The 59062-nt window shown below is 35.9% G+C and overlaps 6 protein-coding genes, 1 long non-coding RNA gene and 1 pseudogene across 7 annotated transcripts; 4 read left to right on the top strand and 4 right to left on the bottom strand.

Moving 5' to 3' along the window:
• Positions 1-1464: 1464 nt before the first annotated feature.
• On the top strand, positions 1465-3603 carry LOC120133954 (xanthotoxin 5-hydroxylase CYP82C4-like). Its single transcript, XM_039150438.1, has 2 exons — positions 1465-2489; positions 2943-3603. The coding sequence occupies exons 1-2, from the start codon at positions 1536-1538 to the stop codon at positions 3564-3566; spliced, it is 1578 nt and encodes a 525-aa protein (XP_039006369.1). The 5' UTR covers positions 1465-1535; the 3' UTR covers positions 3567-3603.
• A 2368-nt stretch (positions 3604-5971) lies between these two features.
• On the bottom strand, positions 5972-6539 carry LOC120134736 (diphthamide biosynthesis protein 3-like). Its single transcript, XM_039151171.1, has one exon. The coding sequence runs from the start codon at positions 6438-6440 to the stop codon at positions 6192-6194; it is 249 nt and encodes an 82-aa protein (XP_039007102.1). The 5' UTR covers positions 6441-6539; the 3' UTR covers positions 5972-6191.
• A 2517-nt stretch (positions 6540-9056) lies between these two features.
• Positions 9057-30821, top strand: LOC120134258 (serine/threonine-protein kinase SMG1-like). The gene is given in 18 exon segments (XM_039150721.1): positions 9057-9136; positions 9497-9550; positions 9552-10667; positions 10669-11788; positions 11791-14508; positions 14589-14777; positions 17975-18089; positions 18443-19282; positions 19285-19495; positions 20416-20863; positions 21161-21214; positions 21302-23177; positions 23326-24303; positions 24394-24507; positions 24651-24781; positions 25674-25766; positions 25955-26084; positions 30525-30821. Coding segments are annotated over 17 exon segments (10245 nt in total). The 3' UTR covers positions 26063-26084; positions 30525-30821.
• A 203-nt stretch (positions 30822-31024) lies between these two features.
• On the top strand, positions 31025-31882 carry LOC120134565. Its single transcript, XR_005517177.1, has 2 exons — positions 31025-31154; positions 31234-31882. It is a non-coding gene; the product is annotated as an uncharacterized LOC120134565 (long non-coding RNA).
• Positions 31883-35925: 4043 nt separating this feature from the next.
• On the bottom strand, positions 35926-39351 carry LOC120134563 (extra-large guanine nucleotide-binding protein 1-like). The gene is made up of 10 exons (XM_039151002.1): positions 39251-39351; positions 38863-39172; positions 38174-38820; positions 37939-38076; positions 37743-37847; positions 37475-37639; positions 37204-37378; positions 36875-37116; positions 36629-36789; positions 35926-36535 (listed from the first exon to the last, which is right to left on the bottom strand). The coding sequence occupies exons 2-10, from the start codon at positions 39146-39148 to the stop codon at positions 35941-35943; spliced, it is 2514 nt and encodes an 837-aa protein (XP_039006933.1). The 5' UTR covers positions 39149-39172; positions 39251-39351; the 3' UTR covers positions 35926-35940.
• Positions 39352-40836: 1485 nt separating this feature from the next.
• LOC120133891 lies at positions 40837-45666 on the bottom strand (annotated as a pseudogene).
• A 5089-nt stretch (positions 45667-50755) lies between these two features.
• LOC120134086 (RING-H2 finger protein ATL65-like) lies at positions 50756-52028 on the top strand. The gene has a single exon (XM_039150560.1). The coding sequence runs from the start codon at positions 50842-50844 to the stop codon at positions 52021-52023; it is 1182 nt and encodes a 393-aa protein (XP_039006491.1). The 5' UTR covers positions 50756-50841; the 3' UTR covers positions 52024-52028.
• A 2826-nt stretch (positions 52029-54854) lies between these two features.
• LOC120134071 (plastid division protein PDV2-like) lies at positions 54855-56417 on the bottom strand. Its single transcript, XM_039150547.1, has 2 exons — positions 55913-56417; positions 54855-55533 (listed from the first exon to the last, which is right to left on the bottom strand). The coding sequence occupies exons 1-2, from the start codon at positions 56186-56188 to the stop codon at positions 54928-54930; spliced, it is 882 nt and encodes a 293-aa protein (XP_039006478.1). The 5' UTR covers positions 56189-56417; the 3' UTR covers positions 54855-54927.
• Between the last annotated feature and the right edge of the window lie 2645 nt (positions 56418-59062).

The raw sequence follows: 59062 nt of genomic DNA, 5'->3' as shown, positions 1-59062 counted from the left end.
ATGCCATTACTTTTCAAAGCAACGTCGTGGGTTTCAGTCAATAAAATGCCATTTATTTAATGATTTTCTCGGCCGTCGATTTGGACAGAACTAAATTCCAACCAATAAAACATCTGAATTTTGCTCATGTCGTTTTCCATTGGTCAATGGATGTATTCCAGCTTTTACAAACTCTATTTTTTTTAATTATATTTTACTTTCTGTTCACTTTTCTTATCCTTTTTCATTTACACTGCCATTTAGCTATATTTTATCAAGCTCTTTTGCTACTCATTTTTATTTAATATCTAAATTTATTCTTTTTTCTTAACTAGGAATTTAATTTATTAGTTCAATTTAATACTAATGAGTTTTTAAAGATATAATATCAAAATTCGTATTTAATGTTTGACCGAATTATTATTTTGATTTTTTTATATATATATATATTAAGTTTTTGAACCCTTAATATTTCATTTTAGGGTAAAATAACTTCTTATTAGATGAAAACTATTAATTGACTAACGATAAATGCTTGTTGTTGACATGACACGTAACATTTACTACAACATCATTTATGTATACGTGTTAACGATAAACGTGACCGTTAGTCAACTAACCGTTTTCATCCAATCAATTATCATTTTTAACCCAAAATAAAATATTAAGGGTTTAAATACTTCCAAAGAAAGAATATAACCAAAGTGACTTTTTAGTAAACGTTAGAGGCTGATTTTTATATTATGCAAAAAAAAATATTGGTATATTATTTAGTCAAACTATGATTGTCATTTTAAATTAATCTTTAAATTTTAAAATATTATATATCAATCCATAAACCATGATATCCATTTGGTCCCTAAATTTTAAAACATCTTATATCAATCCTCTCTAACAAATCTTCCTATTTTGATCATTCCCTTAATGTATCATTACCTCTATTGATTTTAAAAGAGTAATATATTTTCAAGCTCTTAGGAATTGAACCCGTGACGTTAAAAAGTTTTTAAAACCTTTAAAAAATAGATTAATTGATTTGGAAGATCACATGGTCTCTTCTAAACATTTCAAAATAAATTATTATTTTTATACAGAAGAACTAATGACATATTAATAGAAGAATCAAAATAAAATGTTATTAAAAGTTTAAGAATTAATAAAAAATATTATAAAATTAATTTAAAATAAAAATATAATTTAAAGATTAATATATAAGATTTTTAAAGTTAAAAATTAGCTTAAAGTGAATATCTTAATTTAACGAAACCTTGTACAATTAAAAGAACATCAAACCTAGGCCGGTGTTAAGAGTTGTCTATCTCTATCCTTCAAGGCCGAATTTTTTTAATAGTATATATTAAATTTTGCAATTGGATCCTTTATTTTCAGACTAGACTTTGTAACTTACACATAAAGGAGACGTGTCCTATGAAATAATTTGTCAGATATTTTATTCAGATCACTTGACCACTATTTTGCTAATATTTCTGCTATAAATTCAGAAGCAATGCACTTCGAAATCTTGCAACTGAGTTAATCACTATCAATCAATCACCATGGATTTCTCTACTCTGTTGCAACAAAACATGGTTTTTACAGTTCTTGTTCCTTTAATCATCGCGGTCTTCATCTTCGGTACTATCAGCAGATCCAAAAGCAACCAGAAAGGCGATAAAAAACCGCCGCCGGAGCCGAAGGGAGGCCGGCCTTTACTCGGCCACCTTCACCTTTTCGGTGGAGACCAGCTCATACACCGAAAACTTGGGTCTTTGGCCGATGAGTATGGACCCGCCTTCTTGATCCGCATGGGGATCCACCCGACACTGGTGGTGAGCAGCTGGGACGTCATAAAAGAATGTTTCACCACCAATGACAAGGTCTTCCCCACACGGCCGAGGACGTTAACGGCGAAGATCATGGGCTACGACCACGCCTTGATGGGTTCGGCTCCTTATGGCCCCTACTGGCGCCACACGAGGAAAATCGCCACCGTCGAGCTCCTCTCCAACCGCCGTCTCGAGCTGCTCAAGCATGTTCGGGAAGCGGAAATCAACCTTTTCCTCAAACATTTGTACGAGGAATCAGTGGCGAACAAAGGCGTTGCTGTCGTTCAAATGAAGGACAAGTTTTCGGATTTAGCGATGAACGTTATAGTGAAGATGGTGACCGGAAAAGGATACAGCGGCCCCGATGGGAGAAACGACGAGGAATCCAAACGGTGCCAGAAGGCTTTGAATGAATTCTTTTACCTTGCCGGGTTGCTCACGGTGTCGGACGCTGTTCCTTTATTCGGCTGGATCGACGTTTTGACCGGAACCGTAGGCAAGTTCAAGAAAACTGCGAAGGAGTTGGATTATGTGCTTGGAAGCTGGGTTAATGAGCACCGTGAACGGAGGGCTGCCGGAAATATCAAAGGCGAAAAGGATTTCATCGATGTTATGCTGGATGTGTTGGACGACGGCAAGACTTCGAAAGAAGAGGCAGATATTACTATCAAGGCCACTTGTCAGGTACGTATACGTATAGATTTACATCAACCATTAAACAATTCTCATAATATCAAGTTTTCTTGGAATATACATAATATCAAAATTAACTCTAATGTTTATCAAAATAATCATTTTATTTTTACTTTTCTAAAACACTTTGACATCTATTGTTTCAAAAGATAAAAACGGTTAATTAATTATAATTAATGCATGCTATTAAAGAGATATTTTTATATTTATTAAATTATTTACGTATCATATATTATATTATTTAAAGTGATGATGTAATGTTACGTATGTCATATATCTTGTCATTCAAAATAATGATATGACATATGATTCGTTAACAATTAAGTATAGAAAATATTAGATTAGTAACATTCATCAATCATTAGTTAATTAATATTTTCTATTCAATATAGATGATTTTGATTTGAAACAAATGAATTAACCATTGAACAATTTTGATTGCAGAGTCTTCTGTTGGGCGGCAACGACACCACCGTGCTAACACTTACATGGGCACTATCTTTGCTATTGAACAACCGCCACGTGATAAAGAAGGCGCAAGAAGAACTCGAAGCTCAGGTAGGAAAGGACCGGCAAGTCGAGGAGTCCGATATGAAGAACCTACCATACTTGCACGCCATCGTCAAGGAAGCGTTGCGGTTATACCCAGCAGCTCCTCTCTCGGCGCCACGAGAAGCCATGGAAGACTGCACGGTTGCCGGTTTCCATATCCCGAAAGGCACTCGACTTCTCGTTAACCTTTGGAAGTTGATGAGAGACCCCAAAATCTGGCAAAACCCTTCGGAATTCAGGCCCGAGCGATTCCTTAACGAACATGCCGATTTCGATATCAGGGGTCAAAATTTCGAGTTCTTACCATTTGGTTCGGGCAGAAGGATGTGTCCCGGTGTGACGTTTGCGATTCAAATCTTGCACTTGACAATGGCTCGTTTGCTTCATGAATTCAACTTGGGGACGGTGTCGGATGAGCCGGTGGACATGACTGAAGCACCTGCATTGACTCTCCCTAAAGCTGAACCGTTGGTGGTTACCGTAACTCCAAGGCTATCTCCCAAGCTTTATGCATGAAATTATAGATGAATAAGCGTGGCAACTGGCAATTCGTATATTTATGTTTCTCCTTCTCAATCTTCTTCTTACTTCCCCCCCCTTTTGTACCGAAAATAATGTACTTTAAATTTCTTTTGTGCGAGAACACTTGATCATAATAATATAGTCATGTTTCCCCTTGCAACTAATTGTGTTGCGATCTGCATAAAAAATGGTTGCTTGGAATATAATAATTTCAGATTCCTTAAGGTATGAAACTGGTGTATGTTTCAAATGTTTGACTTAGTGAAATAACAATCACAAGAAATCAATAACCTAAAGATCACGGCATTATGCTAAAAAAGGAGATATTAATAATTTAGTCATTTCTAATGATAAAAGAAAATATAAAGGTTGACCTTATATAACCATGGCAGGTCGAAACAAGTGAGGGGAACAGAGATGGTCCGAACCGAGCCCAGAGGAGGCGGAACATGAAAGTATCAAGAACCTTGACCGTACTGGTTTAAGCCAATCAGGATAAGATCCATGAATTTTGCACAGGTAACGCCTCCCAATTCACAATTCACACTACTATATAATATAAAGTATACTTTTTTGTATGAATTTTACATAATATAAATGTCATACTCCAAATCTATTCAAGCTGCTGGTAAGGCTTAATATAAAAAAATGTCTAAACTATTACTTTTTTCCCGTTCAGGTGTTTAAATTTGTTTCCGGTCAATCTAGGTGTTTAACGTTACAAACGTTATCATTTTAAGTTCTTCGGTCGTAAAAAATGTTAAAAAAGTATGTTAAGTGACATGCGTCGTATTCAGATAATTTTAAAAATTTTATTTAAAAAACTTAAAAATATTTTTATATTAGAATAATCCTTAAATTTCTAAACCCAAAAGATCAATTCTGTTGTTAGCCGCTTCCACATTCGCCGGCCACTCCCACAGCTGTCACTGTCATCGGCCGCCACCCTTGTTGTTGTCCTAATACCTTAAAATCTCCAGTCCTTTTGTAATTCCCATTGTCATTGCAAAATTGAATCATTGAAGTCGGCCGCTATGGTTAGAACACTTAAATTGACCGAAAATTATAGGCACATAAATGGAAAAAACGTTATAATCTGAACATTTATTTTTATATTAAGCCTAAAATTAGCAATAAAGTTTTCCATATTCAAGCCGTTCAAAGGTGAAGAGAAAATTCATTCTTAATAAGATTTGCAGCTATCTGAATTTTCGCTTCAAAGGCAGTACCAAATGCAGTAAAAAAAAGTTGTTCAAAAGATGCATCTCTCCATTGGATACTGAATGTTAATTAATGGAATGGAAAGAGTGGAGGCCTTTCAGATACCATATGAAGCCATATACCTAATACAAGTTAATCGATAAATGCACATTTGTTTCGACTTGTTTCTGTACATACGTAAGATAAGATAAACGAGGGACTGAAATCTTGGGACCTTGATAATAGGTTTGAACAAACATTGTCTTGAATACACCGAAATTTCACGTCCGGACACACTTTTCCTCCCAACTCTAATCAACAGCAATTCCAACTTTCTACGGCTATCGATTTTCCCAATCCCCTGAATCATTGACAAAACCACGGATTCTTCCCTACTCAAGAGCCAACCCACTTTTACCATCAACAAAATCTTAGTTTCCAAAACATTTTAACCCAAAGTTAAATTTAGCATTTATTTAAGATAATTAAAAGTTGTACAAATTCTAACTAAAAAAATTTATATTATACTCATCTTCAACATCAAAAATACTATTTTAAATTTGAAATTCTGTGATATAGTTGAAAAAAGAGAAAAAAGCAAAAAAGCTTCCGTTCAACAAAACTAAAACTACTGATGTAAGTATAAATACACAATAAAATTATCAGATCTTATTATCTGTTTATATTATTTTATCTCTCTCTTAAACTGAGTTTTGGTTCTTCTAAAACTTGAGTTTTCAAGTAGTAACCGGTTGCTTCTCACGGGTGACACGCTCTACACTAATCGTTGCATCCACAACGTGAACAAAAGAATGGTGAAGACATTTATCTCTAAGACGACAGAAGCGGTGTGTCTTGCACCTTTTCGAAAAGCTACAAAAGCTTACATTTAAATGGGTTTTCGATTTCTCACTTCACCTGTATCGCTGGAGGCGTTTTTCTATGCGCGTGTGCCTTCGTATTAGGCGCGTTTTTTTTAAAACTAAGGCTGAGTTGAGTTGTTGTTGCAATATATGAACAGCTGTTATAGATCTCCTTGTGGATTTTTTGGGAGTCCAATTATGGATTTGATGTGATTAAGCATGGTTTATGGAGATTACACTTAAATTCCCATAGCCATCCCCTGCAACTGCAGTCAATCACAACACCACCAATACCAAGTTGCTTGAAAGATGCAAAACTGTATCATTGATTAATAATACGAGAAAGGAAAGCTTTCCGACATAAAGTTTCAAACAACAAATGAATAAACTATGCATCCATCTCATATTGTATTTAAGCTATCAAATTGGTTTACAATGTTCAATCAAGTATAACCAGTGTTACATAGAACCCCACGACAGCCAAGTTAAATTATTTTCCTCATCAATGCTGATTCAAATCAGAGAAAACAGAGAAATAATAGTGACCTTTAAAGCCTCAAGCAACGGCGACGGCTTGCCCTTTTTGAGGGTCGAGACCGTTGTTAGATTTGTTGTCGGCGAAGTCCTCGGCGTTGTAGATGACCGTGATGTACAGAGAACAGCTTGGGCAACGGGCGATTTCCTCGCCCAGCTTTAGGTCTTCCTTCGTGATCTGGAATAGATCGCCGCAGGGGCATGGATAAGTGTATGCCTGCAACTCCTCGTTCCAATGCATGTCCTCTATTTCCACGTCGTCGTACGACATCGTTCTGGATGATCAAAGTTGCAGGTCTTTTTTTTGTTGTTGCGAAGTTGCGTTGAGTTCGGACGGCGAAGATACCTCCGGCTTGTTATCATTTAGGTTTTAGGGTTTGTTTATATAGCGGCCTTTTAGTTATTGTCGGTTTATGTCGCGGGTTAAAGTTTTGGGGAAACTACAATATCATCCTTTTGAGTTGCAAGTATTGATAATTGCTCCCCATATAAGTTGTGGCATTATTATTATTATTATTATTATTATTATTATTTTGTAAATTTGGTGATTTGAGAAGGTAATTTTTTTATGAAACTTCAATTAAGTTCAATTAAATATTAGAAATCTTAATTGTTCTATTTTTCCTTTTGATGCTGCTTCTATGGACTATTTTACCATTCATTCTAATAACTTCACTCATTTTCATTTTATTTTTAAGTACAATTTATTGTTATAACATAAAAACAATTTTTTATATTTTAAATAATAAAAATAACTTAAAAGTATATTATATAATACTAATTAATTATTTGTATCTATTTAATGTTAATTATAATGTCAATAATTTATAAAAGTTGAAATAAAATCAATTTACATATATAATTATAAAAAATTAAAATTTATGATATAATTTAAGATTTGACCCAATTATGTGAATATGTTAAGTCTGCATCTCAATATATATATATATATATATATATATATATATATATATATATATATATAATTATCATCCATTCACCGATTGAACATAAAAGAGGAAACAATTATATATAATTTTATAAATAATACTCAAGTTTATCTATATTATCAAACCGTATTAAATATTTATATCTTCTAGATTAAGGAGTATTATAACTCTCGAATCAATTACAATGTATAAAATATAACCTCTAATAAGTTTACGTGATTTATTATAATAAAATTCAAGATTCAATTATTAAATTTATTTAACAAAAATAATCATAATAACCCTATGCCTAACTAAAATTATCATGATTCTAAAAGAATTCTCACTGAGAAGATGATTTTAACTTGTATCCTTTACTTCTCTTTTATGCCTTTTTATACCTTTATCTCCATTTAAATTAGAAAAAAAAATTACTAGTGAGAGTCGGTTAAACTGTTACCAATAACAAGTACTATAATGACAAATCTCATAAACTTTAGGGCCATTTATGACATAAATCAAGTGTATATAAAATAAAAGCAAGAAAGGGAAAAAACCAAGACGGAGACGCTTTTAAACGCCATCCGTGAGGCAAACAAGCGCAGAAGAAGAGAACCGATCAAAGAAATGCGAAGCTATAGATATCTATACAACAATGATGCAAGGATTGCAGCACCAACAACAGCAACTTGCGGCTCTCCTTTCCGCTGCTCTACCTAAAGACACCACCACAGCCGCCGCTACCGCTTCCGTTGCTACTTCCTCCTCCGCCACTGCCTCAACTTCGGTTCCCACGACAACAACGATTCACACTGCTTCGACCAAATCCGACGAAAACGAGTCAGCTCGACTTGCCGCTATTAATTCTCTCCACCGCGCCATTATTTATCCTCCTAAGGGCATCTCCAATGCTTCTCGATATTTGGAAAATATCTGTGGAGAAAAAACTCCTCCAACCCATCGTCATATCTCTCGCTACAATAGTGAAACATTACAGTCTGTGTCACATCTGACGTGATATTATAGCATGCGCTATAATTTTTTTTTAAATTTAAATAAATTAAATTACAAGATAAAAAAATACATTAAAATTATATATATAAAAATACTAATTGTTTTATGATTTTTTTGATTTTTTGTATTTTTTTTTATTTTTTCTGATTTTTTCATATTTTTTCTGATTTTTTTTTAAATTCAAGTAGATTAATTTGCAAGATAGATAAAAATCTATTGAAATTAGATAAATAAACATATTAATTTTTTGAAACATAAAAATTACAACAAACATAAAAATATAAAAAATACTAATAAAACTCAAACAACATTTTAACCAACAACTCAAACACAACAATTTAACTAATAATCAGATAAACTCTCCCAAAATTCATTCGAAAAGATGTCGAACGTGCATTTGGAGTTCTTCAAAGTCGATTTGCAATTGTGGCAAATCCAACATGTTTTTGGAGTAAAAATGATTTGAAAGATATTATGACCGCTTGTATAATAATGCATAATATAATAATCGAGGATGAACGAGATCTTAATTCTCCAATTGTTGAAGAAAGAGATGTGCCGCCTCCGAATGTCGAATTTGTTAAAGATGAGGACATTTAATTTCAAGAATTCTTTGTTCGATTTAGACAAATCAAAGATACAACTGCTTATTTTACTCTACGAAATACACTAATTGAATATTTGTGGAATGAATATTTTAATTCCGAGAATTAAAATATATAATTATGTAATTCATGTTTTTTTTACAATATTATTATGAAATGTAATTTTTTTTATTTATTTATATTTTTGTATTATTATTTATGAATATTTTATTTATGTTTTTTATTTTGATATTTATTAGAAATATATATATTTTATTTTATATTTTTAAAATTAATATTATAATAATTAAATATTATAAATAAAATAAATTTTAGAGATAGAGATGCGCTCAAGTAGAGATGAGCAGGCCTAACTCTATCCTCGTCGCTCAGTCCGCTTCTTTCCTTGCTCAAGGCTTCTCTCAACTTCTTTCTGACAAGTATAATTCTCTCTCTTCCTCTTGCTCGCTCGATGGTTCGGATTTAATTTTATTTGAGTTTCAATATTATTCGTTCTTCTTTCCTTTTATTTATTTTCTTAGTTTTCTTGTTATCTAGTATCAATTTAATCAATCATTGAGCAATGTTTAACTTCACAGGAAAAGAAGATTTGTTCTTATGTATGCTTGACCAATAAATGTTAAAATTTACAATTTTAAAGGATACTTACAAACTATAAATTTTGAGTTCTGTAAACTTTGAGATCATGCTTCCAATTAAAAAAGAAAAAGGAAAAACCTGATTATTAGAATATTGATTAATGTGTAGTTTGTTGAAATTTGTGGCAAAAATGTGGTCAGGTCATACTCGGTGAGGCAGTCTGCTGCTATTGCATATGGTGCTCCTTGTGCAGTTGTGTTCGGTTCCCATAGGATCAAGTGGAAGGCAAAACCATGTTATGCTCAGTAGTTTGGTGGACCGGTTCATTGGATGGGCTTTGCCATTGCTTAGTAATATTAGTGCTGGGGATGGGACCACCGAACTGGCCTTGGAAGGTCTACGTGAGTTTCATAGTGTTGGTGATGTGGGTGCGATTGAAAGATATGTTTTACCAATCCTCAAAGCATGCCAAGAACTCCTAGAGGATGAAAGAACTTCGTTGAGTTTATTACATCGACTTCTAGGTGTTTTGACCTTGATATCGTTGAAGTTTTCGCTGTCTTTCCAACCACATTTTCTTGACATTATTGATCTGCTTCTTGGGTGGGCATTGGTACCTGACCTTGCAGAAACTGACAGGAGGGTTATTATGGATAGTTTCTTGCAATTTCAGAAGCATTGGGTGTGTAATTTGCAGTTCTCTCTGGGATTGATGTCCAAGTTCTTGGGAGACATGAACGTATTGCTTCAGGATGGGACTCATGGAACCCCACAACAGTTTCGTAGGTTGCTTGCATTGCTTTCTTGTTTTTCTACAGTTTTGCAATCTACTGCATCCGGATTGCTGGAAATGAATCTACTTGAACAAATAAGTGAACCTCTAAGCAAAATGCTTCCCCGGTTATTGGGATGTTTATCTGTTGTGGGAAAGAAGTTTGGATGGTCAAGATGGATTGAGGATTCTTGGAAATGCTTGACACTATTGGCAGAAATATTACGAGAAAGGTTTTCCGCTTTTTACCCACTTGCTATTGGCATATTATTTCAGAGCTTAGAATTGGGAAATACTAGTCGACCTGTTGGAGCTGGGAAGATCACCTCCTTTTAAGTTCATGGAGTGTTAAAAACTAATCTTCAATTATTATCTTTGCAAAAGCTTGCCCTTCTTCCCTCATCTGTGAGGAAAATTCTTCATTTTGACGGAGCAATATCTCAGCTGCGTTTGCATCCAAATCATTTAGTCACTGGAAGTTCTGCAGCTACTTATGTCTTCTTACTACAACAAGGGAATGATGAAATAGTTCAACAAGCAATGACCTTGCTAATTGAAGAGCTGGAGCTGTTGAAGGGTATACTTGGAAAAAATAGTTCATGGAGAGGAGGTTAATGGTACAGGGGATTCTAGATCTTACTCAAAACTTGAGTTGTTTGCTCTGATTAAATTTGATTTGAAAGTTCTGTTAACTTCTGTTTCCTCGTGTGGATGTAACAGTTTGATTACCCAACCAAAGATTGCCACATTGTACCTTCAGAGGTCAGAAAATTTGGTTTCTTTTATCTTTGAGAAGCTGAATCCTTTTGAATTACCTATTCAGTTTTGTGTGGACTTGCAAGTCAACATTATCAAGACATTGGATAGGTTAAGTATGGTTAAATTCTTGAGCAAGTGTTCCATAAGAAATCAAAGTGGTAACATACCTGTTGGGGATGTTGCTGCTGAAAAAGTCCTTAACAGTGATAGAGATGTCCATTCAGCTGTGATTATTGAGTATCTCAGGGAGTGTGGCTCACTTCTTGTTAAAGCTCTCCGTGTTTCTTCTCCTGTTGCAGTTAAAATAGTAGCTTTGGAATGGGTACAAAGATTCTGTGAAAATCTCATTTCCTTATCTGAGAGTGCAAATGTGAGATATAATTTCTATGAAGACTTTGGATATGTTTCTCTTTTCGGAGATCTGATTTTCTCTATTTTGGAGGCTACATTTGACCGGGAACCAAAGGTCAGGCTAGACGTCACATTATCCTTGGAGCTGCTCTTGCAAGCTAGGTTGATGCCTCCCTTTTACTTTAATTCTGTTAGTGATGCAGTCCTGGAAAAGCTTGGTGATCCAGATGCTGACATTAGAAATGCATATGTTAGGCTTCTGTCTCATGTCTTGTTGAGTACAATATATGTATATGGTATATATGATATTGGAGCCTTTAGCAATCCCAGCCCCCGAGCTCTTTTGTTAGGCAATAATTCAAACTTGACCTGGAAGCAAGTATTTGCCTTAAAGCAGCTGCCCCAACAGCTTCACTCTCAGCAACTTGTTTCCATTTTGAGTTACATATCACAACGATGGAAAGTGCCCCTTTCTTCTTGGATCCAACGGCTTATTCATATGTGTAGGAGCTCTACGGACAGCAGTTTGGGACAGCTTGAGGAAACTGGAAATGCAGGTGCAAATGATCTATGGTTGGATATAAAAATGGAAGAAGATGTTCTTGAAAAATTGAAAAAATTTGCTCTGTTAATAACCTGGCTGGGGCTTGGTGGGCCATACATGAGGCAGCAAAATATTGTATTTCTACTGGCTTACGAACTAACCTTGGTGGGCCTACTCAAACTTTTGCAGCATTGGAACGAATGCTTTTGGACATTTCACATGTTCTACAGCTTGACAGTGAACAAAATGATGGAAGCTTAAGTATAATAGGTTCTTCTGGTGCACACTTGTTGCCTATGAGGTTATTATTGGATTTCGTCGAGGCTCTGAAGAAGACTGTATATAACGCATACAAAGGATCTGCTGTTTTACCATCCGTTGGTCGACAGAGTTCATTGTTTTTTCGAGCAAACAAGAAAGTATGCGAGGAGTGGTTTTCTCGAATGTGTGAGCCAATGATGAATGCTGGATTGGCGTTACAATGCCATGATGCTACCATTCAATACTGTACTTTGCGGCTGCAGGAGCTTAAAAATCTGGTGGTGTCTGCTTTTAAAGAGAAGTCTCAGGCTCAAGTAACTGAAAACCTCCATAACACAAGGGAGAAATATGTTGGTGATGTCTTGAGGATTGTACGGCACATGTCATTGGCTCTATGCAGGAATCATGAATCAGAGGCTTTAATTGGTCTACAGAAATGGGTTTCACCGACATTTTCTCCACTACTTTTGGATGATCAATCAGTGAAGCACAGTAGCATACTCGAACCTTTCCAGTGGATAACTGGGCTTGCATATCAGGCAGAAGGTCAATATGAAAAGGCTGCTTCTCATTTTGCGCACTTATTACAGACTGAGGAGTCACTCAGTACTATGGGTTCTGATGGTGTACAGTTTTCCATTGCACGTATTATTGAGAGTTATACAGCTGTATCCGACTGGAAGTCTCTGGAGTCCTGGCTTTTAGAGTTGCAAACACTTCGGGCTAAATATGTCGGAAAGAGTTATTCTGGTGCTTTAACTACAGCTGGCAATGAAATGAATGCAGTTCATGCATTGGCACGGTTTGATGAGGGCGATCTTCAGGCTGCATGGGCATACCTGGATTTAACACCAAAATCTAGCAGCGAACTCACGCTTGATCCCAAACTAGCCTTGCAAAGGAGCGAGCAGATGCTTTTGCAGGCATTGCTTCTTCAGATTCAGGGAAAACTGGATAAGGTGCCGCATGAATTGCGAAAGGCCAAGTCCATGCTGGAGGACCTGTTGTCTGTTCTGCCACTTGATGGATTAGCTGAGGCTACTGAATGTGCCGCACAGTTGCATTGCATCTTTGTGTTTGGAGATGGCTATGACCAAATGGGTGGCCAAGGGAAATGCATGGAGTATATGGGCAGCCAAGGCAAATCCAAACTCAGTCAGTCTGGTCTAAGTTCATATTTGCTGCCACTGCAGCCTTTAATTAAAGGAATTCATCAAGATTGTAACCCTTGGTTGAAAGTTCTCCGAGTGTATCGAACCATTTCCCCTATGTCTCCTGTTACCTTAAAGCTTTCTATGAATATGATGAGTTTAGCTCGTAAACAAGGAAATCTGATGTTGGCTAACGGTTTGAACAACTATCTAAGAGATCATGTGTTGAGCTGTTCTAATGAGAGATACCGTAATTTGCTAAACTTGAATCTGCAATATGAAGGAATCTTGCTAATGTATGCTGAGAACAAGATTGAGGATGCTTTTGCAAATATTTGGTCATTCCTTCGTCCTTATTTGTGTTCTTCGACATTTATAGTTAATGATGTTGATGATGGTGTGTTGAAGGCAAAGGCTTGCTTGAAACTTTCAAACTGGTTGAGACAGGATTATTCCAGTTTGAGTTTAAAGAATATTTTTTTCAGGATACAATCAGATCTAAATGAGGCTATTGATTCTTCCAGTGACACAGGTGTTTATTCTCTCAGTGATGAGAACTTAAGCTCTAAATGGAGCTTGGATATTGTTATTGAGGAAATAGTGGGTACAGCTACAAAATTATCCACTCAACTTTGCCCAACAATGGCCAAGTCATGGATTTCTTATGCTTCTTGGTGTTTCAATCAGGCCAAGATCTCTGTTGCTAAACTGCAAGAAAAGTGTCTTCAGTTGTGCTCTTTTTCTTCTATTCTGGTTCCGGAACTTGCACCTAAAAGATTCAAATTGACTGAGGATGAGATCCAAAGAGTGGAATCTGTTATGCTGCCACTTTTACAGAAGAGGGATAATTTTGACCATATAGATAATGGAGCAGAACAAATGAATTTTTCCTCTGATGCTGCAGAAAATTTGAGAACCAACAATAATTCAATGACTTTGGTGCATCAAGTAGTGGATATGATGGAGACTGCTGCTGGAGCACCTGGTGCAGAAAACTCTGGTGGTGAAAGGCTTACTTCCACTCTAAGTTCTCAGTTGTTGAGTACTTTACAACCTGTGAATTCTGGTACAGAAGAAACAGATATAACATGTGTAATTGATAAGTTGATTGATATTTGGTGGTCTTTGAGAAAGAGGAGAGTCTCCCTATTTGGGCATGCAGCTCATGCTTTCATAAAGTATCTTTTATATTCATCTACCAAGCTTTGTGATGGCCGGCTGTCTGGTGATTTTTATCAGTCCCAGAAACAAAAACTTGGCAGCTATACACTGAGAGCTACTTTATATGTCATGCATATTCTTCTGAACTATGGATTAGAGTTAAAAGACACACTTGCACCTGCGCTTTCAACAGTTCCTCTGTTGTCATGGCAGGTAATCAGCTGTTTCGTGTTTCCTCCTCCCAATTTCCTTTTTCGTAAAAACTATTTGTTAACACTATATTATTTTTGTAGGATGTTACACCTCAGTTGTTTGCTAGGTTGAGTTCACATCCTGAGGAAGTCGTCCGGAAGCAGATAGAGAGTTTATTAATGATGTTAGCCAAGTTTTCTCCTTGGTCTATCGTGTATCCAACGCTGGTTGATATAAATGCTTATGAAGAGAAGCCCTCTGAGGAGCTTCAACACATACTTGGCTGTTTGGTAATATAAAATTTCTACATTAGTGCATTTAAGAATTAAAAAACTGTTGCGTTACTATGTTGCAATATTTGACTATTTTTGTTTACCTGTCATTTTGGTTAAACGATATACATGCAAGTTAGAGTATGTACATAAAGTATGGTGATGCCTATCACCTGATTTCTAATATGTATTATTCATCCATTCTATCTCCAATTTTCAAAAAGATGTTTATGCTATGGTTGCTGCTTGCCATTTGTCAGTGTTTCTAATTTTTGTTTGTCCTGTCTTTTATGCCTATTTATTGAATGAACTTGTAGCTCTTAAGAAAAAGTGTTTCAAATTAGGCGTTAGTGAGAGAAGCTCCACCTTCTCTCTAAAAATTAGGCGTTTTAGAAAACTTTTTGTCTTTTTTCCTTTTCTTTTCTCTTTGATGGCGAGTAAGGTGAGAAGATCTGTTGGGAAAAATTGTTCACAATGATCATTTTCAACATTCCAGAGTGTCTTCATCATCAAGGTCTTTGGTTATTTTTCGATAAATATGGCGAGGTGGTGGATTCTTTCATCCCTAATAAAAGAAGCAAGGGAGGAAGTAGGTTTGGCTTTTTTCGTTTCACCAGACTGGAGGATGCGAGGAAGGCTATCAACTGTGTTGATAGATCTTGGTTTCAAAGTAACAAAGTTAGAGTTTTCATGGCGAGATATCATCCTCGTGATGTTTTCTGGAGGAAGAAGTTCTCTGGCCCATATCCAGTCGAGGGCAAGAGTTTAGTGGAGGTTGCTAGTCATACTGAGGCTCCCATTGTTGGTTCTGTTGACGAGGATAAGCTCTCAACTCTCAAAGACAGCTTGGTAGGATGGTGCAAAATTTTTATTAAGATGAAAGAGTTGGCTGCCATTATGCACAAGGAAGTCATTGTTGGTCCGAAAATTATGAGATTAAGTGGGCTAGCAATTTTAATCTTATTTGAAGATGCAAAGAGTAGGGACTTTACTCTACATAATCAGATTGGGGCGTTGAATAAATGTTTCGACAGAGTGGGAGTTTGGTCGGAAGATTTTAAGTGCAGCAGCCGTCGAGCATGGCTTTCGTGCAAAGGGATCCCTCCGTTTGTGTGGAGTCTCTCCACCTTCAGAAATATTGTACTCAAATGGGGAGTTCTTATTTCCATTGAGGAAGGGACCTTAAATAACTACTCTTTTGATAGGGCTTTGCTACAGATCATCACGAACTGTCAAGCTCGTGTGAAAAAATCCATTGTTTTGAAAGTTGGGGATAGGCTCTTTACAGTTCATGTTTCTGAGTTTGAGCCGTGTTTCAGCCCAGAATCTGTCTGGATAAAGCCGTCTTCGATGGAAGAGGCAGTCGCCTATCCTTTATCCAAGGTGGGGGAGCTCGTTGGTGTCTATCCAGTTAAGTTTCTCGAGTTGGAGGTGTGTGCTGAAGAAGTAGGTAGAAACGTTAACCCATTGGAGGTGTAGTGTCCCGAGAGGTGTTCTGAGGATGAAGAAAATGTTTTCTGTTGTATGTGGAGTAGTACTAGAGGTTGCTTCTTGTCGGGTGAGGGCGAGGAGGACAGGAACATAGGCGAGGAAATGATGATGGGTCGGAGGAGTGCCGTTGTGGGTCAAGGGATGGTTCATTCGCAAATTGAGGAGGTGGGGGAACACGAGACAGTGCTGGTGCACGCGGAGAGAGAGGCAATGGATGTCTATAAGGATAGTTGTTTGCCTGCACGTGGCTATGAGGGTTCGAAGGATTATTTTTCTGATTTCCCCATGTTGGATGGTCGAGTTGAGTCAAAGGTGGTCGAAGATGTGTTTAAAGAGGGCCTTATAAATAATTATGCTTTCAATAGATTAAATGGTGAGGTCATGCTGAACCGGGGAACAAAGGAGGTGGAACACGAGACGGTGCTGGTTTTGAGGAAAGTAAGGCAGAAAATGTCAACAAGAATTGTTGTATGACAACACATGCTAAGGAGGGTTTGAAGGATTTTTTAATTGATTTGCCCATCAATAGTGGTACACGAACTTTGAAGGATGATTCATTCTCGCACATTTCCAGGCAGAAAGACAGAATTAAGGAGGGGAATTATAATAATTATACCTCTCTCTATTCTTTTCATGACAAAATTTCGGCTCCTCAAAGGAAGAATTATCACTGCCAAAGCAAATTTAAACAGAAGAAGGTGCAACGCGAGGATCCTGCAGGCAGATTCCTTTATGATTTGGAATTTCCAACATTGGGGCAAAGTCTAAAGAAGGTTGAGACAGACTCCTTACAGTTAGGGAAAGATCTGGATTTTGAGTCTAAAGGCTCAGTAGTGGTTCTGATCTCGGAAGATTACGGCAATGGAAGTTTTGGAAGATGACTTACATATGACCTTTGTTTTTGGAGTTGGAAGTTCGGATGGTCTCCGACGACAAGATGAGCAATATTTGGCAGTAAGGAAGAGATTCGAAGCTTGCTCCTCTGCATTCGTTTTATGTCGAAACTCTTGGCCTTTGTGGTTGATCTTGGTGTATATGGATTGAGTCGTTTTGTTTTATTTGGCTTCTATTACAATTGTTTTGTGTTGTGGTGTCTTTCGGGAAGCTCAGGTTTTAAGTTTGGTCAGTCTTTTTTGAGGCTGTTGTTCTAGCTAAGGTGGATTAGGCAGAGTTTATGCTGTTTTTTAGGGTTGTTTTCGATTGTTTTTGGTGTTTTGTTTATATTGGGGGTGGATTTCTGGTTGTATCTTGTAATTTCTTATGTTCAATGAAATCCTAAGGCACTCTTTTCCTCCTTCCGATGATTAAGGAGTTTGTCTTTAAACTCTTTTAATTAAGAAGGGGGTTTTTAACGAGGCCTTCAATTCCTATAAAAAAAATATTCATGCTAATTTTGCCATCTAAATGTGTTATAACATCTGCCAAAGGTTTTAACTGGGTGATTAATGGGATTAGCTATTGAAAATTGCATGGAAATGAATCAGAGTTGCAAAAGTGAATGAGATAAGTCCTTTATGAGTGTCTGATTGCTTCTGTGGTGATCAAATGCATACATATTGGCGTAAAATTAAATCTTTTTTCTTGTTAATCCCTTTTGATCATATACATATGGACTTTTTGTTCTCCTGGTGCTTTATCGCCTTGATTTAGTTTTGTCGAATAACAATTGCTTGGTTAAAGCATCATATACAACACATGTTGAGGCATAAATTTGCTGCATGCAGAGAGACCTGTATCCAAGATTAATTCAGGATGTGCAACTAGTGATTAATGAGCTTGGAAATGTGACTGTTCTTTGGGAGGAACTATGGCTGAGCACTCTTCAAGATCTTCACATGGGTAAGCTTATCATCTTAAGGGTTTCTTCTGCTCAGTAACTGTTTTGTTTGCATATGAATTCCTACGGTTTTATGATGTTTCATATTGAAGTAAGGCTTTTTCGTCATTATGTATCTTTTCTGTAAACATGAATAGTGATCTATAACATGCATATCCTGAAATTGTATATGTGACATATGAGGTATGAGGTGTATCTAACTAGATGTAAATTGATATTTCAGTTTTCAGTTGTACATAGCTATTGTCAAATTATTATTGCTAGCATTTATGTTTCTTGTCTTCACTCAATACATTTTTTTGTACTTCATATTGCTAGTTCATTTCCTCTCAATATTGATTGGGTTTGCTTTCAGATGTAATGAGACGTATAAATGTTCTGAAGGAGGAAGCTGCACGAATTGCAGAAAATGCTACACTTAGCCAGAGTGAGAAGAACAAGATAAATGCTGCTAAATACTCGGCTATGATGGCTCCCATTGTTGTTGCTCTAGAACGCCGTCTAGCTTCAACTTCTAGGAAGCCTGAGACACCTCATGAGTTATGGTTCCACCATGAGTATAAAGAGCAGTTAAAATCGGCCATTTTAAGCCTTAAGACTCCTCCAGCATCTATTGCTGCACTGGGAGATGTCTGGAGGCCGTTTGACCATATTGCTGCATCCTTAGCATCTTATCAGAGAAAATCTTCAATTTCTTTGGGGGAAGTTGCACCACGACTGGCTATGTTATCATCCTCTGATGTTCCAATGCCTGGTCTTGAGAAGCAAATCACTGCATTTGAAACTGACAGAGCTCTCACTTCAAATCTAAATGGAATTGTCACAATTGCTTCTTTCTCAGAACATATTACTATCTTATCAACCAAAACAAAACCAAAGAAACTTGTTATTCTGGGTTCAGATGGTAAAACATACACTTATCTGTTGAAAGGGCATGAAGATTTGCGTCTTGATGCAAGAATCATGCAGCTGTTGCAAGCTATAAATAGTTTTCTGCATTCATCTTCTGGTACTAACCATAATTTGGTTGGCATTCGCTACTATTATGTGACTCCAATCAGTGGTCGGGCAGGTCTAATCCAATGGGTGGATAATGTGATAAGCATATACAGCATTTTTAAGTCTTGGCAAAACCGTGTACAGCTTGCACAAGTCTCTGCATTGGGTGCTGGAAGTGCAAAAAGTTCTGTTCCTCCTTTCCCCGGCCAAGTGATATGTTCTATGGAAAAATTATTCCTGCACTCAAGGAGAAAGGCATCAGAAGAGTAATTTCCAGAAGGGACTGGCCTCATGAAGTCAAGCATAAAGTTCTTTTGGATCTTATGAAGGAGGTTCCTAAACAGCTTCTGCATCAAGAAATTTGGTGTGCAAGTGAAGGGTTCAAAGCCTTTAACTCAAAATTGAAGAGGTATTTTTCATTTTCCTTCAGTAACAGTCTTGTTATTCAGAAAGCTTCAATCAGTCACTCTTGAGAACCCGTAACTTATATCAAGAAGAAACTAGAACTGCATTTGTAGGCTCTGTCCCTTTAGGCCATAAGATATCACACCAAACATCTTTTATATTGCAACCGTTAATAAACTCACTAAAAACAATTTAAGAAAGCACCTGAATACCCTAATTTACAGAAGAACAAAGATAAGCTCGTGAATGGTTGTGTGAACATTAACAATAAAATCTATTTGATTATAAGTGGAAGCAAGATTCATAAGTATAAAACAGTAATCACTAAGATACAAAAAATTGAGCCTTTAAATGAATTTGTTGAATCAACGAATGCCTAATTTCTTGCCAGAAAGCCTCGTTTGGTCTAAATTTAAATGTTCTTCAGAGTGCTGTAAAACACAAAAGGGTTGATGTGCATTCATCATCAATTTAATGTTTTTGCAATCTTAGCTAGAAAAGCATGTCTCAATCTTCTAGAAACGTACGGAATAGGAAATTTACTTTTGAGTGTTATATGGCTTAAGTGTTAATGAAGGCTTGTTCAAAAAAGAAAATAAAGAAGGTATTAATGAATTTGGTATTATTTATTGTTGAATCAGTTGTTCTGAAGTTATTAGAAGTGCTTCATATGAATGGTATCATTATTGATGGTAAACTGAAGTTTGGTGTTATTCTATATTTTTCTTATAAGATTCAAGTTTCATTCTTGTTGTAGTAGATGTGATTTCATCTGCATGCAAATGGTTTTAATATAATTAGTAACGGTAGGGATTTGAAATTGAATATAATTTATCTTGGTGGTGATGCATGGTTCTGTCCTATTTTTTAACATTAAGGCAATTAGTGAAACATTTAAACATATGTTTTATTTTCCTCTTGTAGGTATTCTGGAAGTGTTGCGGCCATGAGTATGGTTGGCCACATTCTGGGCCTGGGTGATAGACATTTGGATAACATCCTCATCGATTTCAGTAGTGGGGATGTGGTGCATATTGATTATAATGTTTGTTTTGATAAAGGGAAAAGACTAAAAGTCCCAGAGATAGTTCCATTCCGTCTAACCAAGACAATTGAGACTGCACTAGGCTTGACTGGTATAGAAGGTACCTTTAGGGCAAATTGTGAGGCGGTTGTCGGTGTTCTAAGGAAGAATAAGGATGTACTATTGATGTTACTGGAAGTTTTTGTATGGGATCCACTTATAGAATGGACACGTGGAGATTTTCATGATGATGCTGCCATTGGTGGCGAAGAAAGAAAGGGCATGGAACTGGCTGTTAGCTTGAGTTTATTTGCATCTAGAGTGCAAGAGATTCGAGTTCCCCTGCAGGTTCTTATTTGCATGTGTTTATGATTTATTTTATTTATTTTTGATACTGACTAGATTTGGAAGCATGATTGACTCTATTGGCCACAACTTGCTTGGTTGTTATTTAGCCTGTGTAATTTGTTATGCAGTATTTCCTGTTTAGGCATTATTTTGAATATTTAATTTCCTGAATTGGGTTAAGATTTTAATCAGTCTGATAATCTATTGTTTACATGTATTGCATGAACTGTTTAATTGTCTCTATTGTGGAAATTATTTGGAGTTTTTACAGTTTTTTGTCATCTCAATCTTTATCAGGAACATCATGATCTTTTGTTGGCTACATTTCCAGCTGTTGAATCTGCTCTCGAGGTAATGGTTCGCACTCGCAAGTATTTCTAACAACCTTTTTGTTTGTTTTAAACTTGAAATTTTGATTGTTGAATTCATATATTTCAGAGGTTCAGAGATGTTCTGAATCAATATGAGCTTGTCTCTGCTCTTTTTTATCGAGCTGACCAGGAGCGATCAAATCTTATTTTACATGAGACATCTGCGAAGTCAATTGTTGCTGAAGCAACTTGTAATCCAGAGAAAATCTGTGCATCATTTGAAATCCAAGCTCGAGAGTTTAATCAAGCAAAGAATGTGGTATCCGAGAAAGCTCAACAAGCTACAACTTGGATTGAGCAGCATGAAAGGATACTTGATGCTTTACGAGGCAATTTAATTCCCGAAATAAATGCTTCAGTAAATCTCAGTGGTATGGCAGATGCTCTATCTCTTACATCTGCTGTTCCTCAAGCTGGCGTTCCATTGACCATAGTACCTGAGCCCACACAAGCCCAATGCTATGATATAGACAGGGAAGTTTCTCAGCTTATATCTGAGTTGGATCATGGACTCTCTTCTGCAGTAATGGCACTTCAAGCGTACTCGTTGGCTTTACAAAGAGTACTACCTTTGAATTACCTCACAACCAGCACAGTGCATAGCTGGGCACAAGTACTGCAACTATCTGCAAATGCTGTCTCTTCTGACATCCTTTCTGTAGCGAGAAGCCTGGCTGCTGAATTGATCGCTAAAGCACATGGGGATAACCATGAGTTTATGAAAAGCAGTCACGATGACCTTTGTTTTGAAGTGGAGAAATATGCAGCAGAGATTGAGAAAGTTGAGGAAGAGTGTGCGGAGCTTGTGAACTCAATTGGCTCGAAGACTGAGTCAAAAGCTAAGGATCGACTCATGTTTGCTTTCATGAAATACATGCAATCTGCTGGTCTTGTAAGGAAGGAGGGTGCTATTTCTTCTCTGCAATCTGGAGAGTCAAGAATGCGAGAGGATCTGGAAGAAAAGAACGACAAGGTTTTACCTGTTCTAACTGTAGCTCTACATTCATTATATAATGATGTTAAGCATAGGGTACTTGAGATATACAATCATACTGGTAGGGCTAACATTGAGAGTAGTCGACTACCATCTGATGTCTATAATGTCTGTAATGTCTTCTCTGAGTTTGAAGAGCAAGTGGAGAAATGCATACTTGTTACTGGATTTGTTAATGAACTATGGCAGCAAATCGGTGGAGACATGCCAGTTGTAGATAGATATTTATATTATCCAAAGTATTATTCTGAAGGAAACTGGCCTTCAATATTCAAAGCCCTTTTAAATTGTTGTAAAATTTTGATTGGGGAAATGACTGAAGTTGTTTTACCTGATGTAATGAGGTCTGCTGTTTCAATCAATACAGAAGTTATGGACGCATTTGGATTAATCTCACAAATAAGGGGGTCTATTGACACAGCATTGGAACAGCTAGTCGAAGTTGAATTAGAAAGAGCATCCTTGGCTGAATTAGAACAAAACTATTTTGTTAAGGTTGGCCTCATTACCGAGCAACAGTTGGCTCTTGAAGAAGCTGCTATGAAGAGTCGGGATCATCTATCTTGGGAAGAAGCAGAGGAGCTAGACTCTCAAGAAGAAGCTTGCAGGGCCCAGCTGGAACAGCTCCACCAAACTTGGAATCATAGAGATATGAGAACTTCATCTCTCATAAAGAGAGAAGCTGAGATTAAAAATTCCTTGGTTTCTCGTGAACAGCATTTTCAGTCTCTAATTAGTGGTGATGACTTTAGAGAGTCTCATCATTCAAAAAGCCAAGTATTACTAGCCATCTTAGTTAAACCCTTCTCTGAGTTAGAATCAATTGATAAAGCATTATCTTCACTGACTAGCACTTTTGCTCCTCATTCTGATGAAATTCCGAATTTAGTGGACTTTATAAGTTCTGGACACTTGGTATCAGAGTGTGTTTGGAACTTTGGAGCTTTATTTTTTATTTTTGATAGGAATAGAAGGCCTCATTAAAAACCTCCCTCATAGTTGTCTCTATTAAGGAGACAAGTAGCGGAAGGAGGAAAAGAGTGCCTTAGTATATTAATAACCAAACATTACATAAGAACCAAACTTTGGAGCTTTATTGAACAACCATTCCTTTTTTATTTGGAAAATAGGTGTTCTAGGTTCTATCCTTGATTCATGCATACATAATATGGCTTCATCAGTGGATCAAAATCTAGGATTTGAACAGCTTTTTGATGTTGTTAAGAGAAAGCTTGAAATTCAACTTCAAGAGTGTCTTGGTCGCTACCTCAAAATGCGAATTGCTCCTGCTTTAGTATCTTGCTTGGATAAAGAAAATGAGCATTTGAAGTTACTGTCTGAGGGAGCAAAGGAGCCCAGTACTGATCAAGTAAGGAAGGATGCTGAGGCTATTAAAAGGGTCCAGCTTATGCTCGAGGAGTACCGCAACGTGCATGAAACTGCTAGAGCAGCAAGATCAGCAGCTTCTGTCATGAAAAGGCAGGTGAATGAGCTCAAAGAAGCTCTTCGCAAGACTATACTAGAGATTGTGCAAATGGAATGGATGCATGATGTTGGCTTGACCCCTTCACATAATAGTAGGATTCTGTTCCAGAAATTCTTTTCAACTGATGATGAATTGTATCCCGCTGTTCTAAACTTTAGTAGACCCAAGTTGATGGAAACTATGCAATCCGTTCTATCAAAAGTAGCTCATGCAGTAGAGGGCCTTAAATCGTGTGAGCAGACTTCTCTTGTGGCAGAAGGTTAGCTGGAGAGAGCAATGGGGTGGGCTTGTGGTGGACCAAATTCCAGTGCAACGGGAAATTCTTCAGCCAAGGCATCTGGAATTCCTCCCGAATTCCATGACCACCTGATGAGACGCAGGCATCTGCTACATGAGGCAAAAGAAAAAGCATCAAGCATTGTGAAAATTTGCATGTCAGTATTAGAGTTTGAGGCGTCTCGGGATGGTATTTTTCAGATTCCCAGAGAGGGGTATGTATTGAGCACTGGTGATGGTGATAGCCGGACATGGCAGCAAGCGTATTTCAATGCACTAACAAAATTTGAGGTTACCTATCATTCTTTTACACGTGAGTCTCCCATATTAATGGATGATTGAATCTTTTAATTGAATTATACTCTCAAATGGGTTGTTACTATAATCTTTTGACTCATAATAGGTATTGAACAAGAATGGAAGCTTGCTCAAAACAACATGGAAGTTGCTTCTAGTGGCTTATATTCTGCAACTAATGAACTGTGCATCGCATCTCTTAAAGCAAAATCTGCTTCAGGTTACATTTCCTGTCTTCATCAACTTAAAAACTTAATCATGTGGATGCATTTAAATGTGTGAAACTCGAAGCTAAGGATGCCTATCTATGTTTCTTCTGCATATACATTTATTGTTTTCACCTGAAACATTCATTTATTTCAGGTGACTTACAAAGTACTGTTCTTGCAATTAGAGATTGTGCATATGAAGCCAGTGTTGCTTTATCTGCATTTGCCCGTGTATCAAGGGGTCATACTGCTTTAACTTCCGAATCTGGTTCAATGCTGGAAGAGGTATTGTTTGTACTTTTTCTTTAATGTCTATAAAAATCAAAAAATGCTTTTAATGGAGGTCATAAAGCGTCAGAAGCATTTACTGGTGGCTTTGGTTTAAAACCCGTCTTCATCCTATTGAATGAAAAATACAAGCATAAATGGTGGTGTTCATTTATCTAGTTTTTAACATCTATTTTTAATGTGTTCTTGTAGTTTCATCATGGGTTGGTACTTGGTAATTGGTACCACATATTAAGACTTTTAGGGTGATTTGTTCTTTTTGTCTGCCCCTGTTAGTGTAAATTACAAAATTCCTTCAAGAATGAACAGCCCATAGAAGCATGCGAGAACATTTTGAGAAGCACACTCCGTACCCTAACATCAATCCCAAAAATAACAAAACAGGCAACCATACCTTTACAAAGCAATGCTATCCTGGCCCATTTTGACAAACATTTTTGTGCACAAAGTTATCTTACATAAGACAATAACAACATCCCCAACAAAGACATCAAGGTAAACAATCTCAAAGCTAAAACGGTGATAGTTTGCACGTTCTCTATCTATATATCGTCCCTTGTATAGCTTTTCCTACAAATGTGAGTATCATGGCTTTGATTAAGGCATAATAGGAAGAAAAGTAGTAATATATTTGAAAGTTGACAAGAATATATATTCCATTCATTCAGGGACTTTGGTTATTTTTGGTGTTGCTTTAAGTGAAGTTTCTTTTGGTTTTGCAGCTAGTCACATCACTGATAAGTACTCTTATAGAGCCCTTTCCATCTTTTTTTTATATTATTTTTTGTCTCTTTTGCAACTTATGTTGTTATATTCTCTTTTAAATCTAACTAAAGGAATTCCTTTTATGTTCCCCTTGATGCTCTGATGTTATTAAGCTTCTTTTTAGGTTTTGGCAATAACTGAAGATCTGCATGATGTCCACAATCTGGGAAAGGAGGCTGCAGCTGTACACGGTTCTCTTATGGAAGACCTTTCAAAGGTTCCCATTTTTTTGTCTCGTCTCTGTGGTTTGCTTGACTGTGTACTTCCTTTGTAATGAGTGTTCATGTCTAGTTGCCTTGATTCAGTTCCTTTTTTTCATGAAACTATATAACTTTGTGAAAGTTCTGCTGATTTAGAGAGACCATGGTTTGACAACTATATTACTCTTTTTTGCTGTTGTCGCAGGCAAATGCAATCTGTGATGAACGAGATAATGAAGAAGAGAAAAGAAAGAGATTTCAGAGGAGAAGCAGAAAAGGTTTAAGAAATTCAGAATTCATTTCAATGAAATGATGCATAATCCTTCCTTTTCCAGGTACAATTATTTTTATACCGTGTACTACAAAGGCTGTAATTTCAGGTACACTTCCTCTCCCACTGCAAAATTTCTTTCCGATCATTTTTTATCAGCTTTTTGTTTCATGCGATTGGTTGCATGTTCTAAATGAAATTTGACTAGTCTGCGAATGTCATCTCTAGTCTTCATTAATTCACTGACAGAATGCACTGGTGAGTCTGATTGCCATACCATTGTAGGAGGTGCATATCCATATAGAGCTTGAAATGGTGTCAACTTTAGGGCTGTATGATAGGTGGTATTATACCACCACTCTGCATGAGATAACCATTTAGCCCACTGCTTTGGTTGGGAGAAACACAACCCTCTTAGATACTGTTCAAGACACTGATTCACCCTTTCACTTTGTCCATCCGTCTCTGGGTGGTAGGCAGTACTAAATAGAGTCTTAGTACCTAACTTCTTCATTAGTTCTTTCCAAAAAAGACTAGTGAAGGTTTTATCTCTGTCTGAAATGGCCACTTTAGGCTGGCCATGCAACTTATAAATGTTGTCTAAGTAGAGTTTAGCTACTTCAGCAGCAGTATAAGGATGTGATATTGCCACAAAATGACTGTATTTTGTGAACTTATCCACCACCACTAAGATACAGTTCTTCTTCAAAGAAGTAGGTAAACCTTCTATAAAATCCATAGTGATAATTTCCCAGGCCTGTTGAGGAATATGCAGTGGCTGAAGTAAACCAGGTTTAGCAACATGCTCCACTTTAGTTTGCTGACATACTGGACAAACCCTCACATAAGTAGCCACCATTGCCTTAAGTTTAGGCCAATAAAAGTAACTTCTAATTATTTGATAAGTGGCCTGAGTTCCTGAATGACCTCCATGAGGTGAGTCATGTAAAGTTTGAAGAATCTGTAGCCTAAGAGAGCCTTTAGTACCAATATAGACCCTGTCTTGAAATCTGAGAATTCCTTTGGAATATTTCCACTTAGAATCAGCATTAGGAGACACAGTCAGAATAGAAATCCACTCAGTAGCCAATAAATCATCCTTGTAACTCTCCTCCACTTCTTGTACCCAAGTAGGAATAACTAGAGTAGTTCCCATGACAAGACTGAGCTTGTCTTCCCATTGCCTGGATAAAGCATCTGCCACAATATTGGATATACCTTCCTGTATTGGATAGTGTAATCCAATCCCAATAATTTGTCAGCCCCCTTTTTTGAATAGCAGTAGTGAGTTTCTGCTCCAATAAGTATTTAAAGGCTCATGATCAGTTTTGATGATAAAAGGTTTGCTCTCTAAATAGTGTCTCCACTTGGAGACTGCTAATAAAATAGCAAGGTATTCCCTCTCATAAATAGACATAGCAGCATGGCATTGATTGAGAGCTTTACTTAAAAATGCTATAGGTCTGCTGTGATAAAACAGCCCCTATGCCTCCAAACTAGCATCAGTCTCTAAAAAATCTTAGTAAAGTCTGGTAGAGCTAACACAGGTGCCAGACCATAGTTCTCTTCAGTTCTTCAAAAGCAGTCAAAGCTGCACTGTTCCACTTAAAACAGTCCTTTTTCAGCATCTGAGTCAAAGGTTTACTAATTGTCCCATAATCTTTTATAAATCTTCTATAATATCTTGTCAACCCCAAAAATCCCCTCAATGATTTTAAGGATTTAGGTAAGGCCAATTTCTCATTGCTTCTATCTTGCTAGGATCAGTAGCAACACCAGCAGCTGAAATATATGGCCTAAGTACTCTACTTGGGTCTGACCAAAGAAACACTTAGATAGTTTTGCAAATAGTGATTACTTTGCAAAACATCCAAAACTAATTGTAAATGCAGAATATGGTGTCATAGAACTGCTAAACCATATACCATCAAAAAACACCAAACAAACTTCCTAAGGAATGAACTAAATAATATTCATCAAAGCCTGAAATGTTGCAGGAGCATTAGTTAACCCAAAGGGCATTACCTTAAATTCATAATGACCCTGATGAGTTCGGAATTCTGTTTTATAAATGTCCTCCTCTTTAATTTTGATCTGCCAGTAACATGATCTTAGATCAATTTTTGAAAAGTAGACAGCCCCATGTAGCTCATCCAATAATCCTCAACAACAGGAATAGGAAATTTATCCTTAATTGTCATGCTGTTCAACTGCCTATATCAACACAAAACCCCAAGTACCATCCTTCTTTTTAATGAGAAGGCATGGAGAAGCAAAAGGACTTTTGCTAGGTTGAATAATAAGAAATAACATAGCAGCAATTGTTTTTCCACTTCAGCTTTTTGATTATGAGGAAATCTGTATGGCCTTAAATTAACAGGCATAGAATCAGGCTTTAAAGTGATAGTATGATCATGAGTTCTTGTAGGTGGAAGACCTGTAGGCTCAGCAAAAATAGAATTGTATTTTTTCAATAATGGTTGAATAGTTGTAGGAGTAGGTCTTGAACCTTCTGTCATATTCATCAAAACAGCATACCCCAATAAAGCAGAATTTGAAACTGTCATCTTTAATAGTGTAGCTCCTGAAATCTGTTGCAAAAATTCGAGGGCTGTTGGCCATTGATAACAATTTGTTCATCCTGATGTACAAAACTGAGTGTCGTTTATTAAAGTCCATAAGATAGGACTGACTAACTTCATCCAATCCACACCTAGGACCATATCACTTCCCCTAACTGCAGAAGTCTAAAATCATGAATAAAAGAATGTCCCTGCATTTGCCATTCCACCCGTTACACCTAGCTGTACTGAAAAGCTGCTGTCCATTAGCCACTGTAATAGCTAAAGGATATGGTGTTACCTGAATCCTTGCATCAGCCCACTGAGGTTTAAAAAACTGTGGGTGCTACCACTGTCAATTAATAGTTCAATGGCCTGCCTAGAATAGTGCCTTGAATCCTTAGTGTATTATGACCAATACACCCGATATAGCATTCATAGAAATTTCTAGGCTCTCCTCATCTTGTAACACTTGCTGTTCTAACTCATTTGGTAAAGTTTCTGAAGATAAACAGGTTCGTCCTCAATCATCATATTCAATTGCTTACTTACATGATGCCCTGGAGAGAACTTTTCACCACACTTATAACATAGGTTGTTTTGTCTCCTGTACTCCAACAATTCTGTTTTGGAGGCAGATTAGCTGAACTTTTCTGTTGTGGATTTGAGAAATTAGGTTTAGTACTAGGTAATGGTTTGGGTAGGGTGGGTTTCTAAAAAATGCTCTCCCTCTTTTATCTCATATTCCACAGAAAGCTCATATAGTTTAGCTTGTCTGCAGCTTCAGAGAGTGTCTTTGGCTCCAAAACCTTAACTCTATGCTTGATATCTTCTCTTAATCCACTAATAAAAGAGAGACAAAAACTCTTCACCCAGAGTAGGATTCTGTAACAGCATATGAGGCTGAATTCTTCAAACCTGTCCTGTATTCCTCTACTGATCCCTTCTGCACTAACTTTGATAATTCCTCAACTATGTCAGCAAAGTACCTATCACAAATCTATGGCAAAGATCTGCCTCAAATTCATGCCATGTCACATGATGTTTCTGCATATATACCATCAAACCAAACCTTGCTTTCCTAGTTAGGTACATAGTGGCTACTTCTATCCTCTGCTCATTAGGAACATTACACAGAGAGAAATATTTAAGACATTTTTGAAGCCACCCCCTAGGATTAACCCCTTCAAAAAATGGCACTCAATTTTAGGCCTATGCCACATAGACCCTGAACTTATAAAAACTTCCTGGACCTCTTCTTTCAGTTTCAGACCCCAACAATTTAGGTCTAGATTCACTATTTTCACCTAACTGATTCCCATTTTTTAAGACCACACAATCATCAGGTTTGCTTTTAATATCCAGGCTCATCCGGTTTATAAGTGATCTTGATTTATCTTTTACCACAGTCACCAAAACAGGACTTTGTTCTCCATTTTAGAAGCATTAGAAGTTGTACCTGTTCACCAGCAACATTTTCCTGCTCACCCGTCCTGCCTGTTAGAATCTTCAACAACTCTTCAACATAGCTTTGATTAGTAGCCATTCTTGATTCCATTGCTGTGATTCTGTTTTCCTGCACTTCCCACCACTTAGGTGGATTAGTCTCGTCCCTTCCTTGCTTCACTAATGCTGTTAAATCCTCCATCTGTTTCTGCAGGCCTGATAGATCAGCTTCATTCATGTTTTGATTCTCTTTGTCATGCCCTTTGCTTGCCAGAACCGAGGCTCTCGATACCAATTTGTGATGAACGAGATAATGAAGAAGAGAAAAGAAAGATTTCAGAGGAGAAGCAGAAAAGGTTTAAGAAATTCAGATTCATTTCAATGAAATGATGCATAATCCTTCCTTTTCCAGGTACAATTATTTTTTACCGTGTACTACAAATCTAACAAGCGCTGGCTTAGATTCTAACTAATTCTGTTACTGCATATTATCTTAGGCTTCTCTGGTGGACTTCTCTGTTGGGCTCAAGGCTGCTGGGTCTTCAAACATTAATTGGGTTTAATGAACCCGTGCTCCTCACGTGACCTTCACTTCATCAGGTAACAATCCCAATTCCTTCAGCAATCCCTAACCCTCGTTTATCATTTTCCCCAATTCTCTCTTCACCTCCCCGATCGTCTTCTCCTCCTTCCTCATCTCCTTCTCCAACCATGACACAATCCTTCTTCCATTAGAGTCAGTTTTATCCAAGGATGTCTCTGCTATGACTGAAGCAATGGCTAGGGAGAGAGAGACCAAGATGGAAGTATCTCCAATACATGGACAAGCAATATTCCAGTCTTATGGCTTAAGAGTTAGGGAGACTTGCCAGACCTTCAAGCCTTTGTTGCCATCACTTACCTTTTCTGTGAAGGAACTATATTCCAGTCTCAATATTGAAATATTTGTCTTGTTTGACGAGTAGATAAGGATTACCTTTTCCTTTTAAAAAAAAATGAATTAGAGTTCCCTCTATTTAGTTCCATTGGTGTAACCTATTTATGTTTGCAGGTAAAAATTCTTACGCAATGTCAGTCCTAAGACGCGTAGAAATGAAATTAGATGGGCTAGACATTACAGATAGAAGGTATCTGCTTTGTTTCGAGACTGGAAAGAGGTATCGAGTGAAATATGTATTAACAGGCAATTCTTTTGTACCTCTTCAGGGAACTTAGCATTGCGGAGCAAGTGGATTATCTATTAAAGCAAGCTACGAGTGTTGTTAATCTTTGTAGCATGTATGAAGGTTGGACGCCATGGATTTGAACTTCGAAGTCTTTCTTTTCAAGGCGGTCTCAACTATTGGAGGCACTTCAATTACTTGTCACGTGGTCTGACTATGCTTCAATCTGGAAGCTTTAACACAAAGGAGGCATAGGAACGATGGCAACTTTTGGTTTTATTAAAAATGAAAAAGAAGCCCAGGTCCCCAATGCAGAACGAACCCGAATAGAGTCAGGGCACGTGCTCCAACCCTGTTTCACAATATATCTCGACAGGTGGTGCTATAGCATCAAGTGTGGATAGCCATGATTTTGGTTTCCTCTACCTCTGGCGTATCAGCGCCCGACGAAGTTACAGCAACATCGGACATCATTCAGATGGGAACTTCGGTGAAAGCCACATACATTGTGGTTTAAAGTTGATCGGCGATTGACATGGAGATAAAGATTAGTTTCATGATTTATGAACATTGGCCAAATGCAAACCAAGCAAGCCAATATTTTTATGGCATTTCCATCTTTGCTGTCTTAGAAGATGTCTCTTTCACTTTTATCATATCCACAGTGAATAAAAAGGAAGAAATATGAAAAAGATCTGTATGCACAATGCCCATAGATTGGTCTTTATATGTACAGTCATTAATGATGGGTTCTTATATTATATCGCATATTTAAAGTCGTGGTATTCGGCTTTAGTGGGCAGGCCTCTTGATGTTTCCTAAAGTGTCAAACCCACATAGAAATCTGTAAATAAAAAAAAATAAATAAACTTTCAAATATGCTTTACCATTGGGGCCACCAGAAATGTTCAATTGTAGCCAACAGATCTGTAACGTAAAGCCACACCGGAGCAGTTACAAGGCCCAAGTTGTCTATTTTGCTGCTTAGCTTGGCAAAATTGGCCCAATAAGGTATATGGGTTTTTATTTAGCCCATTAGGACAAGTAAAAATTTATTTTGGGATCTATGGTCTTTTCTACAGTGACATGGAACTCGTCATGTCAAGATGACGAATTTTAATAAAAAATATTTTTTTTCTAACTTTTTATCTCGATGTGATAGATTTTAATAAAGAAATTATATTTTATTTGAATTCATTAATTCGGCGTAACGAGTTCGAATAAAAAATATATTTTTATTGGAACTCGTCACCTCGGAGTGACGAGTTCTAATAACACTGTAAAAAATATCGTATATCTCAAAATAAATCTTTACTTACCCTAATGGGTTAAAAAAACCTATTATCTTTATTGGGCTAAATCAGCCGCTTAGCTCCTGGCCACATGAACGAATCCAAATATGCCAACTCTTCTAGAGGAAACAAAATCTAGGTGCTACAACAAACAAAGATACGATTATTATTGTAATACATAATTTTTTTAATAGTTTGAAATGATTATAAGATAATATATATACATTTTCTTAAGATATTGACAAGATATATAAACTCTATAGATATAATTTCTCGAATCCAAAACCCTAGGAAGCACAATGTTGTTGTTAATGGATTTTATTATTATAATATTTTAAAAAAAATGAGAGTTTGAATTGATAGGTCCTATTATTGTAATATTAAAAAAATATGAGAGTTCGAATAATTTTTTTAAAAAGAAATCACTAATTTTATTAAAAATAAAAATATATTTTAAATTACAATAAAGATTTATAATCATAATTGTAAAATAAGCACATAATTAGGACAATTTTTTATAATCATTAAAACAAAACTATCAACTTAAGATCACATAAGGATCATACAATAAAATATTAAAATCTAACAAAAAAACTCGAATAAAGATCTATACAAACAGATATGATCACATTGACAAATGAACCAAAAAAGAAGATTAAGCAACTGAAAGACCACCGACAAACTAAAAATCAGACTCGAGTGACGTGAAAAACTATCTACAAACGCATAAAGGGTATCCAAATCCAATCCGAGAGTCCAAATGAGAGGAGATCAACAATATAACATATAAGCGTCATCCTCAGCAGTCATGGCGATATCAAATAAACACTTAGAAAAAAATAAGTGAAAAAACGTCCAAATAACCGAAAAACGTGCCAAAAAGAAGAAGAAAAACATGACATAAATGTATAGTAAAACGTATTATACAATCAAACTTTTTGAAAATAAAAAACAAAACAAAATAAAGATAATATAAGAAATTAAAATTACAATAAAAAATATCGACGGTCGATAACCAACATTAAAATTAGTGTTATCGTCGATCAACAAAGATAAAAATAAAAAAAAATATGAACGGCTTACCAATGAGAGAAAGCTAAAGTTTGAATACATTTATGTATATAATTATTTAGGGATTTTGATAGATTAATATTATATTAAAAACAAGATAATGGTAATTTAATTATAGTTTTGATCATTGAGCTATGCTTTAAAGTTGGAGTTTAGTTTTATACTCCTAGTTAGGGGTGAACAAAACTCAACTCGACTTGAAAAATAATTTTTTTTAATTTTGAGTTATTCAAGTCACCTTGAATTATAAATTCGGTTTTCGAGTTCGAGTCAAGTTGAAATATCAAAATTTTGACTAACTCGAAAAACCAAAAATTTGGATGAGTATTTTGACAGATTTACGATTTAGTCCTTGATTTCCTATTCCTTCAATTCTTCCTTCATTCTAAGTCAATTTGTTTTTACCAAATTTGAACCACACACTCCTAAACCATCATAAAATACATATGTACTTTCAATTCAAATTTTATACAACAAAATTTTTATTTTTTTCAATTTAGTCCCTATATTTTGCATGATTTCCATATTTCTTCAATTCTTTTTTTTATTTATAAATTGTGAGTTTTATTATCCAAAGAGAACAGAATTTTGCTACCGCTAATACAACATCTAGGCTATCCATATAAAAAAGAGGAATACTTTAATGAATCTTCTACCTTGTATATTTCTTCAATTCATTTTTCATTTTAAGTACTTTTTTAAACCAAATTTAAACCACATACTCCCCTACCACTATAGAATACTTATGTAACTTCAATTATTATTATTTTTACTAAAAATATACTCTTTTTAATTTAATCCTTTAACTTTGTATTTTACTCAATTTAGTCTTTTGACTACAATTGTCTACAAATTCTTTCTTCACATCAATTCTTTAACTATTGTATACTCCCGTTAATCTTTTATCCACAAAATACATTCTTTAAAATATAATATTGTAAATACATTTTATAATTTTAGATTGTATGTGATATATTAAATAACATGATAATGTGAAAAAATATGAAAATATATATATATCTTATATGGTTAGAGAAAGTCGAAAAATTGGAATAAATTTGTATTATAATACTACAGATAATTACAATTAAATTTTTATAGAAACTCGAACAACTCGACTCGAGTTTCTTAAACTCGGTTTGACTCAAAAAAATTTCAAGTTAAGTTCGAGTTATAAAATATGACTCGAATAATTCAAAAAATTTTGACTCGACTCGATCGAATGCTCGTCCCTACTCTTAGTTAAAAAAACAATAAAAAAAGTCAGTGGGAAAACTTAAAGGAGATCATTTTTTTAGAGAGAAAAATTATAGGATTAAATCTTAAATTTGAAAATAATATAAGGATTAAAGACCAAGTAAGGTACGATATCTATGTAAGTGGTGGTAGCCATTGACAGTCGTTTTTATATTGAAGATGGTATGACCGTTATACAGGGGAAACTTCCCCACTCGAGATATTCATTCCCAGGATTTGGGAATATCCTTTTCTTCCATTTGAACTTGTATCTAGGGGCGGACCACAAATTGGTTCTCTCATATTGGAATATCCTTTGTTTAATAGTCTAATACTCATTTTCACGTGGGTTTTCTATTTCCAGTGAGTCAATAACCCACAGATTCGGCACCACCAAATGAAAACTACAGGTGATTTTCCAAACACCACACCTCAGAATTCTCATTTTCTTCTATATTAACCCTTCTGCTTCCCCTCAGTTTCCTCATTAAAGAAACAGAGAAAAGCAAACAAATTCATTCAAGCTTTGGTGGCAAAAAATGTCTGCAGTAGTTGGTGAGTTGATGGACGAGGTAGCAGCAAAGCTTAAAGCGAAGGTTCAAGCAAGAAATCCCTTCATGTCGATAAGGGCTAAAAAAGAGCAGCAGTTTGCCAAGGAAGGTTGAGTAGAAGAGGAGGAAGCTTCTAAAGATGATACTAACGAGTCTACAATGTCGGAAGCTACTGTCTGTATGCTTATAGACCGGTTTGGCCCTTGGTGATTGACCAGAATTAATAATGTAACCAAATTCCATTTTTACATAACTTTTGTTCAACTCTATGCTATGATTGTGATATGTAAATTATAATTGTTTTATTGTTGATTTTGTTCATCGTTAAGTTTATGGCAGTTTTGCTTTGAATGTTCCTTTGTTTTGTATCTTATTCCCCCAGCAAAGTAATAATTTTTTTTATTGGGAATCTGGTAAATACAAGAAATTTAAAAAGTGTTTACAGTGATTCATGATTGGTATGTGATTTTGAACAAAATAATAATAAAGGAATTGATAGTTGCAGAAAAGATTTTGTTTGGGGCCTAAGAATCTGATATTTTTACATCTATTTTCTAGTTTTCTTTTATCTGTAATCCTTGCAAGGAAGCTAAAAAAGGGTCATGAAGTTGAGCTTGCTTCTATATCTGTAGACGACATCTCGACGTTGATGAAGCTGTTGTCGTTGTACTCCCAATTAAGAATGTCTCCGGTGTACCTGAGAGCTTCATCGACAGAATCGGGCTCCAAGCCTGTAACCATGGAGACGTACAGCTTACTATCCGTAAGCGAATTGAATAGCCTCTTGAACTTTACTGCAATGTAGTGGAAGGCACGCTGTGCTAGTCTAGCATGCTTGTTTCCATCATTGCTGCAGTTGATGTTGGACGGTTGATTATGGCTGATAACAGGGTCGAAGTCATGGAACCACTCGCATCGAGTCAGGGGAGCCTGCTCGATTTTTTCTTCGAGCAGGTCGGCTTTGTTGAGTATAAGAAGGAATTCCTTTTGCTCGAATGCCGGATGGGTGACAATACTTTCAAACAGTTGCTTGCTTGCCACCATTTTGTTTACCAGAACTCCATTACTGTCTAATGAGAACTCGTCGTAGTCGGTCAAGGAGACGCAAAACAGGACGATATCGACATCTTCGAACATCCCTACCCACTTGCAGTTCTCCCCAAGGCTACTGGGATGCAATCTAATAAGTTGGAACCTGCAGATTCGGAACAAGTCATGTTAAGCAAGATAAATATATGTAATTTAGTTTGTAGTGTACGACTTATGCATAGAATGGAGTATAACTAACCTTGCTGATGGATCATGTTGATAACCATCAACAAAGCTCTCTCTATCTGATGTCGGAAATGAGAATTCCATGCAACATAGTCCGTTGGACGACGCGAGTCCCTCAGCATTCAAGATATCCATATCCGAGGGCTCGTAATCCGTCTTTGAAATCTCAACAGCCTGAGAAGAAGATGAAGTTTACACTATAAGAATTGCTAAGAAGATCAAGTGCTTTTAGTTTTATTATCAAGGGGGGCCGGCTTACCCGTTCTAAGAAATAAGTAGCAGCTCTGGGCAGCGTTTTGAGTTCATGTCTTCGGTTATATGTGGCCTGAAAGCCAGCATCATTCCACAGCTCCTGAACATATGGTGCATAATCACAAATAGAATCTGGGAAGATGACTTCCAAATTACCAGACACCATCACTTGGATAAGCCACTCCGTGAAGGCTTTCAGTCTGGGGGAAATCGAATATTCGGATTTACCATCAATCTGGCTTGCACTGTCTGTTGTCAACAATGAAGGTCACACTCTATTTAACAATGAATTCAATTAGAGTATATAGTAAATCATATTGTGCCATTGCGGTGTACCTGAAGGACCAGATTCATCAGCAATCTGCCTTTTCCTATTCTCCGTTAAGACTTCTTCAAATTGTTCTCGCCCTTCGAGCAATATAGCAAGATAGCCATACAAATTGCTTTGGATCATCAATTTGATATTCCGGCGTTCATCTTCTGAGAAGGAAACATTATACAGAATCTTGGCCTGCAATAAGCAAGTGACGATATTCGAAGTTTCACTTAGCATATTCTTCATTTCGAGTGGCATAAAACCATAGACTATTAGTCATAAATTGATTACCTGCTTGTATATTGTACTTGTGCCTGACTTTTGATAGCCAACTAGAAGAAGTTTATGAAGCACTTGCTGCTCCCGGGTTCTCTGGCTGACATCTTCTCCGGCAGGGTTCGCTGGATTAGGAGGAACCGGCAAAGACAAGAGAGCGCAAAAAAGCTTAACTCGAGTCTGAAAATAAGGTACATGTACAGCATCCATATTATTGCTAAGGACGTGACATAAGGGAAAATAACTATGCTTCTGCAGTATGCACATCCATATGAAAATATACCATCTTCCATATAGGCCCCTTTTCATTATTTTGACCCTCTTCCTGGTACAATCCATCGGCACTTAGCCAAAAACTCGGTTTTCCTTCACAATTAACTCCAGCGATCTGAAAAAATATATTTAACAGATTGGCACTGAACTTGCATGTCTAGGAAACCATAATTTAAAAGAACTCAATCATGTACAGTAACAATAACCTGCAGCATCCACAGCTCGTTTCTTGTAATCTCACGATTATTTACTATTACTTTCGCATTTCCATTGCTAGCATGAGCCTTGATTTGTCCTCCAACATTGAGCTGAGCAGTAATAATCTGGCACGGCCCGTGTCCTTCCTGATTATTCAGCAGAGCAGTAAAATCAATTTCAATGGAAGAGAACAAACCATAGATTACTTGTAAGGCAAAAACAAAGGAAAGGTTTAGTTGTTACCTTTCCCCACAATCCAGATACTTTGTCATACCAATGGAGTCCTGGTTTTAGTTTCTTCGGCGGGTTTGGGCAGGTTTGCAAAACATGCAACTCAGCTTGATTCAGAGGCTCTCCATTGACAACGATCTGCTCAGGTGGTAGTTGGTTTGCCATGCACGTCTTCTCGGAATTCATTGCCTGTTGAACTTCCAACTCATTGAGCAACCTCTTGAGCATCCTGGAACATTTTCCGAGACTTGCTCGCTTCGATTCCTCGATCTTCTTACCTATGCAAGTAACACATTTTCTTCCCTCCGGCATCGACCCCATTGCTCTTAATACACACTTGTAACAAAACTTTGCATCACAAACAATGCAAATCTCCTTCTCTGTAAACCGGTTCCCCTTTAAGCACCTATAACATGACCCTTTTTTCGCCTTCCTCGCAATAGATTGTGCAGCGGTGTCGGTGCTTTCGGTCTCAGAATGGTTAGAGCTCAACTCGTCTTGAAGCACGTCACATGATTCCGGATCACGGAAAGTTACGACAGATGGTCTTTTGACATGGCAAGTAGTCTCTTTGTTATGATCCTCCCCTTTTTGAGAAAATACCTCAGATGATGAAAGTGAAGGTGAGCTCAACACTGACTCAGTTGTATCAGAATCAACTAATTCTAACCCCATTGATGGTCTCCTCGAACTATCATCAACTTCAGTTGATGATTCATTGGATAGTTTTGGAGCTACTGGTTTAGCCTTCACAATTGGTTGGATAACAGGCAATAAAACATCACTCAAGACATAGGAAGAGGAAACCGGAGCCGCCGTGGGGAGACGTTCAACGTCCACCGGAACAGCTTTGGGGATGTCAAAACTGACCGGAGGACCATGGTACTCAATAGCAAATGAATATTCAACGTTACTGTCATCATCATTATCATCTTTAGCAGAAGATGATTTCCCAACAGGAAGAAATTTTCCTAGAATCCCAGCCATTAGTTATTCCAAAATAATCTCAAAGAATTCATGAAGCAAACCAAAAGAATCAAACTTTGGCAAACGGGAACAGAACACCAATACGTGAATGACTCATTCAAACAATTAAACAAAATCCATTTTCCTTTTTTCTTTTCAACACCTAAACCATTGCTGAAAGAGACCCTTTGTTGCTTTGAGGTCAAAATCATGTAGAAGCAAGAAAATGAAAAGATGGGAGACGTACGAGGAGAGGGAAATTTCCAGGAAAATGATAATGGAAATGGGGTTTTTGCAAACGAAACAATAAAGAACTATGAAAATGGCAAAGTCTTGTGTTGGTGGTAAACGATGGGGACTGGAGAGATGACTGGACTGAGTTGATAGACATATTTGTCTTACGTTTAGTCATTGTTTTTTTTTCCAACTCAACGCGGTGGAGAAGAGAAGAAGCTACAAGGAAACAGGGGGTTGACTATTTAAGAGATGATGAAAACTTGAAATCCCCTTTATATGTCATAATTACGTTACCGATTCATCATAAAATAATTATTGTAGTTAGGGATAGGCATAGGTCGGATTTTTGTCCATCCGACTCAATTTGAGGATAAGAAATTCTCTACCCGAAATCCGACTCGAACCCGATCTAATATATAACTTAAAAATTCGATCCGACTCGAAATAATAAAAAAATATTATTTTTATTCAATAAAAACAGTGACTTAATTGAAAAAAATAATATATAGAGGAGTATTACTGTAATTATTCTTAAACATATAAGATAATTTTTTTGGTCGGGTCGGGTTTTTTTTACCCTAAACCCGACCCGAACTCAATTTTTTTAAAAAAAAACTACCCGATCGGGTCGGATCGGAACCTGTCGGGTTCAGGTCTCATATCCATCTCTAATTGAAATGTTAATTTTCTTAATTCATTATATAATAATAATAATAATTAATAATTTTATATCTTTTTAATAGTTTGAATGAGTATATTTTTATTTATAATATTCCTTAATTATTAATAATGCATATATATATATATATATACTACAAACGTAATCGCTTGAAATCGAAATTTATAGGAAAATTAATACTCTTTTTTTCTGAAAGATCATTTAATTGATTCATATTTAAATATATAACAATAAAAGTTGGAGTTTGAAAAAATGTACTTAAATGAAAGATGGAGGTAGTCAACTGAGTAACATTTTAATTGATCCAACTGTATTATCTTCGTTCTTTGGAGCAAGATAAAAGCAAGCAAAAATAAAGTGTGTAAGCTTTATGTCCGGTGGTATTTTCTTTTTCCACATTTATCAAGTCTGAATCCAACCAAACTGGTCATCCATACTGATGTTGTAAGATTAAGATAAATAGTCAAACTCGTTAAATCATTGATTTTCGATTCAATTATTCGAATGATCAAATAATATTAAAAAAATTATAGAAGTTTATTTTAATATATATATATATATTATTTGGTTAAACTGATTTTAATTTTTTAATTATTTATAATAACAATGTCGTTAATTGAACGAATCAAGCCATCGGTGTTCGGTTCGACAAGGTTATAGTAACACTGACAAGTGGAACTAGTAACAAAGAAAGCTTTACAATATGTTTTTTTAATGAGATATCAATTACCGACCTATCTTTTCAAGTAAATACTACATAACAGAAACATGTTTCTGCAACTATTTGTAATCACTTCAGCACAGCTGAATTTCAATTTCTTGCTCTCCCAACTGATCTTAGCATGCCTTAGTCCCCTTGGTTTCACTGTAAAGTTGATCAATTTTCTCCTGCAAGTAACAATCGGCATATGATGTACATCATTTCCATGCAATTAATATAAACTTTCACTCATTACCATCAACTAAGTTTTGATCTTTTTCAGGTTCGTATACGAATGATTTTATGTTAGGTATATGAAAAATTTAACGCGAGTTAAATTAGAAAATTTCAGACGATGTTAAATTAGATAATCATTAAAAATAAGAAGAAAATATTTAAATTACATGAGAATTTAAAAATTTTAAGTGTACGACCTCACCCCTGCACCCCTTTTGTCTATCCCGATCCCAATTCCCAATCAATGATTTGGGGGGGGGAGAGAGAAAGCATACCTTGTAGTATTTGAGCAGTTGTGGCCTCTTAAGCTTGAAAGTTGGGGTCACCATATCCCTCTCCATGTCGAAGGGGTTCTGTTCCAAATGCACCGCTTTCAGCATTTCAAAGCCTCTAAGCTGTTGGAAGTATAGATTTTGCATCAGTTGATGAAAAAAACTTAAATGGTTTCTATAACTTGCAGGACAAGGAAGAGGAAGTTGTTGAGGACTTGAGGTATTTATCTACATACCTGATGTTTCTTGCCAGTGCTGTTTAGCTCGTTCAAAATGTACTTCTTCGCCTTCAGGTTTTCGCATAATGACTTGAAATCAGTAGGTTCATTCTGTTCCATTGCCCAGTCTTCTAAAGCCTTCCTCTCAGGGACTACCACAGCCACCAGAAATGACTCGAAACTGTTCCCGTAAACCCAAATCTGTCCATCGGAATGTTTCAACAAATTCATTTTTAGGGTCTTAATGGAGTACTATGTGTAACTGGTTAAATAGTTATATGTACGACAACATACCGATGCTATAAGAGGGCAACGCGAGTATGTGTTCTCGATGTTCTCAACTGCAACATATTCGCCTTGAGAAAGCTTGAATATGTTCTTTTTCCTGTCGATGATCTTCATCGTCCCATCGGGTTGCAGTTCACCGATGTCACCTGCAATGATATCAACATATTTATATCAGTACGAGTCGCGGTTAATAAGAGCAGCAAGTGCATATTTCTTTAGTACCTGTATGAAACCAGCCATCAATAACAACTTCATCAGTTAGGTCTTGCCTCTTGTAGTAACCTGAGAAAAGGGTGTTTCCCCTCAGGCATATTTCTCCGCGTGGCACATCGGAAAGTGCATCGTATCCCATCTCCGGCACCGATTCAAGTCTTGCTTCAATAGTTGTTATTGGAACCCCAACAGTTCCGATCATAGACATTACATTTGCAAGGGAAGTATAACAGCCACCACAGGTCTCAGTCAAACCTATTACATTGAAGAAAACCAGAATAATTTCAATAAACTTGAGCAGAATTTTTTTTCATCAACACTTGTTTTAGTTGTTACCATATCCTTGTGATAAATTAGAGCAGCAGGAGACCCTCGGAAACTCCTCCACATGCCTCGGCAAAGGCGCTGCACCCGATAGCATTATACGAACTTTGCCTCCCAATGCTTGTCTTACCTACAAGAATTACATGAATTTTAGCAAGTAAATCAGGGGTCTTAATCAGAATAGAGAAAAAGATGTCACGATCGAAAAACAAACCTTCTCGAAGACAAGTTTGTCCATGAGAGGGGATGCTTTGTCTTGTGGGAATCCATTCTCCATATTTCTTAATTTGCTGTTTTTAGCTTTTACATTAGTTGGACTGTAGAGTAACACAATCAAGCAAATCCAACAACCAAATAAAAGGTTTACCAGTATACTTACTAGTTATAGGCATACTGGAACAACTTATTCCTAAGTAGACCACCCGATGCAATTTTGTTAACAATACCTTCAAGAACAAGTTACATGGTACTGCTTTAGAACATACAACAGGTATCAACATGAGTTTAAATTCATAGAGATGATTTGTCGATATGTACAGGTGTATATGCGGTCATAAACTCTTGGAACCGCGCAAAATGCTGTCGGTTTTAGTTCCTGGAGATCGTCCATTAAATAACGCACATCCTGCAAGTAAAGCATGAGGATTTAATTAGATGCTTTAATACAAAAGCAGGTAAAAGAGTATATAAAATTGTAATCTTACCCCTTACCAGAATCCTATTGAGGAACCTCTTTTGATGAAATAGGTCTCCATCATCTGATCGTAGACGTGAGCCAGAGGGAGGAAGGAGAAATATGCATCCTCTTCTGAACACTGTAATGCAATTCATGTGATATATGTTAAACTTTACAACAAAGAAAGACTCAAAACACTTCAATGTTTTATGATTAAAAGGGTTTATGTTTGCTTTCTCACAGGTTTGTCTGTAACTTCTATCAGTTGATCTATAGACAAAACTTCTGTCATGATTGCCCTGTTTGTGAGAATGACTCCTTTTGGTTCTCCTGTTGTTCCACTTGTATACATTATTGTGCATATATCAGTCTTCTGTTTTGGTGGAAGCTCACAGTCCAAAGAACCCTATGAAAACGTTTAACTTTGTTTTGTAAATTTGAGTTAACCGATGCAGCATCGTTTCGATTGAAACATATGGGCACAAACATGTTACCAGCTCGGAGAATTCCTTCCATGAAAAGACAGATACACCTAGCTCTTCGGCTTCCTTCTTTTGTGTGCTAGAAACATTTGCAAAGCTGACAATGGCTGAAGAACAGAAGATGTATACTTCAATTGGTAAGCTTTTACTGCAGACAATAAGTAATCTTAATGTCAAAGCACCTAATTATTGGAATCTGCACTTACTTTTTAAGTAAGAACAACATGCTGGAAGGCATGATAGGATCTGTCCAGGATCAAAAGCACATTGTGAAACGAAGCTAAATGCGACTGAAAACATATTGCATCATCTGCAATGAAAACTTACAGAGGGGAGTTTGTTCTCTTGAACAAAGGCTATTTTAACTTCAGCATGGTTAACGATGAACTCCACCGCATTAGCACCTGGACAACATAAAAACAGATAAATTATCACCTCGAAACCAAATGAAGAACAACCGATAACTGCGAAGCTTTCCAATCAATACACCGAAAAATGTATCGACAAAAGAGGTGTCATACCAAGACTATCATATAGAGGTACATATGTTACAGCTTGACTGTTACAAGCCTGTGGAAGAAGGCAACCAAACAAATTATACAACATAAGTCACTTAGCAGTCAGAAAACAGATACTAGGCAAGGCATACCTCCATAGCAATGATCCACTCCGGACAATTGGAACCGTAGATACCGCATCGGTCTCCCTAGAAACATGACAGTAAGTTTTTTGTTGGTCAATATTCAGATTAAACTGGTTAACATTAGAGTTACTTACAGGATTGACACCCTGGTTCCTCAAGGCAGAACCAATTCTGAGAGCAGCATCATAAGCCTCCTGATATGTGATCCATACATAAGGACCGGCTTGCTGCAAAAGCAAAGGAAACTGAGTTATGTTATCCGATAAAAGGAAAGAGTAAACACCTCAATTTTCAGTTTTGTCCTAGTGTTAACATGTTCTTATCCAGTGCATGGAAGTTTGAAATATTTAATTTTGGGACAGACCAAGGCAATGGCACAAAGTAGTAAACTTTGAGCATCAAGTTACTATCTTATTGAAGCATTTGGTCTGTTCTCTAGTAATAATCCTGTTATTACCTTAGGGTCTGTTCTCTAGTAATAATCCTGTTATTACCTTAGAATCTGTGGTTTGTCGTCGTCCCAGCATTCGATTGGTCGGATTCCTTTTAACAGAATCGCTGCAGGAAGAAAATAATATTAGAAAGTAAAAAAGAGTCTAACCTATTAGCTCAGCTGGTTAGATCATCCTGCATGGAACAATTATTTTTCTCTTTTTGTATTTTGTTGGTCTAATTGTATTTTGGTGCCTGTGTTGTACTCAAGTTTATGATTTTGTTCTTATATTTTCATTTGGCGTAATTTGATCCTCCACTTTTAGAATGTAAACATCTTTTCAACATACAAAAAAATCATTATTAACATGAACGTAAACATCCAAATCTAGTCCTTATACTTCAATTTGACACAATCTATTCTTCTACTTTTATGATGTAAACATCCTTTCAACACAAAAAAGACCACTTATCAACATAGTTATGATGTTTTTAATAATGAAGTGGGCCAATAGTTTAATAAAAATAGTTATGGTGTTAACTATTTGGACTAATGAATGATATTATAAAAATTGAGTGGTCAAATTATGATTATTGGACTAAATCTCAAATTTGAGCCTGATTGAAGGACCAAAACCATAATTGTACCATTGTAATAAATCAGATAATTATTATATTTACTGACACTAAAATTCTTAGAGTATGAAAAATAATAATTTAACAACCAAAAACAGAACAAAACAAAAATTAGCAATGTAATATTTTAGAATATAATAATAATAATAATAATAATAATTTTTATTTAATTATTTGTGTCTGATTTATTGGTTTTAAGTGATTCCATGAGATAAACAACTCTTATTAACATCATTATATCTTCTAGATCTTGCGTTAGCCCAAAACTATAAACAAATCTTTGCAGAAATGAGCAAACTGCATATATATTCTCACCTAAAGAACTCCCATGGAGAATGCATTCCGTCCGGCAAATCCAAGAGACCATCCTTAGCATATATGCACCGATAAACCGGCCCGGCAGACGGCTTTTTCCCAGTTCCAGGCCTCGATTCTTCAACCTTTACTGCGTACGAGACCGACATTGTATGTTGTCACCTTAACAAATGCAAACAAGATAGCAAGAACTCCGTGAACATGTATGATAAGCTGTGATGATAAATGATATTTAACCACAAAAGAAAGGAAAGGGAAAATGTAAAGGGGGACGGTGGTGGGAGAGTTAGTTGAGCTGCTACCTCAATAACTTCGTATATGCAAACTTTTTCTTTTAATAATTCGATATAATGCTTGTATTGTTCCGATCCTTTTTTTCATTTTTAATTAAAAATATATTGAACGATAATGAGATAATTAAATAAATATGTTCAATCTCTGTCCTTCAATATATGGTGATAATATTATTATATTTAAACAAAAAACTGGAAATTGGATTGGGCAATGCAATGGGTTAAGAGTTTGGGGAAATCTTTGCCACTCTTATTTATGATGGAGGTTGAGAGGTTGGTGTGAATCAGTGAATGTTGTTTTTCTTTCTAATACTTATTTTCACCTCATTTAGTTTCCGTATCTAATTCATGAGTTGCTGAATTAGTTGAAGATCGTCGACTTCTTAATTTGCATGTTCATGGCTAGTGTTTAGATAGCTAATAATTAAGGTATGACATGTCATGTGATTTTAATGCAATATAAACATAATTGGTTTATGTTCTATCGTGTTATAAGATGCTTAATGTTTTTAAATAATATTTAATATTTAAATTTTGTAGATAAATTCAATGCTAAAATAATATTATATATATATATATATATATATATATTGGATGGAGGGATGATTACAAGAAGGCATTATTTGTATAAAATCACTACTAATTATTGACAACACATATACACTTTACATATACAATTGTTCGAACTCAATGTCTCTAATCTCAAATACTTTTTTCATTATAAACAAATATGAAAAGTGTAATTAAAACCTCTAAGAATATTTAATTTAATAAAACTGTATAATGTTTAAAATGACGAAATTATTTTTTTCAGTTTATATAGGAGAAAATGAGAGACTTCTTTTTCGAACAGTTATAAGTTATTTAATGGGAGCATTTCAGAAAAGGACTCTATTGATATGAGACATTTTATATATCTATATTTGTATGGAATCATTAATAAATATTTTATTGATAGTAATTTGGATCACTTTTCCTTTTAATATTATTATAATGTCATATTTATTTTAATTGATTTTAAGAAAAATAATTGTGGACAATTTTTTAATGAAAAATAATAGGAAAACGAATGAAAAAAGAAACAATATTGGTAAGTCAATGGAATATGGGTAGAGGTCATAAATGTGGCTCACCAGTTAAGGAGGCAGTTAATGCTTCGGAGTCCAAACTTTATTCCACTCATACCATGATATAAAATTAATTAATTTTTATATAAAAATTAATAATTAAATAAATTTAAGATATATATTAAAAAATTCTCAGCATATATTTTTCGTAACTAGGGATGGGCATGGGTCGGGTTTGGGTCAAGTTTTGGCTAACCCGACCTGAAAAATTTACATCCTTCACCTGACCCGAAAATTATATACCCTCCACCCGACTTGAACTCTACCCGATTTTTTAAGATAAAATCCGAACCAGATCCGACCCGACTCAAAATAATAAAAAACAAATATTTAATTGAAAAAAATATATAGAGGATATTATTGTAAGTATTCCTAAATATATAAGGTAAAATTATTTTTTCGGGTTGGGTCGAATCGGATATTTTTTACCTTAAACGTGAACCCTAAACTTACCCAACCCGAACATCACGTTTAAAAAACCCAACACAACCCGAATCCGAACCCGAGTTTTTTTTAAAGGGTTGGGTCTGAACCCGTCAGGTTCGGATCCCATGCCCATCCCTATTTATAACCTCTTTTTATCTTTATTTGATAAGCGATAATATTAATTTTGATGCTAATTGTTGATTTTTTTCATTACATTTTTTTAAATTTTTTAGTTTTTTTATAACTCTATATTTATGATGTATTTTATTTACCTTTTATGCATTTTCGATAAACTATATTATTAAATATTTTATTGATACTTTTTAAAATTAGAATCTTTAAAAAATTATCTAGAGAAAATAAAAGAAATTTTTTGTTACTAATGAATATTGAACCAACAACTTAAGAGGTAGAGCAAATATCAATTGAAAACTTTTAAGTACTTGTTCTAAAGATTGTTGACAATTAAAATTTTAAATTTAATTCAATGGTTTCAAATATTTTTCATATTTTTCATAAATGATTTATTGATTTTTTTCTAAATTTAAGTTTTATATGTTTCATTAATAATTAAGAATGTGTCAATGAGGTTGATTTAAGTAATAAGTAGTTTATATTAAATTTGAGACATTATATATATAGAAAATTTATGTGAAGAGACTCACATACTAAAATTAAATATATATGATACAAATCAGCCTAAATTAATCTTTACAAAACAGTGAAGAACTGGAGGGCAACAAATTAAAGTACTTTTGGCATTAAACATTTTTGTCGCTATGGTCAATTCTAGAAAACCCGGACTAGGTGGGCTGATTCCTTTAACCAATGGGCTCGACCTAACTCCACTCTTTATCTCCGGACCATCCACCTCAAGTATTTTTTATGAGAGAAAACTCAAATCCATATTGATTATTTTTAATAAAATTATAAAAAGTAATAAATCGACAAAATATTGAAAATTATGATTTTCATAAAGGAGTGTTTATATGCCTGATTAATGGTTATTTAGTTACCATTTAAAAAGTTAATAATGGACGTATACTACAAATACTTTTTAGAGGGAATTTTTATATTATATATATTTATGGTAAAAAAAAGTTTAAGGGACGACTTTCCAATCCAGAGTCAATATATATCTAAGACTAAATCACGATTTATATATGAATTAACAGATTGTCCACCAAGAGTGACAGTAGTAGGATTGAACTTGGTCTTACAAACTAAAATTTCTGAATCTCAATCATGTGTACCAATATTCGTGGGCTAAAGGGAATTTATATTCTATACTATTAAATTTTCATTTTAATTTAGAGCATACAAATTATACCAATAAACTTGTATAGCTAAAAACTGAATTACTTTTAGTAACAATATTAAATTAGTTAAAATAGAATAATTGAATTGATACTTTTACGTAACATATATTTACGTATCAACCTCAAATAATGTTTAATTGATAATTTTAGTTTTTTAATAATTTATAAAAAAAACTAGTTATTTTTATTTTAGATTTATTTAAATGACATGTTAGAAGCACAAACCAAACGACCTTAATGGTTAAAGGATTTGTTATTGTACTTTAAGGTCCTAGGTTTGAGCACTATGTATACAAGAGTATGAACATTCATTGTCAAATGATTGAAAGTTTTTCACCAGATACTACCTTGTATTCACCCCATATATATCAAATTTAATTTTTTGTTTTAATTATTTAACAATATATGAATGAATTTTAATAAGAATTATTTAATGATGTTGGTATAAGTTGATATAACTTTGGGGTGTTTATGAAAGTCTAAAACTTATTCGGTTCAATGACTTCAAAAAGATCGCGCTCCAAACGAATAGCTTTAACGTGCAGAAGCTCCCTATCTTCCAACACTCTATTCTCTCATCCGAGCCATCAATGTTATAATCAACAAAGTCCAATATTATTCTCATATAACGTGAAGCAAACGAAGCAGCTTTACACTCCCCCCCCCCCCCCATAATGGAATATACTCCTCTAGATGTAATGATTTATACCTCCTTCACATTTAAAAAAAGTGAAAATTTTAATTAATTATCTATTTTTTTAATATTACAATTTATCAGTGACAAGCTAATTGCATATGATTTTTGTTGAATGTATGATAAAATTTTCTATGACTATCAATATTTAATTACTCAATTAATTATTTTAAATTAAATATTATAAAGGTTTATAACGAGAGAATACTTTTTTCTATTCATAACACCAAATATATTATATAAAATAGAGATAGTATGTACTATATACATTTAAAAAAAATCATAGGCTTGAGTATGAACTTCTCTCACCATGAAACGTTGTTGAATATTATGCATCTCAATTCTCACATTCAAACAAAAATCTCAACATGAACCAAATTACTTTATTATTGGAAGAATAGTTTTATCTTTTAAGGTTTTAAGTTTGAGTATTAAAAATTATAAGAATATTTTAGTTTTCATTGTTAAATAATTAAAATTTTATAAGATATATATTATTTTATAATTATCTTAAATTAATAATAAAAATAATAATAAGTTTTATTAATTTTAAATTTGTCGTTTTGCTAATCGACCTCATTAAAGTGCATTGACGGAGTAAATCTTGTCATTAAAATACTATCAATAAAAAATCTATTCCATTCTCAAAAGTAAGATCTTTCGATCTTCCAAGTCATAAACTTTCCACGACAATTATTAATAACATGTCAAGTTAATTTTTTTATAAATGTATTTCATTAATCCAAGAACCAGACATTAAAATTTGATTTGATTTAATTTAAAAATTAATTATAATATAATATATTTGACAACTATTAATTATTTTATAATGAGTATTCATGTAGATAAAGTATTCGAACTCAAAATCTCTAAAAATAATAAATATTATTTTTTATCAAATAAAATGAATGGATACGTGGAAATTGAAGCCATATGAAGAATGAGTGGATTAATGAATTGATGAAGTATAGTGTTGTGAGAGAGAAAGCAAAGCAGAGTTAAAAGTGTAAGAGAAGCACTAAGCATGTGGTGTGAAAGGGATCATACATGCTTAGCCTCCTGTCTTCCATTTCCTCAAAGATCCTAACCCTGTGGGTCACCACATCCAACCTTCTTGTCCATTTCCACCATCATGTTCTCTGATTCACGCAGCCGTATACTTTACATTACAAATCCCAAACCCAATCTCTGATTAACCAATACTCATGAACCACGTCATACAAAGAAACGTCTGATTTAAGAATCCGTTGACTGGGTTTTGAAGAGATCATCACGTCTCAAGTAGATAAAACATGGGTGTATCCGCAGAGGATTAAAACTTGTCTTATAGCCTTAAATTCATCAATTGTTTCGTCTACCCCCATCTCCTCACGACAAATCGTTGGGTGTGAGACCAGACAAAATAGTCAACCCTCAAATCTAAACACTTACACTTTCCCCATCAGCTTTAAACACTTACTCTCAAAGTGAGAAACTATCAACCCACCACCTTTGCCGCCTATTATGGGGTTCATCGCCTGGGCCCCATCTCCTTCGCTGATCCATTCTTCCTCTCCCTCCTCTTCACCCTCATCTACGCCGTCGTCGTCGTCTTCGTATCTGCCGCCTTCCAAACTTCCGGTTGACTTCAGTCCACCGTTGATCGCCATAGTGGTGGTGGTCGCCGCAGCATTTCTGATCGTCATGTATTCGCGTCTGATCTCAAAACGGCTTATCCCTCTAATTCACCGTTTTCTCAACTTCATTCGCCTCCGCCGTCGGCGTCGGCGACGCTACTTACCATCCACGACGACCGACCTCGACTCTCTCCCGTCCTCTGATCCGTTCGAGCTCCCTCTTTCCCCTTACGGCCTAGATGACTCTGCCATCAAAACGCTACCGCTTTCTCTCTACACTTTAAAAACCAGACCCAACAACAGCCCCAAAGACTGCGCCGTGTGTTTGTTGGAGTTCGAAGACAACGAATACGTCCGAACACTTCCCGTTTGCTCGCATGCCTTCCACGTGGATTGCATTGACGTTTGGTTGAAATCACACGCTAATTGCCCGCTGTGTAGAGCTGGAATTTTCGCCACCGAATGTCCTTTCACTCCGTTAATGGCGGCCAGAATCCGTCCGAGCCTCGACGACGCCGTTTTCATCAACAACACTCTGGATTCCCTGACCGAAGCTCCTCTCCAATCTTTCCCAAACAACACCATAACGGAAATAACCGAAGAGGCGTCACCAAGAAGAGCAAACGGAAGCAATAGTTGCGAGGAAAGGTTTAATTTTGTGTTGAAAAGGTCGTATTCATTTGGTTTCGAGAGGAGTTTAGCGGCGGAGAGGATGATGATAACGGAGCCCACCACAGCTTCTCCTTGGAGGTACAGAAGAGGGACCGGATTTTGGAGCAAAAGGGCATCTCCGTTTGGATCGTTAATGATGAAACCGAGGGTTTTCTCGTTTAGATACTACAGAGGGATGAAAGCTTCGCCCTTTTTCCGTCGGAGAGGATTTTTTCCATTGTCGGAATCAAGCGTCAGATTCTCCGGCGGCGGCGGCTCGTCGAGAAGAACCAAGTCGATGGCGAGTCCGATGTTTTTAAGATCTACCGCTTCAAGCGTGGCGGCTTTCTCGTCGAGCCGGCTCCGTTGCGGCGACCCAGAAGCATTGCTCTCACCGGAGAGGTTCAACAGAAGATAAACAAAAAAGACAAAAGAAGCCATTTTTCTTCAGGGAGAACCCAGATTGGACACGTGGACGGCTGGATGGAGAGAACGACGGGAGATAGGAGAGTGGAAAGGCGGGGAAGCATTAATGAAAGGTGGGGAGGGACAATTAATGAGGAAATTGACGAGACAGGATTTTATGAGCTTCGAGGATTGAAGAAGGAGAAGAGGGAAATGGGGTGACATTAAATGCACAGACGTTGGAGTTTGGTGTGGAGGGGTTTTCAACCAAAGGCTTCTTATAATGCCCTTAGGTTGGGGTGGGTTCCAAACTTCAAACATTAGTTGGTTCGAATTTAAGTTCCAGTCGAATTCGAAAGTCTTGTGAACGGTTCAAGGGTTCATTTTTGTTTATTGGGTTTGGTTGTTCTCAATTCTTTGATTCTGAGCATTCAATGCAGGATTGAGAGATTAAATTTTGGGTATCATGGCAAGATATTCTCCCTTTTTATCTTTTAGTTTTACATGTATATATATATTGTGTCACTGTTGTACTGATGAATACAAAATATTGTACCTTTCCTAGCAGGAAAATTTCATTTAACTATAGGTGAAGTGAGCATCGGTAGAACAATAAATTATGTAGTCATGATACAGTAAAAGTTCAACTAACAACAAAATATATAGATTCATGTATTAATGTTAATTAGTCATTACTTAGTGATTTATTGAAGGTTTAAGTTGCCCTTTATTTTATCCTTTTAGATTATGTTTTTATTGTTTCCAAACAAGGTTTTATCTTTCAATAGTTTTTTTTTCCTTTTAATAAAAGAAAAAAGTTGTTTAATAATACTCATATGAGGATCTTAAACCAGTAACCTCCAAAATCTAAAAATTATTAGTATCAAAGTCGATTACGTGACGGAATTTTTTCTAAGTCATTTTTTCCACCTTCACGCCACGGAAACAATGGTGGATACACTAATACATAAGTTCAAATCTACAGGTAATTATTTATTTTATTAATATATTTATTCTGAAATTTTATTGGTATTACAAAAATTTTGTAATATAAAAATATTTCTAAATTTACTCCTAGACGAGAAGATCCCTTATTCCTGTATATTTTCTTTATGTGCATAGAATTCTGTCTTCAAAATCAAAAGCCATCTAGCTGTCAGTCTACTCTACCTTCTCATCCCTCATTTATCTGGTTATGATCAGTTATCTGTTAGTTTCGGGGTCAATTACATCAACCTCCTCAACTTTATTATCTGTTACACTCCACTCCTACTTGACTTAACACCGTTAGTCATCATCTTGAAACCGGAAAAATCCCGTATGCAATGAATTAGCAACCTAAATGGCAAAGCTTTGAATGTAGTCAGAGGGAAAGTTGAAGGGGTTTGCATGCAATTTACCCATTAGTGTTTTACTATTGAAAAGGATAACACCTTGATCAAATTTGCAGTGATAGAAGCTGAGCAATAGATAATGCTAATAAATGATTTTTTGGATGTTTCCTGCTTTTAAATTCATGCATTTACTCGTTCACAAAATTCTAATGAGTTTTCTCTTTTACAGGGAACTGTGAAGATTGATTGAGGATCTCCGAGGGAAAAAAGAAAAGAAAAGAAAATTAAAGCTTAGTGATATGCCATATATATAACCATATTATATCCCTCTGCAAAAGAATTCGAATTCAAGTGTTAAGAGCATCGGTGTATGAACTTATTGAGTAATTGTAACGGTAAAAGAAAACGTTTTGCTCCTTAAAGATTCTGTCTCCTTAAAGATTCTATATCTGAACAGTTACATACGTAAGGTGTATGTATATTGTCAGGATCACGCTTTAATCCCTTAACTTTCATATCCGCCTATCCGCCCACAAGACCTCTGCTTCACTGATCTTCCCTTCCTCACAAAAAGCTGCCATTGAAACACTATAACAACAACTATTTGGAATGCACCCTAAGCTTAAAAATAGAGCATCAAAGCGTTAAAAGTATGCACAGTTGGCCGGACCTGTAAAACCCTTTTCTTATTACATTCATTCTCAGCATTACCTACTCCAAAAACCTCATATCCTTTATTTGCTCCATGGCATTTCGAAAACTCCTAAATCAAAGCATTACAAGTTGTAACCTGGGGGCTAATCCATCATTCCAAATATCTCAATAGACCCATCAAGCCTTTTCATTTGTAAACAAGAATTTACCAATAAATCAAAAACAAACGGGGCAGAATCGCACTCATAACTTTTAACTAGCAATTCAAATAGTTTCAAATGAGTGGGTTCGTTTCCAATACCTGGGATCCGAATCGCGAGGGCGAGGAGTTCCCGGGTACAGGTTTTCAGTCGAGCACGAGAGAAGATGTGAATATGGTTGGAATAGGAGAGGTTGTGATCACAAAGGATTTTTGTTTGCTGAAGAGGAAGAAGCGTAGGACAAGGTGGGGGTTGTTTTTGAGTTGGAGGTAATTTGGGAGAACTGGGAAGTGGTGAAACCGGAGGGGAAGAGAGCGAGGACGGTGGACCACCAAGATTTGGAGATGGCAGTGACGGCGGAGATTGGGTTGGGTTGATTGGACGGCGGAGATTGGGTTGGGTTGGTTGGACGGTGGAGAAGAGGTATTGGGGAAGGCAGCGGAGGAGAATGAAGAGAAAGGAAAGAGGGGATATAAGCCCTGAAGCTGGCACGACACCTGCTATTTCCGGTAAGGAGTACCGGAAATTGATTGCTCTTGATTGATAAGAAAACAAAGTATATTTGTTAAACTACTCTGAGGCGAATTTTGGTCGCATTTCTGTACAGAGTCAAGTTTTCTACTATTTCATCTCCTTAGAAGCATGAAAAGGCACTCTCAAATAAAATTTCATTGCAACTAATTAACAATAAAAGGAGTGTTATACACAACATTTGTAAGTAATATCAAACTAACCGCAACCGTAATTTACATCTGGTTTGGCAACAAGGGACTCGAATGGTACTTCGATCCTCTCTTTCACCAAGCATCGAGCTTCACCATCTTCCATTACCAGGACTTTACCAGGTGGACATGGAGCATCGGAATTCTTTTCTTCACTTGCACGTTGTCGACTCATGTAAAAAATCTTGACAGGGTTACCTTTCCCAATGCTTGGCACAAAATTTGACAGGCTTAATATATACATTACACCAACAAGGGGAAGAACGGTCTTCACTGCTGAACTTATGAAGTGGCCAAATCCTTTCCTCGAGTTTCCGGATTCGTCTTGCTTGTCACCTGTGGATATCCCATTTGGCAAAGACTTGTACGTTGACTGTAAGTGTGACAAAGAGCAGTTATCCGAAACCAAGGACCGTGGCGGGCGACTTAGATATGGAGGAAGGAGAAGATCACTGTTATTCTCCACTGTTTTACTAAAAAAAGCAGAAGCCTCGAGAATCACTTCCATGTCCTTCCCTTGATATTCTTCGAGCTTCTCCAAGACAACTCTCCTGCTATAATCGATCTCGGCAAGGGCAACTTCTTTTTCATAACTTTGCTGATGTTGCAGATTCTGTTAAGTAGAGAAAACTAACTTCTAAACCATTTTTTGTAAGAAAAAAATGTTATCGACACAAACATCTCTTTATTTCAAGGAAAATACTAACAACTAATGTTTTGAATCCATTCTTCCTCAAGTAACTTCATATAGAAATGTGTTTACTTTACCCCTACTCCAGAAAAACTTCATTCTTAAGTTTCACAGCATAAAAATTAGGACTTGGAATTAGGATCTAAAGGGTAATTTTCTTTTCGTTTCACATATTTACATGCATAAATGTCAATAAAATCAGGGTTTTTTTATTTTTTTTCAAGGGGGCTTAGGGTTTATAACATAAAACCTAGCATTTAACAAAATGGAGAGGGGGGTTAAGATTTTTGGGGTAACAAACCTGTAGGGCAAGGAGTTGGGATTCAAGTGATTCAAGGGCATCTTGAATATCCAAAAGCCTCTCGGTTGTTTCTTCGTCTTCTTCTTCATCTGCTCCACTGAAACTTTGATGAGAATTATGGCCTTTGTCTCCATTCAACCTACCATTTTCATCAGCTTGGTTTTTTGGGCTTTGTTCATATGGAGAAACAGGCTTGGCGGAGGTGATGCAGCTGCTGATTTTCAATCTCAACTCCGTCGCTCTTGCTAATGCTAACCCTACTCCCACTTCTTCCATTTCTTTCGTCCCTCGCTTTTCACACTGGTTTCCTGTTTATTGTAGTAGTAAGATACGTTAAACGACAAAGAAACGACAGAAGAAAACGGGGAGGAAACTGGGATTTGTTTGTTAAGAGACCTTAGTCGTTTGCTTTTTCTTTTTGGGGGAGCATAAGGCCAAGAAATTGGGCTGATAAACCCAAAGCCCCAACAGCAATTTGGAAGAGCAAACTCTAACCTCTGCTTTACAGACATAAGATTATGTGGGCTCTTTCTCTCTGCTACCTATGGTTCATATGCTTCCAGTTGTGAAAATCATGCAACTAGATCATCTTCTCTTCTCATTTCTTAATTTCTCTGTCTTACTTGAACAAGATACTGTAAATAGTATTTGTAGATTGGGTTTTACATAATCCGGCCTATAGGTAGTTCTTACTAATGAAAAAAAAAAGATTGATCTTGTCCATCTTTTCTTGTTCTTATTAGAACATCTTTTATAAGTGTAGATGCTTAATTTGTCTGGGTAGTTAAGAAACTAGAAAAAACTAGAGGGAACGGTTTGTAGAGAGTGGGGGGTATTGTGAGTTATCAAAAAACTGTAAATGGGAATGGTCAGTTTTTAGATAACCATTCATCAACAGGGGGGGAAAAAAAAGAGGAGACCATCTTGTAATCAGAGGAAAAAAAAAACGATTCCTTCAACTCTATTTTTCAACAAATAAAACAAATTTCAGAAGCAATTAGATACTATACGAAAACCAGAGAACAGTTTATTTATTTTTTATTTCACACAAAGAGCAAGAAGGAAGAACAAAGCAATCTGGAAAGTAAACAGAGGTTTCCATTTGATATACAGAGCATACAAGCGAATATTTCTTCGACAGGTATTCAACCATTTCCATATTTCAGTAACTATTTTCATTTATATTAACAGCATGTTCTAACCAAACAAAATGAAGAAGTAGAGAGATTACTTACCCTTAGTCTTAGAGACCATTCGTTAGTGTCGTCGGGATTGAGAGATGAGTAGTTGAGATTTCTGTTTTGAGTGGTCAAGTAGAAGACCGTGTTGAATGGAGAGTGGTCACGGCGAGCGGTGGCCGGTGTGAAGAACTTGAAGCGTTCATGGGAAGAGAGGGATAGGATCGAAGTTTGGTCTAGTGCCGAGTTTAAGTGGGCGTTGAACTTTGGAGTTTACTGGGTATCGAACGGAGTAGAGCCACCAAGACGGGTGGCCGAGAGATGGAGCAGCGGTAGATTTCCTTTTCTGATTTGGGCAATGTGCGAGCGTGGGGAAGAAGAAGGGAGAGATAGAGAAGATGAGTGAAACGGCTGAGGGGTTAGGTTTAATGATGTAGGAGGTTTAGTTTAAGTAGGTTTTTTTAGGTTATAGGGCTAATTATTTAGGTCACTGCGTATGCTGTTGATTCCATTTTAGTCCTGAAGCCAAGTATTGTTGCTTGTAATTTGGCTTTAACTTTTATGCACATTTGATTTAGTCCTAAATGCTAGGGTATTTATTTTCTCTTGTTTGCATATTCGGTCTTCTAGTTTTGCATGTTCTATTTTAGTCCATTTTGTGTGTTTAATTGAATTTTGCAATGATTGTGATTCTGGCTCATTACTTTAAAAAGTTTCTATTTTGACCCCATTATTTATCAAGTTATTCATTTTTACGTTTGGTAATATCTTGTATTTTTACGTTTGGTATGTAATTATGTTAATATTTTTATTTTCGTCCATAGATTTAATTTAGTCATAATTTAGACTTTTTTAATTAATTCTTTAAATTTAAATTTATTTTAACATAGTCCATTCTTAGATTTGTTTTTAAGTTAGTTGTTTATTCCTACTTTGCATGCTTAGTTTAATTTTATTTTATTATGGTCCTTCATGGTAATTTTGAATGTGAAATCGAGTTATTAATAGCATGTTTTATTGTATATATTGTTTTATTCTAATGTATGTTAGTGTTGTAAATACATATGAATTTTATTGTTTTTTTTATCTATAAGAGTTAGAAGTTTGTTTGAGTGCATGGCATATTTTAGTTAATTTTGTCTTTACATGACATCATTTTGGTATAATTTGCATGATAGCCTTATTTGCATAACTCGACCTATTACATAATCGGACTAAGGGTAATACCCTTTTAATTTAAAATTGTTGAAGTGGGCAGTCATAACTGATTTGAGGTCCGCTTTTAATGATTTTAAAATAAAAGTGTATCCCGAAAGTGAAACCAAAAAATTGATTCATCACCTAAAATTTGGGAACGAGAGAAAAGAAATGTTCGTTTATTTAAATATATCGAGAAAAGGTTGTTATATCTTTAAGATCTGGTCTCGATATTTGTAAATAATCGAACATTCTTTATCTTTCTAAAATGACTTGGTAATTTTAATTTAATTGTTTGAGTGCTTTTGAATGTTTTTAAATTTATATCTTTGTTTTATGAGATCAAAAATCAAATAAATTCGAATTTGTAAAGTTCATTGCAATACGTTAATTAATCGATTAGGTACCGATTTAGGACGTTGTGGGGGTGCTAATCCTTCCCCAAACGTAATCGACTCCCGAACTCGGATTTTGATCACGCAGACCTCAATTTGTTGTTTTAATTAAAATTAATTTTTATTTAAAATGACAAAGAATTTTTGGGTGCCCAATCACACCCTAATCAAAGATTGGTGGCGACTCTTCGAACCGTATTTTTCGATCGTAAAGGAAATTCAAAATTTTTCGAAACGAGAGGTTTTTTAAATCGCATTTGTTTTTAAATTAAAAAGGGACAATTAAGAATTAATGTGGTTTTCAAAATCTCACCTTTAAGGAAAAATCGTTTCGACAGCTTGGCGACTCCGCTGGGGACTTTTTTTTAGAGAGTCAAGCC

Source organism: Hibiscus syriacus, unplaced genomic scaffold, assembly GCF_006381635.1.
Source record: "Hibiscus syriacus cultivar Baekdansim isolate YM2019G1 unplaced genomic scaffold, ASM638163v2 tig00110597_pilon, whole genome shotgun sequence".
In the NCBI taxonomy this organism is placed as follows: Eukaryota; Viridiplantae; Streptophyta; class Magnoliopsida; order Malvales; family Malvaceae; genus Hibiscus; species Hibiscus syriacus.
The sequence above is the reverse complement of the archived record's forward strand: the minus strand, read 5'-3'. Positions and strand labels throughout refer to the sequence as shown.

Excerpts from the sequence above, each read along its gene's own strand:
- LOC120133954 (XM_039150438.1), top strand. The coding sequence starts at position 1,536 with ATGGATTTCTCTACTCTGTTGCAACAAAACATGGTTTTTACAGTTCTT. Across the intron at positions 2,490-2,942 it reads CTATCAAGGCCACTTGTCAG|AGTCTTCTGTTGGGCGGCAA; the intron begins GTACGTATACGT and ends TTTTGATTGCAG.
- LOC120134736 (XM_039151171.1), bottom strand. The coding sequence starts at position 6,440 with ATGTCGTACGACGACGTGGAAATAGAGGACATGCATTGGAACGAGGAG.
- LOC120134563 (XM_039151002.1), bottom strand. The coding sequence starts at position 39,148 with ATGGCTGGGATTCTAGGAAAATTTCTTCCTGTTGGGAAATCATCTTCT. Across the intron at positions 38,821-38,862 it reads CAATGAATCATCAACTGAAG|TTGATTCTGATACAACTGAG; the intron begins TTGATGATAGTT and ends GGTTAGAATTAG. Across the intron at positions 37,640-37,742 it reads AGGGGCCTATATGGAAGATG|ACTCGAGTTAAGCTTTTTTG; the intron begins GTATATTTTCAT and ends CCTTATTTTCAG.
- LOC120134086 (XM_039150560.1), top strand. The coding sequence starts at position 50,842 with ATGGGGTTCATCGCCTGGGCCCCATCTCCTTCGCTGATCCATTCTTCC.
- LOC120134071 (XM_039150547.1), bottom strand. The coding sequence starts at position 56,188 with ATGGAAGAAGTGGGAGTAGGGTTAGCATTAGCAAGAGCGACGGAGTTG. Across the intron at positions 55,534-55,912 it reads CCCAACTCCTTGCCCTACAG|AATCTGCAACATCAGCAAAG; the intron begins GTTTGTTACCCC and ends TCTACTTAACAG.